The following is a 72,089-nucleotide window of genomic DNA, read 5'->3' as shown; positions in this document are numbered from 1 at the left end:
ATTAATCAGATTTTCTCAAAGATGGGAGTTTTTGCTCAACTGTAAAGATTTTTTTTTTTCTTCTAATGCTGGCAATGTAACTTAAAAGACTAAAGTTCTTTCCCAGCTGCGTAGGGGGTTATGGTGACTTGCTGCTCACTTTTTTCTTGCTTACCCGGACTGTGTATCCTTGAAAATCTTTATGTAAAATATCAACATATCATTTTGATGTATAATCCTTTGTCTCAAAAATGTATATGACTATGCTTCAACTTCTAATAGGCCTAACAGTTCTCAGTACTTTCTAAGACTTTGGTTCCCAATTGGCTTGAATATAATTCCTTTTTCCTACATTTTAACTTGGTAATTGAATTTCATCAATACCACTTTGTTATATAAGTGTTTAATGTTGACTTCATGAACTGAATGAACTGACATGCTAGTCAGCCCAACTCCTTGTCAAATACAGCAAAGGTTATAAGACAATGTTTCAAAGGGATATCATAGGCAGATATGGGGCCAGCAGTATTTTGTCCACCCTGAACACTCTGTCCTGGTCCTTCATCTGCATTTATTCATTTGATATCTTTTGAGAATAGAGCTATAAGTTAAAAATCAAGGATAAAGTCATAGTCCTTGTTCTCACAGGACAGATTTAGGGGTAATTAATCTTCAAGAAAACACATATAAGATATATGATCAGACAGATATGTGTGAAAATCTAGCTGAAGCCAGTAGAGATTAAGGCTACATTTAGTTCTATGTTTACAGAGACAGAAATAAACAATAGGTTATATTATGAACCATGCATCAATTACTGACACATAGGAGAGGGACAGTTTATATTATATTACATTGTTTTGTGTTCATGTGTGTGGTTATAGGTTTCATGGGAGATGGTTTTCAATATCAATTTTAATGAAATAGAGTCAAATTAAAAAATACAGATTGGGACACATTCTTGGAAGGATAGATTGAAAACAAAGGGAAGAAGGGGAAGATTTAAATGGGACAGAAAATAAATTTTGAATTACATTATTTATATTCAGTTAGTTAAAACAAATAAACTTCAAAGAAAATATATTTTGAGGAAACATCTAGGCCAAGAGCAAATGCATAAAACTTTCATTCAAATATTATTATTCTTATAAATGTGATACAAAACTTTCCCAAGTAAATTACATGTATAAAGAGGAAAAGTAAAGATGTTTTCAGTTTAAAAAAATTATGAATAAGAGAATTTGGATTCACATCACATTGTTTCCTTATCTTTGTAATAAAGTCCATGTTACTTAGTAGTTAGGAATAAAGGCAAAAAGTATGTTAATAACACTTATTTTCCATCATTTGCATAAAATATTTCCACTATTCCCTTTTCCTATCATCATTAAATTGTTGGTAAGGTGATATATTTAACCAAAAAAAATCATGTTTATGTCATAATGAATGTATAGCTTTTCATATTGTACACTTAAAAGACAGGTCAATCGCATGATTCAATTTTTTTAAAAACTGCCAGAAAAATGATGTTTATTGCTCCACTGATAAAATATGCAATTGAAGGAATTTATTATTATAGTGATGGTTTTATTGAAACTTTTTGCTTTTTTGGGTTTTTTTTTTTTTTTTTTTTGTCTTTTTGCTATTTCTTGGGCCGCTCCCGTGGCATATGGAGGTTCCCAGGCTGGGGGTCTAATCGGAGCTGTAGCTGCCAGCCTACGCCACAGCCACAGCAACGCAGGATCCGAGCCGCATCTGCAACCTACACCACAGCTCACAGCAACACCGGATCCTTAACCCACTGAGCAAGGGCAGGGATAGAACCCACAACTTCATGGATCCTAGTCGGATTCGTTAACCACTGCGCCACAACAGGAACTCCTATTGAAAGTTTCTTACAATTTTCCTGGCCCATGGTATGATAAAAATGTTTCAAATTTCTGAAATGATTCCTTAAAAAGTGATATATATTGTTCTTGATCTGGGAATAATCACCAAATCTGTAATTTTAGGTCTTTTATAATTATAACATCATATAACATTATGTAACATTAAATAAAGGATCTAGAGGCCCTTTTTAAAGTAACTGAGAATCAAATTAAGTTTAATTTAAAATCTATTAAATTTAGTTTCATCAAAGTCAGGGACTCTGAGATATTCCATCAGCATATTCCACTCAAGGTTGGAATAACACCTTTAGTGTCAGCCCTGACGCTGGAGTGGTCTTGAAAAGCTCTGATAGTTCTGGGTCAGTCACAGTTTTTCTTCCCTTTGGAACTCCTGTCCCTTGTTTACTCATCACTTCTTCCTGAATCTTACCTCACTTCCTTGCCTAAATGGAAACTGAACGCTAACTCTCTCAGGTGTAATTACTTAATATCTTCTTTCCCTTGATTCAGGGTGGGTCTGCTGACCTTGCTACTTACTGCTTTACTCTGGATATCATTCACCCACTCTCTTTTTATAAAAAGTCCAGAGTTCCTGTCATGGACAGCAGAAATAAATCCGACTAGGAACCATGAGGTTGTGGGTTTGATCCCTGGCCTAGTTCAGTGGGTTAAGGATCCAGCATTGCCATGGGCTGTAGTGTAGGTCACAGATGTGGCTTGGATCTGGGTATTGCTGTGGCTGTGGTGTAGGCTGGCAGCTGTAGCTCTGATTAGACCCCTAGCCTGGGAACCTGCATATGTCATGGGTGAGCCCTAAAAAGACAAAAAAATAAAAAATAAAAGATAAAGAAGTAAATAAAAGTCCTTTAAGGCTCATGGTAAGTAAATGCACAACTCACTCTCCCCTCATTGAGACAATTCACAAAGCTGCTGGCCACACCCTCTCATTAACAAATGATACAGGATGATAACTTTCCTCCCAGAATTTTTGCCCTTAGCCATGTGGCCAATTCATCTTTCTTCTCATGACTTGAATTATTTCACTAATTCTTATACTCTTGACTTTTTTGTGATCCAAAACTAAACACTGTCTTAAATTGCTATCTTGAACTACTAAATACTACATATGACTTCCTATCAATCCACATAGCACAAATAGTCCTATTACAACTGCCTTTTTTAAATTCCAGATTTTAGTCAATATTTGCTTCACTTCTATCCAGTGTGATTGTTTACCTTGTTGGCAATCTGAGACTCTAAATTCCATTGCTTCTTTGCCTTCATCTCCAGCTCTCCATAGAGCTAAGCCAAAACCCAAGGTGTACTCTGTCTTTCACCATATGGGACTGAACTAAAACAGCTGAATGAATATAATGCAGAATACGCAGGCAGTTCACAATAAATTGGTGATATCCTACTTCAACTAGGCACTAATTTTTGCTTCCAAATCCACTTCTGTCTTCAGTTATTTATCAATTTTATTTTACAAAATGAGTCTGGAATACCTTTCCACTTTCTTCCAATTTTAACCTACACTCTGTGATAAATAAGACCCATTGATATTGTCTCAAAAACATAAGCTACATTAGTCCTCAGATGAGAATTTATACAAGCCCTAACTCTATTTTTTGAGCTCTCATCAGATTAAAATGATACTCTCACTTCTGCCTATCACATTAAAGAAAATGTTTTCCCTACATTTGCCCCACAGTCCCTTCCTTTTCAACCTCAAACTGGCAGTTTTCACTCTCTATATCATTCCTCAAATTTCAACACACTGGCAGGCCTTTGCCACAAGTATTTGAATTTAATCAGGTGCTGAAATCTTACAACTTACAAAAATACAACAGCCTCTCCAATACAGGCACATTTATCACATTTTTTCACAGTTGTGTTTCTCACAGTAATTGTTTGCATAAACACAACTGCTTCCATTTCCTTATATTCTAGTCACTCCCCCACTGTAATCAGTCTGATATGAAGCCTTCCCAGTACAAAAATGCCATCTTTCGCAAGAACAACAGTACCCTCCATGTTAAGAATTTTGAGAAAAACACCTTAATCCTCATCTTTCATGCTCAGTGACTCTTCCTGCTATGGCCCCCTGCAACTCTTGTTCTCTTTCTGTCTTTTCTCTAAACAGTAGTAAAATTTTCAAATGCAAAATATATTACTTCATTTCCAAATTGATACCATTCAATAGTCAATCATTTTTCTTAGTATAAAATCTAAAACTTCTACAGAGATTTGAATGACCTACATGGACTAGCTCTTGCCTTTCTCTCTGTACTCATATATTCCTTCCATCCCCAGTTTCCCTTGGCTGCTTCTGCCATTCATGCCATGTTCTCTGCACTGACCAGTATTTCTTATTCTCCTCATTCCTGAAGTGTAGGCTAAAACACTGCATAAATATAGAAAGCTCCACTAACCTTCTATGATGATTGAGACCCTACTGTTCTATTTTAATGTGCAGGCTTACACTTTTTATTTCGTAGCGAGCATCACAAAATAAAGAAATAAATTAGTCCTTTCATGAATCATTACATATTTTTCTCCCCATTGAGACATTAAAGCAATATCTTCCCTGGCCATTTCCTGGGTAGCAGAGACTGCAGCAAGGAGACTGGCATATATCGGGGATTAAAATATTTGTGGAATTAATGAATGGAATGGTAGGCAGGATTAGTAGAAGTTTTCTAAATACTGGTTGACAAGTAAAATATGAAAGTGATTTGTCTTTGAATGTACGGCCTTTGACTCCTAGGGATCAAAAGAGCATATGATACTTTGGACTTTTCTTTCTCTCCCATTTATTTCTCTTTTCTTCCCTTTCCATCCCCATTCTTCCCCTTCTCTCTCCCTCTCTTCCTCTCTTCCTCCCTTTCTCCCTCCTTTCCTTCCTTTCTTTTTTTCCCCTCTCCATCCCTTCCTTCTTTCTTTTCTTTCCTAGAATTATAATAAACAATGGCCAATAAAAGAAAAAAAAATCGAAGTTACTATACTAAATCTTTGCCACCTCAAAAATATTCATTTTTTCCTATCACTAATAGATAATTCAAGTCAACATATACTACTTTTATCTTTTTTTTTTCATTCATTCATTCCACAGATGTTTAACAAGCACTAATAACACTAGGAATTGAGTCTACAAGGACAGTCTCCTAACATTACTTAAATAAATTTCTGTATACAGGCTTTATGGACTCCAGAGTAACATTTTTATAGAATCTGAAAATAATGCATGTAATCATTATGGGCTGGGATTATACATTTAGGATCCCATCAGAAGATGAAAGAAAGTTTCCAGGACAAAATTGTCCCCAAAATGTTTGATAGAGGCAATTTAATCTTCTGAGTAGTTGTTGGAAATGGGCAAAAAAAAATAAAAATGTTGTTTTATTATGGCTTGTGGAATTTACTGTAATATCAATGATGTTATTCAGTTTGAAGGCTCTAAAACTGCCACTCATTTATCCCTGAACTTAATCTATGGTGTGTTCTTGTTGGTTTTCATCATTTAATAAAGAGACTGTCCTTCACTCTTACTCCATAGATGCCACAATTCCTTCTTATGACTCTTCTTACAGCCTCCTTGAAGTCTTTGTTCCTCAAGCTGTATATAACAGGATTCAACAAAGGAGTGATCACAGTGTAGAAGACAGAAATAATCTTATTGATTTCAGGTGACAGGTGGGCATTGGGGTGAATGTACATGGAGATCATTGTTCCATAGTAGATCATGACAACAGCCAAATGGGAACCACAAGTGGAAAAAGTCTTCATTCGGCCAGAGGCTGAAGGAATTCTCAATATAGAGGACACAATAAAAACATAAGACACAAGTGTAAGAAAAAAGCAAAAGCACAGCACAGCAACTGAGAGGATAAAAATGATCATCTCGGTGATATAAATACTGGAACATGACAGCTGCATGAGGGGAGGGAGGTCACAGAAGAAATGATTGATCTGGTTGGGCCCACAAAAATCCAACTTGGAAATCATCAGGGAAGGCAGAAATCCTGTGCCGACCCCTGTCAACCAGGAGATTGCCACCAATTTGTTGCAGATATCAGGACTCATCAGGAAAGTGTAGTGCAGTGGGCTGTAGATGGCCAGATATCTGTCATAGGCCATCATGACCAGAAGAAAGCACTCAGTAGCTCCAAAGAACACGAAGAAATAGAGCTGTGCTATGCAAGCAGGGAAGGAGATGGCTTGGCCCTGGGAAAGCAGGTTGGCTAGGAGAAGGGGCACAATGGTAGATGTATACCAGATCTCCAGAAAGGAGAGATGTTTAAGGAATGTGTACATAGGTGAGTGCAATTTCTGGTCCTGGCTCACCACTACAATGATGACAATATTCCCTGTGACTGTGAGGAAGTAGATGAACAAGAAAATGGCAAAGAGCAGTGTCTGCCACTCAAGGAGGTTCTGGAATCCTAGCAGCTGAAATTTAGTGACAGTTGACACATTTGGGGAATCCATTGTCTGTGGAGGAGAAAAACATTTTGGTAAAGCACTGTACATCAGGCATAAAGATATTTTATAACTATTTATGTTTGGAACTTCAGAGACTAGTGTTTTTAATTAGTTTAGATCTTATGTACTTTGAGAAGAGTAAATGCCTTTGATGTTATCTTGCTTTTAAAGACTACACTTTGATGTCAGAAGCTGAATGTGGATATTAGGTCTCAGCAAATTCCATTTATTGGGCTCTCTGAATTCTAGAAGTGGTCTCAGGTCCAAAGACATAGCCCAAAAAGTACTCTGATTGAAATCAAACTTAGAAACCAACAATAAAAATAAAGTTAAAAAAAAAAAGTCAGGCACATATGGAAGCAAATACCTTTCTTTTCTCAAAAAGAACAAGGAAACTTCCTTTTCCGAAAACATCAGCTACAGTATAACTCCTGTGACCTCTTGAGAAAGTTTATTCATAATCCTCTCACTCATTATTTATGGATAAACTGCTGTATGTGTGTGTGTGTGTGTGTGTGTGTGTGTGTGTGAGAGAGAGAGAGAGAGAGAGAGAGAGAGAGAGTCCTGTGCTGAGCTAACTAGTACCTCCATCTTTGTCATTTCTTGCCCACTTCAATAACATGATCAGCCGCTCTAATCGCTCCTTCCTGTGTACATTCAACAATAATATTTCCTTTGTTTTCATTTAATTCATTATCAAGCCCAATTCTGTTTAAGATTAATCTCCATGCACCATACATATGCTTCCATGCAGTAAAGGAGGTGAGAGCAAACACATAATGCAGCCACCAAAGAACTCCGGTGCTTAGAACAACCATTCTATATTTCCTCCATCTATTCACTCTTCCATTTCTCTCAGTGTTTGTTTCATATATATTTTTCTCTTCTCACACTTCCAAAACATCCTTGTTGCATATCTATACCCTCAAGAAAAGACCTATTTTACTCTTAAACAACAAAAAGAATAACATCATCAATAGCAACATAATCAGAAAATGAAACTGAAATCCTCCAATGAGAATATCCAGACTCATAGGTGACTAAATTCTCCAACCACCCACCACCATTAGTTTGTATGCATCTGCTTCCTATATCTTCCTCTGAGTAAAGAGTGGATGCCCAGGTTAATGTGAATCCCTCCACATATCCATCAGGGGTTGCACCCCCCCAACATGATTGAAGACATTGCAGGTATTACACCCTCTTACTCATCTGCATCAACAATGGCCCCTCTCTCTGTTGGGATCATTTTCTCAGCATGTCAACAGGCTCATTTTCTCTCCCTTTGAAAAAGAACAGTGAAAAAAAAAAAGTCTTGATGTTATACTGTTCTCCAAATACTACCAGCATTTGTCTGCTCTGTTTTTACTTCTTTCCATCTTGAAAGTATTATCTCTTCTGTAGGACTTCAAGACCTCTTAAAGGAGATGGAACTCAAAGCCTCTGGCCAAGAAAAGAATTACCAGACCCTTATCATCACCCCACCTGTCTCATTGTAATGCCCCTTCCCCTACCTTGATAAATCTGGCTTACTCCTTCCTGCCCCCTACTAGGAAAAGTATGAGGCCCTCTCCTTATCCTTCACTTATAGGGACATTATATGCCCCTAACCAACCAGCAATTATATCATAAGATCTCTCTTTCCTCAACCAATCAGCAGGTCAGCAGACCTCTACTCTCTCCCTGGGCTATAAAAACAAACATGACCACGCACTATGGGTCAGCTCTCCCCAGTCATTAGGAAGCCGTCCCACTGAGATAGCAGCATCTTTCATTTCAATAAATTCTTCTTTCTCATCACCTCACTACATTGGAAAATTATTTTTCTGAACCATGTGCACAGACCACTGCATGTCCCAGCTGCCTGTATTCTCACTTGAATCTACTGAATTGTCTAGTTTCTTCTTACCGCTGCAGCACCAAAATCACCCTGCTGCACCATTGCCCTCCAATCATCTATCCTCATTCCTAATCTTCACAATTTGTTGTCAGCATTGCACAGTTGATCCCTTCCTTTTCCTGGAGCTATTTTTATTAGTTCACATGCAAGAATATCTGCTTCCTGAATTCAGCTACACCCTGGTCATTTCACTTTAATCCATTTCTTTTTCTAGTATCTTTATATCCTCTAACCCAAAAATGTATGATGTCTAGAATGAATACCTCTCAATCTACCTCACTTCCTCCCTGGTTTCAGAGTCTCCTGACTTTAAATACCTCCAATTATGTAAATCAAGCTTGACTATAAGCCTCCTGTAAACAACTGCCCTATTTGAAATGCACAATGAGGTGTCCAATCAGCATCTGAAACAACATAAACTAACCTGCATTTCTTCTTCGCCTACCTGCCCCCTCTTAGTGAAACCACTCCATCTCATTAGGCTCCTCCATCCTTCCACTTGCTCAAGGCAGAAACCTTGAATTTGATTATTTTTTCTCTCAGACCCAGTATGTGATTTCTTGTCGAAATCACACCTGGCTCTACCTGAAAAAATATCTGGAAGCTGATCTTGATTTCACAACAATATTGCATACTCCCTGGAGAAAAAAGTGCCACATTCTTTCACCTAGATTGCTTAGTAATTGCCTTGTAGCTCCTTTGTATCCACCTCCCCTTCTTTAGGAAATTCTCAATAAAACAGCCAAAGTGAAAATTTTAGAATAGAGCATGTCATCCCTCTGATCAAAGCCCACAGCAACACCCAGCCTGCACAGGGAACATAAATTTACTGTGAATTGTTCCTGATAAGTGAATATATCACTGTGGCCAAACAATCAGTTAATTCACATATCAGGAATCTACTGTTCTGCTAATTCATTGTTTTTATTTTATTATACTAATTTTGCTGTGTTCTGTTTTCCCCTCTCACACTTGGGTAAAATCACTAGGAATACCACCTTCATTTGATAAAAAGAATTCATTCTGAGTAAAAATGATATTTTAATACAATCTTTGTTTTTTTTTTTTTAAATCTGGACTGCATTCATGGATTCATCTTGTATATGTATTGAATGGTATGGTATGTGATTTCTTAAAGCTTTAGAAAAGGGAATAGTGACAAAGCACTATATTTAACCAGGCCCTACTTATTTACTCTACCAAGTACCTCTCCAATCTCTTTGTCTACCTTCTTTTTTGCTCATTCTGCTACCAACTTTCAGGCTTCCTTAGTATTATTCGAACTACATAGGTCATGCTCCTTTTCTATTTAGCACATCGCTGTTTCCGAGATATTGTCCCTGCACATTTCTAAGTGCTTCATAACTCCTGTTCCTCCTTTCTGCTCAGATACCAACTTCTCCCCTATACCTACTCTAACTATTCTACCAGTATTCTGGGAGCCTATGATATCAATTCAAGAAGAATATTTTGTACATATCTTCATTCAGAGACAGAATATTCCAACAGTTCTTCCACTGAATGAACAACTAAAGGATACTAGAATGTTGTTATTTGATGATAAAGGACTGACTGATTCTTTTAGGCTCAATGTAATTAAGGTAATTCTAGCATTTGGAAATAATCAGTACTTAACTATTTGAATAGTTGGTGAGTTCCTCCTTACTTAAAGTATTTGAACAAAGAATGGTGATTATCAAAATTCAGCCTTCTTGTTCACTTGAGTTGCATTGTGGGAGGGGCTTTGATTGTTTTATTGATTGATGGATGGGTTGATAGATTTATTCAAAAACAGAGAGAGATGTTAGAAAATTCCCTGAGACACAACAATGTTCACAAATTCTTTTAAAGTGACAATGCCATTTTGGAAATTGGTCCATTTTTTGCTTTGTATTTCTTTTATTTTTTGTAAATATATTACCTTAGGACTCAATTTAAAATAAATGAAGAGTAGATTTAAAAACTTAAACATGGAGTATAATGAGGGCCTGGTTTGGGAGACCACAGGTAACACAAAGCAGCATTGTATTATAATAGACTAAGATTAAAAGTCATTTGGCTCAATTTCTTAGTCATCTAAAATCCCTCTCATAATGTGCACTCAAATTCACAAGGAAACTGAACTTTATTAATCACCATTCTTTGTTTAAATAATTTCAGTAATGAGGAACTCACTACCTAATGAAATATTGACTGTTAACTGATTATCTCCAAGTGCTAGAATTACCCTAATTGCATTTAGATTAAAAAGCAAAAGATCTGATTTCTAAAAGGCTAAGCTCTTAGAACAAATAGTGCAACCTCAGACCAAATGTTTTAGCTTTATTATGCAAATTAAATACACACACATGCATATATATATATATATATATATATATATATACAAAATTATATGAAAGTAAACATAATCAAGAATGTCACTGTTCTTACATGCAATCTTTCCTATAGTTAACTAAATGACCTTTGGCATCTCAAGTCTTCCTTTTTGGTTATTCCTCAGTTATTAAAGTTTTATATGCCAAATGATTTAGGTGAGATTATTTACTTTGCATGTACATACAACATCAGGAAAGTCTAAAACTGCCTTGGTAATGAGGAATCATTTTTAAAATTCAACATTCATGTCCACAACAGCCAAAACAACAACATGTATGTCATTGACACTAAAACACACACCTTGTGTATTTCTTTCTGAAAAACCTTTGAGCCTGTCCACATGAACCTGCCCTACCTGGCAGTCTCCACGGCATGGACAGCCCTAAATCACCACTGCTCCATGATCTGCCCAATTCTCTGGTAACCCAAATGTGGACAGTACTTTTTCCATGAGAGCAGGGATTTGCCATCTTCTGCTGGAGTTTAAGGCTGGGTACAGAAGACTTCTCCTTTCAATAACTCTGTGTTTCTTGGGGACCTGGCTTCTGAGAATCCTGTTCCCCAGATATCCTTCTATAATTTGACAATCAAGTTAGTAAACAATGCAACCAACCTTCTGAGATTCAACTCTGTCCACTGAGGCTTAGATGTCAGTAACACACTGGGGATTGTTGCAATTCTTGCATTCTTTTGGAATCATATTTTTAAAATTTAACTTAGGTTCAGTCTAATTTAACATTAAGTCTAAATGAACATTTTTTGTTAATGCTTAACAAAAAAATGAATCAAATGGAAAAGTGTGTTTTTTAGATCTAGCAAAGTAGGTAATTATTGAGTGACCCACCCTGAGGACTGAATATATGACAGCTACTTTTTGTTGAATGGCATTTCTACATCAAAATTTAATTACAAGTATGGTTAAATTTAAAAAAAAGCATGACTGCAAATTAAGTCATTTATTCAATTAAAGCACTCTCTACCCAAGCTTATTCTCAGTGTGAATCTGTCAATTTAACAAAGAAAATGCAATATGCGAATTTGATTATTAGGAGAGGAGTTTGGCAAAGGAAAAGTTCTTCATCCACCCATAATAGAGTAGGATTTAAAAAATCCATGTGTATGGAAGTCTATCTAATTAATAAGATCAAATTTATTATATTACTAGTTAAATGTGTGTATTTTGATTTAAAATATTAAAAGATTGAACGAAAAATACATTAAAATTGCACTTATTTTGGATGGTTTTTGATCATTCATGTTTCATTTTGTTTTGTTTTGTTTGTTTTTTGGTTATGCCCATGGCCTGTGAAATTTCCTGGGCCAGGGATCGAACCCTTGCCAAAGCAGTGACACAAATCATTGAAGTGATAATGCCAGATCCTTATCCTGCTGTTCCATAAGAGAATTTCTTGATCTTTCATTCATTCAGCAAATATGTATTTAGTAACTACTATATGCTCAAAGTTCATCCAGGCATTGGGATTCACCAGTGAATCACACAAACATTATGGTTAGATGAGATAGGCTGACATAATTCATTATTTATTGATGTTTGATTTAATTTGGAGAAGGAAAGAAAATGCAGTCAAAAACATATCTTTTTATTTTTTTATTTTTTTTTGTCTTTTTGCCTTTTCTTGGGCCGCTCCCGCAGCATATGGAGGTTCCCAGGCTCGGGGTCGAATCAGAGCTGTAGCCACCAGCCTACGCCAGAGCCACAGCAACGCGGGGTCCAAGCCATGTCTGTGACCTACACCACAGCTCATGGCAACGCCGGATCATTAACCCACTGAGCAAGGGCAGGGACCGAACCCGCAACCTCATGGTTCCTAGTCGGATTCGTTAACCACTGTGCCACGACGGGAACTCCTATATCTTTTTAAATGTCTATAGTACTATCTCCCATAATTAGACCCCTCATATCTAAACTTCCAAACTTCTTTGTGTATGTCCTACACATGGAATAATATAATTGAGTTACTGGGTTTTAGACTATATCTTGGCATATTTGCAGCTAATTTTATATAGCCCGAATCTTGCCTTTTAGTCTCAGATTATTTTATAGCTAATTTACATTGTAGGTCTTCCCTCTTGCTGTTGAATTTTGAAAAATAAAAAAATTGAACACAATTTGTGAACTGCAAAATAGCCCACTCTTTGAGCTAAATCCAGACCTTCCAATTCCTTTATGTTTGCAGAAAGAAAATGAGTCCTGACAGGGCCTTCAGAGCATACCAGAATCATTATCAAACACTAGACCTATAACTAGAGTTAAGACAGGGTCCATTTATATACCTTGCATTTGCTCACATCTCAAATTTCTCAAATTTAATATGTAGATGTGGTTTACCACACCTCCTTCAGAGAGCAATTGCAAATATCACACAAAACATAGCATGTATTCATTTGTTCCAAAAGCTACAGGGTCCTTTACTTTATGCAGTGCAACAGTAAAGAGCTTTTAGAATAAAAATATGAACAAGATATGTTCTTGTTCTTGAACCAGTTAAACAATTTTAAACATTCTAAATGTAAATGTCTCTAAATATCACATGATTGAATCTACTTTTGTTGACATGTACATGTTTTGATTAGCACCAAGGGCCGGCACTTCTCCCACTGGTCAGTGTCTTAGAGACCCTTGATTCTCTCACAATCACAAGGATTCTTCTCTGCCTCAAACTTTCTCTCTGAATTCCCTCCATAGAAGCAAAGAGGTACACTGTGTGTCGACACCACTTACCCAGCTAGGGAAAATGGATGCTGTGTCTACAGAGGATATTAGACAACCTTATCTCAGTGAATTATCAATAGAGCTTCGGGGGAAGAACAATAAAAATGCAACTGCTAAAATGAAAACCAACAGAGATCTTTTTAAAACATGTATAGCACTGGGAATTATATCTACTCACTTGAGATGGAACATGATGGAGGATAATGCAAGAAAAAGAAGTGTGTGTGTGTGTGTGTGTGTGTGACAGAGAGAGAGAGACTGAGTCACTTTGCTATACAGAAGAAAATTGACAGAACACTGTAAACCAACTGTAATGGAAAAAATAAAAATCATTAAAAAAATTAAAAAGTTAAAAAAATAAAAACCACAAGCAGGCAGGAAAGTGCTGCGTCAGTGGCTTTCGAGGTTTGTGCTGGCTGTTTTTTTTTTGTTTGTTTTTAAATTTTGTTTTCATTACAGAGTGAGCTGAGGCTAGGGGTGGTGAAGCAAGGGTGTGGCCCAGAAAGAGCTGAAAGCCTTGTTGAAAAGGATTCGAGCTAGGAAAGAAAATATAGAGACTCTGGAGAGATGGTTTCAGGAGCCCAAAGACATGATGCCAAGGAAGTTAGGAAAGGTGAGCAAGGAGCAACGTTCAGAGGAGAAGCATCCCGTATTGTCAGAGAAGGCAGAACACACATGGAGCTGAGTATTAGAAAAAGATGATGGCAGAGGTTGAGGAGATTAACTAAATGATTGGGAACTATGCAACCTGCAAATGAATCAGAGAATGGAGACAGAGTAAGGATCCAAGAGTGGATACACCAAAATGTAATTGTATCAGTACAAAGATAGGTTTTATTCACTTCAGAAGTATGATTGGAAGGAAATACAAGTTTAATTTTAGAACAACCCTTTTAAACAAGAAAGTGATCCGAGAGAATTTATAAATACAATGACACCTAATTATAAATAATCTAGTCCACTTACTTGCACAGATTGGCTGTAAGAAAAATAGGTTTTTTTAAGAACAATGGCACAGTGCTCATTCCTAGCCTCCAAATGCTACAAGACAAAATAGAGCCTAAATTCATCGACTATCAGGAAAGAAGTATTATCTAATATTAGATCATCTACTTTGTCACATCCTCCTGAAAACCACTTTGATCCCCACACCTAAGGCCAGTGACCTTCTCTTAGCCTTTTAGGCACTAGGGAATCTGAGTTCAAGCTAGCTGAACTACTAATGTCTTCATACATTTGAGTCATACATTGCTTTATTATGTCTCCAAATAAAATAGAAATGTGTTCTAGCATCATTGATAGTCACAGCAATATAAATCAAAACTATATATGTAAAATGTAGAAAATATGGATCTCACATTTTATATAATATTGGATGTTAAAATTTTTCTTCCATTAGCTTATAGGATAAACTGTATTAATTCTGTTCATTCATTTATTCAGTTATTTATTCGATTAGAATTTACTGGGTATTTTATGTGCCAGTCACTTTTCAAGGTACTGGGGATATGGTATTGAACAAAATAGAAAAAAAACAATCTCCTCCTTACATTCTAATTATTTTCTGTTCATATTACTATTTCTTCTATTTTTCTTTAATTACATATACTTACTATGTGCCAGGACCTATATCAAGTTATGATATCTATTAGCTTATTGAATCCTCTGAACAGCCTTGTGTGAGTGGCACTAACAATATCCTGATATTTTAGAGGAAGTTTGGTACAGAAAATATTTGAAAGTTCCTTATCTAGCAAGTGGCACAGCCTTTGGTCTGGGTCCAGGGTCTGCTTTTCTACTGTGGAGTCCTCTGCCCTTTTTCTTTCTTTTCTGAATTCACATCTTTGATGTTATGCTTATAACTGTCTCTGTTCTCAAAGATTTAATCTATTTTAATTATACACCTGACCTTTAGGCAAATGGCTTCCAAACCTATTAGACCCTACCCTCCACCAAGACTCTAAGCCAAGCTGGACACCTGAAATTAATACAATATCATAGGTCAACTATATTCCAATTAAAAAGAAAAAAAGTACCCCAAACCTCACAGGATATGCAAGGACCTGAATCATCTGTCCCTGCCTCTCCCTGGGACCTTATCTATTACCACTCATTCCCATCTTGCATACACACCAGCCTGCCTGGCTGCCTCATGTCATGGGGTTCATCCAGCTCTCTCCAGCAAGTATTCAGTTTCTGTACTCTGTGCTCTTTGTTCTGTTTGCCAGAGCCCCATCTAGCTTTCAGCTTGTACTTATGATTCACTTATTAACTCAGAGACTGTCAAGGGAAGGACCCCCATCCCAAAGGTTAGTTCAACCTTCTGTTTTATTCTTGCAGCATTAGTGAGTGTCCTTTCTCCCAGTTTTTTGTTTATAACTGTATGAGTTCTCCTGACAGATCTTATGTCTTCCTTAAGAGCTGGGCCATATGTCTTTTCTAACCTGTGTGTCTGAGATTCTGGTAGCTGGTTCTGAGGAACAGATCAAATAATATGTTACAAGCATCCCATCATCACTTCAAAATTTAACAAAATGAAAATTACATTTTCCATAAATGACAGATATTTCTCACATTTGTCTACTTTCCAGATGACCTCATGACCTCAACATATCCATCTTGAGTCAAATCACCTTGCTTCTTCTATGTCTTTCTCATTCTCCCCCATCTCAGAGGTGACAGGGTAGGGATGGACCATGCTTGAGATATTACTTCTAATCAATTCCTTAAGCTACAGATTTGCCACCTCCAAGACATGTTTTGCAAAAATCATAGCATGTGCAGTCACTATAAGACTCCCTGAACTGGGCCAGATATTTATTTAAATACTTTGAATTTTTGTTGGTCTATAGATCTATCATTGTTATACACTAGTTTTCAAGTATTTCCCATTTTCTTATCTACCCATTTCTTTATCATGAGCTAATTAACAGGAGGTGGAAAAAAATAAAGTTTAGAAAAAGATTTGAAAAAATCATTGTGCCGCGTAAGGATAAGAAGGTCATGGGGTAGTTTAGAAAATAATGGAAGGAAGGAGCTAAGCAATTCTCCAAATTTACTGACAGTGAAAACATGAGTAGGCTCCAATGAGGTATGCTATGAGGGATTTCGTGAGAAATGATCGTTTTGCTAGGAGGCCAAGGTTAGTAGAAGGTTAATTTTAATCTTGAGGTTGAGGGTGTCTGAGTTGCAACTTTTCACTGGGAGTAGCTCATTTAGCCTCTTGAAACCAAGCCAGCGGATAAAACCCATCTCGTGTCTGTGGGGATCCTCCCTGTTGTGCCAGACCACCAGAAGAGATAGTGCTGGCAGCGAGGAAGGCAGCTGCTATCAGCCGGGCCATGCAAGGCGCGGAGGGCCATGGCCTCAGGGGCGCCTGGAGAGCGGCTGTGCGAGGAGGCCAGGTGCCCTGTGTGCCTGGATTTCCTGCAGAATCCAGTCAGTGTGGACTGCGGCCACAGCTTTTGCCTCAAGTGCATCTCTGAGTTCTGCGAGAAATCGGACAGCGCACAGAGTGGCCTCTATGCCTGTCCACAGTGCAGAGGTCCGTTCAGACAGGAGAACTTCCGTCCCAACCGGCAGCTGGCCAGCCTGGTGGAGAGCGTGAGGCAGCTGGGTCTGGGAGCGGGACCCTCGAGTTCGCGCCTGTGTGTAAAGCACCATGAGGAGCTGACCCGCTTCTGCAAGGAGGACCAGGAGGCGCTGTGCTGGGTCTGTGACACAACCCCAGAGCATAGGAGCCACCACACAGAGCCACTGCAGGAGGCCGCCAGGTGCTACCAGGTGAGAGGTGCTAACCATGGCAGGCAGAGAGCCATGATTTCCTGACTCTGGAAATGCTATTCTAAAACAGAGCTGCCAGCTGAGTCACAGGTTTTCAAAATGCCTTGCTAGAGACAAAGCCAAGTGATATTTACCAGATCTGAATGACCCAGCACCCTCCTCACCCTCTGCCCTTATGGCTCACATTCAGCTTGTGGTCTTCTCGCCTTTGCTCCATGGTAACCGCATCTTTTGAGACCCCTGTTCAGGAAGCAAACATACAATTATTTTAGACTGCCACTGCCCTTCTCTCCCGTGAAACTTTCCCTGGTCATTTATTTTCCTGCTGGTCTTTGTTTTCTGATATTGATGGTCTGGGTTTCACAGCTAGGGCTCTGGTGTGAAGGGCTGTGTTGTCCTGGTTCTTAGTTACAGTGTACATTGGTACTGTAAACACTTCCTAATGACTATCATTTATATAATGTTTTTCTTTTGCATAGAGTTTATCTCTATGTTCATTAATATTGTCACCAAAACAGCCTTTATGTTTGAACATTTGCTAAGAATAGTGTCCAGCTGGGCACTAGGCTCTAATCAACTTTAGAGACTGACAATACTGAGGTAGGAATCCAGTAGCTGAGCCCTTCTCTATTCAACACATATTTGTGGACTTATTATGTGAGCATTTTCAAGGAAAAGGTGACTCATACTGAAGTATCTGGCATCTTTGAAACTCTGTGAATAGGATTCTCCCTCCTGGCGCTGATCAAAATTTTTTTGATATATTCTGAAAACATTTAAATTTCCAGTATCTGGAACAGCTGCTAGCATAAAGGAGATTAAAGCCATCTTTATTCTACTAATATTTATGTAAAGTACTATTACAATGACATGAAGTACAAATATTAACTTTCAAAAATAATATTATCATTATAAATAATACCTTTATTATTATTATTATTATTTTGTTTTAAATCTATCATTGTAATATTTTTCCCTCAACTTCCCTCTGGGCCTACCAAAAATATCACTATTAGTTTTTCTTCTTGATTTTGGTTGTCTTCCACAAAATTCAGGTGCTAGCTACTTTCTAGCTAGAATTTGCCTTTTTTTCCATTATTAATTATCTTTTTAATCTGGAAGGTACCCTACAGTGCATGGATACTGTCATATTTCTAAGGAATTTCTCTCTATTGCAGTAGCCCTTCAACTAAATATCAAATAAACGTCTTCTAAACTCCTTAGTCCATCAATCAAGACTTTTGAGGACCCTAAATTCTCTTACTGTAGCTCTTGTTTTAACCAATTATTCCACCCAGCAAAACAAGCCTAATCACTGCTGTCTCCAAACATGTCACGACTTTTTATTTCCTTGCTTTTGCTTACAATTTTTTTGTTTGTTTCTAAGTGTCAAGGTGTTCTATTCCTTCCAAACACTAAAATAAACTGCTACTTTCTTCATCTTGTTAAAAGCCTCCATGGATTCTACTGCTATTTTATGTGTTCTACATTAGACTATTATCTCTAAAAAAACAATTGATGTATAGGACTTATTGAATGACTCTGAGAAGAGTTAGAAGAGTTTTAAGACATATGCATTCTATCTTTTTATATGCCCTCCATAAATAAAAGATATGTGTTTATCTCTTGCAGAGGTTCTAGGATTGAAAAGAAATTTAGTTTTTATTAAATTAAAAATAATAAAAACTAAATTATTTTTCTACCCCTTTTAAAATTTACGACATTCTTTATTTCTTTCTCATTTAATATGTACTAACTTAAAAGGTTTATTATGGCCAAATAATAACAAATACACTTCTGATTACAAAGTAATAAATAACTTTAAGAAATTGAAATAGAATATTAATAGGATCACTTTTCAACCAGGCACTAGAAGAAGAAATTTTATTTATTGAATATATTTTCACTGGCCTCTGCCTAGTTTTTGTATATTCATTATAAACACTTTTACTTTTCAAAATCGGTGTCAGTTTATATAGAACATACTTATTTTAATTTTCTTTTACATTATGAATTTCTTATCATTACATAGTCTGCCACATCTTATTCAAATTCCATCCTGTGAAAATAATATTTTTCTTACTCCACTATTTTTAACATTTTGGTTAGTTACAGTTTTACTATTTAAAGTATAGTAAGCACAAGTTTGATGGTCTAGTGGTTGTCACTGCTAGGATTTGGTGTTTTCACTTCTGTGGCTTGAGTTTGATCCCCGGTCTGGGAACTTCCATGTGCCACAGGTGCTGCCAAAAAAAAATTTTTAAGTAATAATAAAAAAAATAAAAATGGCAAAACAAAATTATCATACTTCTAAAAAGTATATAGTTAACACTTTTAGATAAATATTTGATTATATCTGTCATCAACATTTAAAAACATATGTATATTTAGGAGTTCCTGTTGGGGTTCAGGGGTAACAAACCCAACTAGTATCCATGGGAAAGGGGGTTTGATTCCTGGTCTTTCTCAGTGGATTGAAGATTCAGCATTGCTGTGAGCTCTGATAGAGGCCAGCAGCTACAGCTCTGATTTGACCCCTAGCCCTGGAACTTCAACATGCCACAGGTGCAGCCCTAAAAAGACTAAAAAAAAAAAAAAAAAAAAAGTATGTATGTTTAGCAGTTATTAATAAGGTCAAACATTTCTATATGCTTTTGTGGGCCTGTTCTAGCTGATCTCTGTATTCCCCCCAACACCTGGTCAATGTTAAGTACTGTATGAGGGTATCTGTAATAGCCACAGACTATCTTCCTAAACAGGTAAAGCTTCAGATGGCCCAGGAGCTTGTGAGGAACGAGATGGAGGAAGCTTCGACTCAAGAGGCTAATATAGGGAAGAAAACTGTCATTTGGAAGGTAAGAGAATATTGGGGATTCAAAAAGGTAGCCTATCTGAAGGATAGAAATTAGATCGTTAAATAATTTTTCTACCCTGTTCACTATTCCAGCATTTTTGTTCTGGTTCACAAGGAAAACATCTTGGGGAGTTCCCAGGTGGCACAGTGGGTTAAGGATCCAGTGTTGTCACTGCTGTGTCACTGCAGTGGTGCGGGTTGATCCTTGGCCCAGGAACTTTGCCTGCCACGAGAACAGTCAAAAAAGAAACAAAAAACAAAAAACAAAAACAAAACTATCTTAGTATCACCCTGGATCACCCTGCACCCTTGAATTATATTATACAGCTGTGTTATTTTTATCTCCATTAACACTACCTGAATCCAAATTAGCTTTACTGACCTTGAACTTACTGTAATTCTGCATCACACAGAACAGATGTCACTACTAGTGTAGGAAATATATATTTGTTGGATGAATGAAATACTGAGTATTCCACAGCATTTATATATATGAAATATAATCTAATAGTCATCATCTTACAAAGAGGAAAATGATCTGAATTTTCAGTCTCTTTTCAGCAATCCATATATTTTCTCTTTTCTTCACCACATCAACTTTTTTTCTGACCTATTTATCCACACAGGGATACACACAAAAACACACAGAGTGGTTCTGGGGCAGTGTTGCCTTCCAAAGAGATATTTTGCAATATCTGTAGATATTTTTGATTGTTGCAACTGGAAAAGGGTAAGTGTGTTACTGACATCTCATGCAGAGAGCCCAGGAATATTGCTGAACACCCTACAATGCACAGGGTAGTCTCCCTTTTCCCCCAAAAAATTACAACAAAAGATCATCTGGTCAAAAAAAATGGGGTCCTACTGGGAAATATATTCAATATCCTGAGATAAAGCACAATGGAAAATAATATTAAAAAGACTGCGTGAGTATGTATGGCTGAATCACTTTGTTATACAGCAGAAATTAACACAACATTGTAAATCAACTCTACTTCAACAACCATAAAAAGAATCACCTGGTAAATCTCAACAGTGTCAAGCCTGAGAAACTCTATATAGAAATCACATAGGTGTTTAACTTATCTAATATGTATTGTAACATAAATAGAATTTATTTATAAAATATTTCTTTTCTCTGTCCTCCTCCAAGGAGTCCTTTTTCTCTAATTGTTTTCTTTATCTTTGTATTCCTTTCCTCTTTTTTTTTTTTCAAAAATTTTGACTTGTACTGGCTATATTGTTCTCCAGTGATATATTTTCCCATAGCTGTACATATTATAAGTAAATTTATTTGTTATTGACATTTATTGGTCAGTTTGTTCCTTTTAGCCTAGTAATCCAAGTTAATTGTCTTTAATCCTGACTTGACGAAAATTTACAAAATTAGAAACTCCAGGAGCTCCCATTACGGCTCAGGTTCAATCCCTGGCTTTGCTCAGTGTGTTAAGGATTGGGGTTAACAAGAGCTTCAGCACAGGCCACAGATGTGGTTCAGATCCTACGTCGTTGTGGCTTTAGCATTGGCTGACAGCTGCAGCTCTGATTCGACCCCAAGCCTGGTAGCTTTCTATGCCGCAGGTGCTGACTAAAAAGAAAAGAAATAAAATAAATCTCCACATCTGAACTCTGGGTTCCTTAATTTTTGAACCCTCCACTGATTATTCTAAAGTAAAGATGATTCTAAGATCCTTGTTCTAAGTCGAGAAAACTTTCATGATTCTTACCTTTGGGAATATATCCAAATAACCCAAAGGCAATAAGCACAGGCTTAAAAAAATCAACTCTAAATTTCGTGAAAATGCTTAGCCTTTCATATTTGTAGATATAATTGTAGTACTCAAAAGGGTAATTGAGAAAACAATGAATTGCAACTAAAACCCTTCTCACCATGTCATTCCTCATGACACAAATATAGTTCCACTTTTTTTCAGTGACTGAGTCATTAGCACCACTTGTCAATAGCACAGCCTGCAACATGAGGAACGGGAGAAAATTCAATGAGTTGTACCTTTCAGATCAGAATATGGAATTCACAGTTGGTTGATTTTAAAGATGTCAGGATTATATGGTTGAGTTGTTTAGGAAGTGGGAAAAGGAGGTAGAAAAAGGAAACTGAAGGAAGAAGTAGAGTCATGATATTTGATGAAAACCATTATTAGAATTTTTTTAAAGCTGATAGCTTATGTTCTTTAATTGAACAAACTATTAAAATGTTTAGTAATGGACCAGAGAATGCAAAATGTGAAGAGACTATGGGAGGATAATTTGCCTCTTACACTTAGTTTAAAGGTAGTTTTTCAAATTCTGTATCAAAGTATGATCCTTAGGTCAATTAAAAAAATTATAGATGTGGGATTTGGGTAGAAATCAGGATCACTTCCCTGAATCTCTGCAATAAGTCGACCAAAAATCATTTATTTTTTTGGCCCTACTGAGAATGTATACATGATTACCACATTACTAAGAAATATTTTCTAATATCTAAACTTTTTTGCACTAACATTTAGAAACCCAGGTCTCATTAATCTCTCTTCATAATTCTGGTGTTTCCAAACAGTTAACATTCCAGAAACAACTCTGATAGTAAATTTTAATCTCTGTTTTCCAACTATTCTGTGCTAGTCACTCTGCTCAACAGGTTAATCAATATTTAATTCTAGACCTCACCTGAGGTTCTGGCAACTGGGCACTTACCTCTGCACCCACCTTCCCAGGAACGTGTACAGCCTGCCACTGCCGCAGGTCCAACAACTGGGCACCGACCTCTGAGCCTGCCTTCTGGGGAGCGCACACAACCCACTGTCACCTCTGAGGGTCCTGTGACCAAGCTCAGACCTCTGCCTCCATTTCCCCGGAAGCACAGGCAGCCTGCAGCCAGTGCCACCAAGGGGCCCAAGGTGGTGCATCAACCTCTGTGCCCTCCTTCCCGCAAGTTTATCTGGCCAGCCACCACTGCTGAGGGTATCCCAACCAGGAACCGACCTCTGCCCTCATCTCCCTGGGAGCACATACAGCCCACTGCCACCTTTGCTGAAGGTCCTGGGACCAGGCACCAATCACTACCTCTGTCTCCCCAGAAGCACGTGCGTCCCACCACAGCTTCAGGTCTCACAACTGGATACCCATCTCTGCACCTTCCTTCCCAGGATCTCCGGAGACCAGCCACCATTGCTGAGGGTTCCATGGCTAAAAGCAGACTACTGCCTCCATCTCCCAGAAAGCACAAGTGGCCTGCTCCTTGTGCCACCAAGAAGCCTATGGTGGTGCATCAACCTCTGTGCTTGCCTTCCAGGGAGCTTGCAGGGCCAGCCACCACTGGTGAGGGGCCCGTGACCAGACGCCCACCTCTGCCTCCAACTCCCCCGGTGTTTGCACAGCTGACTGCTGTTGCTGAGGGTCCCACAACTGGACGCCAACCCTTGCCCCCACATCCCTGGGAGTGTGAGCTGCTGCCACCACTGAGGGTCCCCCAGCCAGGCACCAACATCTGCCCTAGCCACCACAGGAGTGCACGTGGACCACCACCAATACCACAGAGGGTCCTGCGAGTGAGTGACATCCACTGGCCACTGTCAGGGTCCAGGAGGGGTCCTACAAGCCATTTCCACCTCCCTCGGGTATTCCATCCCTAACTGACACCACTGCACTCTAGGAGGGGTCATGCAAGCCATTGCCACCTGGCTCCTAGACTCCACCTCTAGTCACCACCTGGCTCCAGCAGGGGTTATGAGACACAGCTGCTCTCATCATATGCTCTGAGTGAGCACACATAAGCCACTACTACCAAGAAAGCCAGGACTGGGCACCAGCTGCTACATCTGCACACCTTCTATCAAGGGGATAATGGCACACACTGAGGAAAGAGGTGACAAGTACCCATGCTAAAAAGCCCTGTGACTAGGGAGAAAGATCTGTAATCTCTCCTTCCAATTGCATGAACCATGGATGCGACAACTCCACTTTCAGCCCTATAAATTCAGTGCTGGTGAAACATCTGAAAAGACAACAAGTGCTCCCATAGCTGAGACAGGTCTGGCTTTAGAAGCTGTGGACTTTTGGGAATGTACATGTGAGGGCTGGACCAGGCCAGAATCTGAGCTGACTCCATAGCTCCCACAGCAGGCCCAGGTGCACAAATACTGCAGTCCTGAGTCTTGACCTCAGTGCATCTGTGCCAGTGACTTAGTGGAAACGGCGCCAAAGAGATATCAGGGCCAATTACTGACATGCCCACAGTTAAAGTAGAACCAAGACAGTGACAAGAGCAGTGTACTTTGTGAGCCCAAACACTGGGTAAAATGTGACACAACAGAGAACACTCACAGGTGAGCAGCTCCAGCAGAAGAATACTCAGTGGCTCCTTTCCCAGTGTGAGTGCTGCAAACCCACCTATTTCACACTGATGATCCGAAACATAGCTCAGAAGCAGATCTTGGGGACTCTACTCCAAGAACTAGGGAGCAGGCCCTGCCATTACAGGCCTGTGATAACCACAGACAAAACAGGAGTTCCTGGTCAATGCCCACTGCAGGATCTTGTCACTGCAACATCAATCACATATCCTATCAAGGGGCTAAAATTCAGAATACAGTGAGAAGAAAGGTGGCAAGGAGCCAAACTGAAAACAGCCCTTTCACCAAAAATATATTAAATCCAGACGGGCTGCATAAAGTCATCCAGAGCTTGCAGTTACCTCTAAACATGCCTCTTGACAAGGTTCAGCCCACCTGAGGTACAAAACCCAGCTCCACGCACCATTGCAAGGAAGCAGTTCCTCATACCAGGAAGCCTGAACAAGACCCTGGACCAAACTTACCCACAAGGGGAAGACCCCTGAAGCATGAGGAAATAAAATCCTCCAGCCTGCAGAAAGGTGACCATACACATAGAAAGTTAGACAAAGTGAGATGACAAATTATTTCAGATGGAAGAACCTGATAAAAACCCACACTATCACTGTTTGCAGATAACATGATGCTAAAGATAGAAAGTCTTAGAGATTCTATCAGAAAACTACGAGAGCTCATCAGTGAATTCAGTAAAGCTGCAGGGAAAATCATAAACAGAAATTAAAGAAAGTCTCATTTGCAATCACATTAAAGAGAATAAACTATGTAAGAATAAACCTACCTAAAGAGACAAAACACCTGTACTCTGAAAACTATATGACACTGATGAAGGAAACTGAGGATGATACAAATCAATGGATGGATATATCATGCTCTTGGATCAGAAGAATCAATATTGTCAATGACTGTACTACCCAAGGCAATCTATAGATTCAGTGCAATCACTCTCAAGATGCCAATGTCATTTTCCACAGAACTAGAACACGTTTTTTTAAATTTGTATGGAAACACCAAAGACCCCAAATACCCTAAACAATCTTGAGAAAGAAAAACTTCATATTAAACTACAGTTCTACAGTCATCAAACCAGTGTGGTACTGACCTGAAAACAGAAATATAGAGCAGTGGAATAGGATTTAAAGCCCAGAAATAAACCCACACACCACCTATAATTAATTAATCTATTACAAAGTAGGCAAGAATACACAATAGATAAAAGAAAATCTCTTCAATAAGCAAAGCTGGGAAGACTAAACAGATACATGTAAAATAATAAAATTTAAACACTAACTCCATACACAAAAATAAACTCAAAATTGATTAAAGACATGAATATAAGACCAGATACTATAAAACTCACAGAGGAAAAGATATGCAGAACACTCTTTGACATAAACCACAATATCTTTTTGGATCAACTTCCTTGAGTAATAAAAATAAAAATAAACAACTGGGAACAAATTAAACTTAAAAGCTTTTGCATGGAGAGGAAGCCATAAACAAAATGAAAAGACAAGGAACTTGAGAAAATCTTTTCAAATAAAAGTACCCAAAAGGTATTAATCTCCAAATTATACAAACATCTCATTCAGCTTTATACCAAAAAACCCCCACAAACCCTGTCAATGAAAAATGTTCAGAATATCTAAATAAATGTTTCTATAAAAAAGACAGATGGCCAAATGCAGATGAAAAGATACTCAACATCACTAATTACAAGATAAATGCAAATCAAAACTGCAATGTGGTATTACCTCACACCTGTCAGAATGGACATTGTCAAAAAGTCTACAAACAATAAATGCTGGAGAGGGTGTGGGTAAAAGGGAACCCTGCTATACAGTTGGTGGGAATGTAAATAGGGGCAACTACTGTGGAGAACAGTATGGACATTCCTTAAACAACTAAATGTAGAACTACCACATGATCCTCAATCCCACTCGAGCACATATCTGGAGAAAACAGTAATTTGATAAAGTACATGCATCCCAATGTTCACTGCAGCACTATTTACAATACTCAAGACATGAATACAAACTAAATTATGTTCATCAACAGAGGATCGAATAAAGAAGTTTATATATGTATATGTATATTTTATATATATATATTATATATATATGGATTATTACTCAGCCATAAAAAAAGAATGAAATAATGCCTTTTGCAGCAACATGGATGGACCTAGAGATTATCATACTAGGTGAAGTAAGTCGGCCAAAGAAGGATAAGTATATGAGATCGCTAATATGTGGAATCTAATAAAAATGATATATAAGTACTTATTCACAAAGCAGAAACAGAATCAAAGATTTTGAAACTAAACTTATGGTTGCAAAAGGGTAAAGTTTGGGGGAAGGGCTAAATTGTGAATTTGGGATTAGCATACTCACACTATTATATGTAAAATTGATAAGTTATAATGACCTATTGTACAGCACTGGGAAATCTCAGTACTCTGTGGTGGCCTATATGGGAATGGAATCTGAAAAAAAAATGCATATATGTATATGTGTAACTAATTCACTTTTTTTTGTACAACTGATGCTGATGCTGACAAAATATTGTATGTCAATTATATTCCAATAAAATTTTTTTTAAGATTTAATTCTATTTCCCATATTTTTCTTTTCCCTCATTTTATATATAATACTGAAACTTGAATATGGAAGTACCTTGCCAATCAGTCCATGGAAATGGGAATACAAATACAAATCTTTCTCAAACTCTGAGTTTGAAAACTCTACCAGGTCACTTCTCTTGAGTAGTCTTATGTTAAAATGAATTTGTTTATAGAATTACGGAGGAGATCTCTCCAGATATTGCCTTCTCCAGTTTCATCATCCCCTATATGAAAGTGGAGGCCAGAAACTCTGCCCTAGTCACTGATGGTTTGATGTGTCCCTCCAGGAGAAAGTGGAAATACAGAGGCAACGCTTCAGGTTGGAGTTTGAAAAGTATCGTGGCTTCCTGGCCCTGGAGGAGCAACTGCAGCTTAGAAGACTGGAGGAGGAGGAGCGAGCCACCCTGCAGAGACTGAGAGAGAGCAAGAACCAGCTGGTTCAGCACAGCAGGGCCCTGAAGGAGCTGGCAGAAGAGCTGGAGGAGAGATGCCAGCGCCCACCCCTGGGTCTGCTAGAGGTAAGGGGCTTGGGGGGTGAGGAGGGACAGATGTGAGGCCAAGGGGACAGACAACAGCTTTCAGAGACAAAATCCTTAAGCATTTATACTCTTTAGGAAAAGGGTACCATAGAATTTACTTGGAAAGCATCTTAATTCTCAATCCTAGCATCAGAATCTGCAGGGACCCTAGCAAACAATACAAAATAGTTCACACCACGGACAGACACTGAAGTATTTTTAAAGCTAAAATTAATGCCATGATTTACTCAGATTAAGCAGAAAAAAGCAATCTATGCTATGCTGCCTGAAAAGCATTTCTTAAAATCTCACAATCTGTCAATGATGGTATTGCTGTATTTCAGTGAAGGCCAATTGAAAAAGTCTGTTAACTGGTTTTAGTGTCAGTAGCCAAAAGTATGAGTACTGTTTTAAATTGTCCTTTGAAATTTGCATGTTAATTTTTAAGGAAAATTTTAATTTTTTAGCCCATTCCAGTCATAGCGGGGAGGGCTTACTTGGACTCTATGCAGCTTGCCCACAATATATTTGAGATTATAGAGCAGACAAATAAGAAACGGAAATGGAAATATTTCTTTCTAATATTCTTTGAAGGCATTAAATCCCAAGTGAATTGAGAGAGTCATCATTGTTGCAGGATGCATGTTATCATCATAATATTATCATATCATCACTACAGTACAGATTTTCTGGGCACACTTCATTGTATTTCATCCCCAAAGATACATTTAGGAATTTCTAAACTAAGTAATTCATATCCTCATACTAGTACTGTGACCAAATATCATTGGCCACAGAGTGGGGGTCATTAAATGAATGAATTTACAGAGCACTTATATTTAATTTATCCCATTTTGTCTTCTATATATCTATACATCAATAAATATTATTATTATTATTATTATTATTATTATTGCTATGCCCACTTCTTAGTGGGAAAACTGAGTTTCAGAAAGGATTATATTTTTAAAATTTCAGACAGTAAACAAAACAAGAACTTTGACATTTTCAATAATATTCATTTGTGTCATCTTACTATATCTCAAAAAACAATTTATGTAAAAATGAACATTTATTAACACTGAATAAGGTGAAGAATGTTTTGTAATACAAATCTATATTCTCAATTTTTTTTTTATTTTTATAATCACTTTTCCCTTTTTCCCTCACTACCAACAAGCTGCACTTTAGGGATTTTCTTGCAGCATAACAGGTTACGTGTCCAGCATTGTCACTGCAGTGACTTGGGTTGCTGCTGTGGTGCAGTTTCTATCCCTGGCCTGGGAACTTCCACATGCCACAGATCCAGTCAAAATAAAAACTAAAAACAAACAAAAAAGCTAGTTTTTACCCTCAGTGGCCAAAATACAAGGTCTGACATTCTCACAAAAAGTAAAGCTAAATATTTATTTCCCTGTTTTCATGTCAGAATTAATCTGACAGATGGCTATTTTTACAGGGAGAGAGGAAATGCAATGCAAGTGATTTAGTTAATAATCTACTTTGAAGTAAAACTTTGCTATCTGCTTAGGTAGCTTACTACCATATGAATTAATAGATATGGTGTGTTGGTTTAGATAATGAGGGATTTAAGGTTTTCTTACAGGGACATGGAGAGTAACTTTTTATGTCTATACCTTTCACTGTTTCTCAAATAAATTCTGCAGATATTTAGAATCGATGTTTACCTAAATTCCACTTACAAAATGTAACTCTTTATTAAGGTATCTAAACATCAGAATTATCAATTCAGAAAATAGTTAAACCAACAGATATTACAGTAATTTACCTAAACTTTCTGTGGTCTGATTTTATTTTAAGAGAGGCAAACTGATTATATTTATTTAAATTAATGAGAACAGTCAACAACAGGCTGTTTTTAGCTTTTATTAAGAATGAATTGTGCCTCCTATAGTTTTATCTTAATAGTTAATGGTTTCCAATAATTCCTAAAGAGCTGTTCATGGCTCATCTTCAAACTGTCAAAAGCAGTTCAGAGGTCAACTGACATTTGCTTGTGTTTCTCTTTCACTTTCAGGGTGTGGGAGGAGCCTTGAACCGGTATGTTTACTTTCTGAAGCAGAGAATGGGTTGGGAGAGGCTGGGGAGGTTGGTAGATAATTCTACTGAAAACTATGGGTTCTGTGCTCTTCTCAGAAGTAAGAGTGTCACACGACTGGAGCCAGAGATCATTCCCATGGAGTTGAAGACAATGTGTCGCATCCCTGGGATGAGGGAAATGTTGAGAAAGTTCCAAGGTAGGCTGCACTTTAGAGCATAAAGAACTATGACATTTGGAATTTGTCTGTTGTTGCAGTTTGTTACTGTACCAGTCAGGCTACAGTAACAAACAGAATCCAAATGTCAGTGGCTAAAATCAGCAAGGTTTTGTTTTGAGATCATGTTATTGGTTTATGAGGATTGTGGAGTCTTTAATTTCAAATAATGGGAACCCATGCTGAGAGAACCCCACTTCCTTCCTGTTGTTGGAAGCCATGGCAAAGGTGAAGGTCATAGTGAATCATGCACTGCTCCTAAATGCATTCTTGCTAAAGTGGCACACATGGCTTCCTTGAAGATTCTATTGGTGGAAGCATGTCACATGGTCATGCCAGACTATAAGAGGGGAAGGGAGATAGTACTGTGACTAGAAGAGTATTGGGATACTTGTGAATAGTCCTAAAGAGTATCAGATTCAATGATACTTATATAGGCTACATTTGATTACAACAGTGGGCTTGAAAATGACATTAGCCGTGACATAAATAACATTAGTTCTAATCAATCTCTGTTTACTTTTTCATACAATCCTAAAAAAATATGTAGTTTCAAGGACTAAATGAAACAGTTGAAAACAGAAAAACAATCATCAATAAATGAAAGAATTGCAGTGTGTCAAATAATACAAGGTTTGGATTATTTTATTATCTGTCAAATTGATGAATTGCTTAATTTAGAAAGTCAATAAAGCCAAAATATTTCAGTCAGTTATTTTTATGTAGGAATAACTGTGTTATTATAAGTAGTTTGTTTAGTCAGTTTATGTTGTTTTTTAAACAGTATAGAATTAATTTTTATTTCTTTTTATATGCAGTTTATACCAAGTAATTACAACTGATTATGGCTAAATATTGATTTTATTACTTACCGGGAAACTGCTTTGTTCCATGATGAGAAAACCCATTTTATCAATCCTGTTCAATGATTTAATACATGTTCAGATGGGCAGATTAATATATACTAACTGCATGAAATGTTGCAAGTTATTACACTTCATAATCAGTGTGTTCATTGTCCCATATATTTTTACTGAACTTGATAGTTAATTAACCAACTCCTCAAACATTGTGTATTTTATGTCAACCATCCTTCAAAGCTTTCAATATAAAATTGAAGAGTAACATCAAAAATCTTAGAAATCTAGAGCTTCAGGTTGCCAATATTTACTTAAATTATGTAAAATACACAGAAAGTTAGAAGATGATGCAAAATATTGAAAAAAAATAGTGTTGCCAGAAGTTTTGGGGTTAAGGCATCAAATTTTGAAATTGATGATCAAGGAAGACTTCATTCAGTAGAAGGTACTTAGCAAATATCTGATCTGGACAAAAGAATTTTAGTCAGAAGAAATTAGTGCACAAGGCCTGAAACAGAATATGGAAGACTTATTCCAGAAGCTATGAGGAGATCTGTATGGCTGTGGTGGAGTGAGAGGATGAGTTGGAGAGGCCAAGAAAAATTCAAGTAGTGCAGACCTCAATAGGCAGGCCACTGTGAGTGGGATGCTTTGCCTCTGAATGAAATAGGACATCAATTAAAAGTTATAATAGAGGAAGAGAATGATTGGATCAATATCTTGTGGGCATCACTTGGTATACTTTATTGAGAATAGCTTACAGAGGGTCAGGGCTTTGTGTGGGAAAGCCCATTAGGAACCTTTGCAAAAAAATCAATCACATAGGACTGTCTACTGGACTAGGGTAGAAGGACTGGAGGGGCTGAGAAATGAACAGAATCTTGGTATAAATTAAAGGCAGAGCTGTCAAGATCTGTTGTTGGATTAAATATAAGGCATCAGAAAGGGAGAAAATTCGTGAGTGATTCCAAGGTTTAAATCACCAGAACTGGCCAATGAAATTGCTGTTTTTATTAGCAGGTAAAGATGCAGGTGAGGCAGAAAAAGGGAATTGGATTTTGGACACAACCCAATGTTGTGATGAATGTTAAATATCCAAATGTTGATGTCAGGTAGGCAGATGAAGTTTTAAGCATATGAATTTTTAAGCATAAGATGAATTTTTAAGCATATGAATGGAATTTAATTAAAGCAATGAGCCTGCCAGCCCAAGAACACATCAAGAGTGAATTGAGAAAGAGGGAGAAGGTCCCTGTTGAGATCATTGGCTTCTCCAGTAGCAATGAGGGAAAAGAGGAGGAGAAAACAGTAAGGAGACCAAGAAGATATGGCCAGTGGAGAGGGAGAGAAAGCATGATGACTGGTGTCTTTGGGAAAGAGAAGTGAATGTTTTCAGGACAAAGGTTTCTCAACAGTGTTAAGTGTTACAGAAGAGTCATTTAAGGTAAATTCTAATGACTGATCATTTATCAGTGCCTGGGCCACAGGGAAGAGGGAGCAGTTTTGTTAGTGTTTTGTTCTATCTTGGTGAGCAACTGAGTTAAATGTAGAAGAGATCAGGAGAAGAATTGGAAATAAATGTATTAATAATTGTTTCACAGGTTTATTTTCTTGTAAAAGGAGCAAATAAGTATGCTAGGGTGGGAATGATGTATCAAGGCATGACATATATTAAATAGACCTGACAAAATTCTCTGCAGACACACTTTTCAGTTCCAAAGTTTAGAAAAATCACACAATCTCTTGGACTTTAAGTATCCTCATTTATAACATGAGGATGATAATAGCACCTTGAGGGTGGTTACATGGCATGGCCAGATAATGAACTCCATATGTGACCCACTCAGGTTTGAGCATCAATAATAGATAGCTAGAAATGGTTTAGAGACAAATAAAAGAAACAGTCATCATATTAGAGGTTATTATTATATACATAATAAAATATGATTGATGAAATTTACTATATTTTAATGTTTACCCAAAAAAGACATTGAATATTTTATAGTCTCCCTTCTTCACTGAGGTAACTTCATAAGTAGATGCATTTATTAAGCATATATATAAAAAAATTCATATCAATCTCACTGGGTCTTCACAGCATCTATTGTTTCTATTGTTACATAGCAAATCACCACAAACTTAGCCACTTAAAGCCACATCCATTTATTAATTCACAGTTCTTCAGATCCAGTGCCCACATGGGATCAGCTGACTTCTCTGCTTAGGGTTTCATAAATCAACATCAAAGTGTTGACCAACCTGGGCTTCTCTAAAGGGTCTGGGGAAGAGTCCTTTTTCAACCTTACCCAGTCTGTTAACACATAAAGCAGTTCCTTGAAGTTTTAGGACTGAGATCCCCATCTCCTTTCTGATTATCTGTTGGAGATCACTTCCTTTTCTCCTCCACTGTGGCCCACTCCATCTTCAAAGGCAGCAAGGAAAATGAAATCCAAATTTTTCTGATTTTCCCTTTTGCCATCAACTTAATAACCAAAGAACCTCGCTAACTGTAAAGGGTAATAATTTCCTTCTTGTCACATTGTATAACACAATCATGAGAGTCCCACCAGGGTCTGAAGGTCATGAGGCTCATCTTAGAATTCTTCCTGGTAGGAAGATTTGAAGTGGTGTATTTTATATTAATGAAATCTGCCTATAGGGTTTGAGAAGAAAAAAAAATATCCCAAGGAGTTGTAAGTTTTATTTGAAATGTGGATCTTCCAAGGAACATCACAGTGCTTTGGATAGAGATAAAAAGGACTCTAAATGGTTATGCACTAGGTTTGTCTTATCATCAATGCTTATGTTTTCATCGAGGCAGTAATTAGTCCTGGGTTATACAGATGTAGCAGTGAAATATATCCAAAGCAACGAAGCATATACTCATCGACCTGCAAGGTGACACACTTGTTTTGTTATCTTCAGTTTTTAGAGAATGAGAAACAATGTGACAGTTCTCATTATCACCAACAGTTTCCTAAGTTTTCACCAATCATTTCTGTTCTTTTTACATGTTCCACAAAATTCTCTCCACAGTTGACATAAAACTGGATCCTGCCACGGCACATCCTAGCCTCCTCTTGACTGCTGACCTACGCAGTGTGCAGGATGGAGAACTGTGGAAGGATGTCCCCAACAACCCTGAGCGATTTGACACATGGCCCTGTGTCCTTGGTTTGCAGAACTTCTCATCAGGGAGGCATTACTGGGAAGTTGTGGTAGGAGAAAGAGCAGAGTGGGGATTAGGTGTCTGTCAAGACACAGTGTCAAGAAAGGGAGAAACCACACCATCTCCTGAGAATGGGGTTTGGGCCTTGTGGCTACTGAAAGGGGGTGAGTACATGGTCCTTGCCTCCCCATCAGTGCCTCTTCTCCACCTGGAACGGCCACACTGCATTGGGATTTTCTTGGACTATGAAGCAGGTGAAATTTCCTTTTACAACGTCACAAATGGGTCTTATATCTACACATTCAACCAACTGTTCTCTGGTTTTCTCCGACCTTATTTTTTCATTTGTGACACAACTCCTCTTATCTTGCCACCTTTGACCAAAGTGGAGTTAGAAAATTGGGCATATAGGGGTCATTTGGATGATCCTTCCTAAAATTCTGTTCCTGGGATACTCCCTAAGCCTAGCAAAGTTTCCTAGAGTAGAATGGAGCATATGAATGTGTGAAGGCTCAACAGATGTCCCCATAGGTCAGCAGTTTACTCCTTGTCACTATGGAAATTTTCCCATAGGGGAAAAAGAGAAAAATATAAAGCATTTGCATTTGGATGAGGATTGTATGGTATAATAATTTTAGAAATGGACCAGTCTCATCACTTTTCCACAAATGACTCCATTATGTTTCTTATTTTTTACATTATTTAAAGTATTATTGATTTACAACATTGTTCCAATTTCTGCTGTACAGCAAAGTGACCTAGTAATATATATATATTACTATATAAAATGTAGTGCGTGTGTGCGTGTGTGTATTATTTTTCTCATATTATCTTCCATTATGTTCTCCCAAGAGATTGGATGTAATTCCCTGAGCTATTCAGTAGGACCATGTTGTTTATCCATTCTAAATGTAATAGTTTGCATATAGTAACCTCAAACTCCCCATTCATTCCACTTTCTCCCCCTCCCCCTTGGCAACCACAATTCTGTTCTCTACTTTCTTGATAAAGTTTTCTTTAAATGAATGGAAGTCGTATTCAACAAGATATTTATCAATTTAATGTCTCATTCCTCTTAACATCCCTTCAGTGTCTTCCATATATTAAAAATTATAAATGACAGTTCATAAATTATTCAAAATAGTCCAATATTGTCCTAGCATCAGATCCATCATTCTCTTTCTCCTTCACCTTATTTTCCTTCTTTTCTTCTTATTCTCTCTTCTTTCTCTCTCTCAGTCTTTCTGCCTCTACATCTTTCTCTCTCTCACTTTTTTTTCTTTTTATTGCTTCATTTATTATTTTGCTTTATACCTCTTATGGTTCAACCTTCCATTTCCTTCTAGGTTAATATATCACAGAACCATCCCTTTATATTCATGATTCCTATGACTAATCAATCACTCTTTAAATCGTCTTTACTCAGGGGTGAGTTTTTGAGAATGATGAAATCCATTCCTCTGATTGTAACATTGCTGAATCTTGTGCTATACCCCTTGCAACTTCTTCATTATCTTTGGATACAGTTTTTATTAATTTAAACTTGACTTACAATATTGTGTTAGTTTCAGATGTACAGCATGGATATATTTTTTAGAATAGAAATTCCTCAGAATTCTGACTCAATTAGTTATTTGCCCTAGCTATATACTAGTTTTAAGTCTTCAAATAACCCCTCTGCCTCTCAGTCTCAGCTATTTAGTGTGATTCCTGTACCTGGAACAATGGAACAATGATATTGACCTCACAATGTTTTGGGAATTAATTAAGGTTGTGGTTTATGTGATGGGTTTAAATTCAACTTTATTATTTAAATATAATATAAAAATGACCATAAAAATGAAATAATGATAATATTTGACTAATTTTTAAGGTTTATCCTATACATGTTCAACAAGATTATTAAAAATTATTGAAAGATAATTTCACTACTATCTTTCTCTATATCTATGTCTGATAAGCAATTTCTAACCACATACTAAAATGCTTAAGTAGGAGTTCTCATTGTGGTTCAGAGGGTTAAGAACCCAATGTTGTCTCTGTGAGGATGTGGGTTTGGTCCCTGGCTTTGCTACATGGGTTAAGAATTTGTCATTGCCATGAGCTGCGGTGCAGGCCATAGATGTGGCTCGGATCCAGTGTTGCTATGGCTGTGGCGTATGTTCAGCTGCAGCTCTGATTTGACCCCTAGCCTGGGAACTTCCACATGCCACATGTGTGGCCCTAAATAAATTAATTAATTAATTAAGAAAATAATATGCTTAAGTGCTAAGTGTTTAAATGCTAAATAATCATGAAGGAATATAAAGTTGATATAACATCATTCTGATAATTATCTGCCAAGTCTTTAATCCTCCACTTTAACTCTACCTTGAATTTTCAGGAGTTTTCTCTTCCAGAGATTTCTTTGAATAAAATCTTTTACATTCTTTGCAATAATATTACTTAGTTTTCTTTCTATATTTCTGACATATTTCTTTTCAGACTTATTGAATTTGGAGGAGCATTATGGAGTATAATAATTTTAGAAATGGAGAAACTTCATCAATGTCTCCACCTATTTTTCGATGATGCCTTGTATTAAACAAAGCTTTTTGTACCTTCATGTTTGATACATTTATGTTTAATCATGAGCAAACCATTCTCCTCTCTGTCTCTTTTAGAAACAGAGAAAATAATAATGTCCCCTTACTTCCTTTTTGTTAATACTTTATACACCATGCATGCACTAAGCCTTTTCCATTCATGATCTAAATAGGAAACAGGCTCAAACCCTGGGTCTCCATACATGCTTCCCCATCAGCAAAGCTTAAATGGGGCCTGGAAACTTAGTGTAACACCTGAGTATTCATGTTGCTATAGCATTTCATGACAGGAGTCATGATGGAGAACATATACTCAGAGCAGTAGGGCTCCTTTCCCATAAGGATCAAGAAGGACAGGGTCACTGGTCTAAGATCATGTCACACCTGGAGGTTCCACCTATTCAACAGGACAAGGAAGCCTCATGGGCTCAGGCCTTTCACTCTCTTCAAAGGATAAAAAGGAAATCCCAAGAATATCACCTCCCCACCAAGAAAGCTAACATCCTAGTCTCCACTGTCTTCCTTTAACACTGTTATCTCATTGTACAACAGACTCCCAGACTCAGGAATATCTGATCACTTGTTCCTTCTCTGACTCTGACATCCTTTCCCTTACTTCACTTTTTATTCTTCTCCATTTATCCTGGCTTCCTGACTGGGTTTACATTAGGCACTTCTTGCCCTCGGGCCTTTCTGCCAGCTGTGCCCACTACCTGCAATTTCCTTTGCCCAGATTTCTTTTTAATTCATTCCCTTTCTTTTTTAAGCATGCTCAAATCCATCTTCTCAGTGAGAACCACACAATCTGACCCATGCCAAAGCCCTCTCACCCTCCCATTCCCCTTCACTGGGTCTAATGGAGGCACTTTCCTTCAATATAGTGCTTATCAATTTCTAATGTATTATATTGTTATTCTATTTATGGGGTTTACTTTTTCCAATTTTGGTTTTTGTTTGTTTTTTGCTTTTGCCTTTTCTGGATAGAATGTAAGCACCCTGAGGGGAGGGACCTTTGTGTATTGATAATGATATGTTTGCCATATTTCAAACACCCCAAGTACTGCTTTGTGTGTGGCTATCATTCAGTGCCTATTTGTTGTATAAATAAATGGTTAACTTTTGGCAGGGGGAGTTAAGTGATGGACCTGAAAATATTTTGTGAAATATGACATAATAGTATTATTACTATTATTATTAATATAAAATAATATAGTGGTATTATTACTATTATTGCTCAAGCATTGGCTCCATTGAACCTCCTGTAGCTTTGATTCCTTATGAAAAAACAGCAGTGTCTTTGATTTATGCATTGCTTTGTTTGCAGTCTCTATGCCAATTCTCTTACTCACTAGGAGTTCAGAGAATGTTACATAAAATTATATGTACTAAAAATATCTTCTTAGGTCAGTCCTCATAAACATAAACAAAAATAAAGCAATGGGACCTAATCAAATTTAAAAGCTTTTGCATAACAAAGGAATCCATTCAAAAAATGACAATCTCTGAATGGGAGAAAATAATCTCAAATGCTGCAACTGGCAAAGGCTTAATATCTAAAATATGAAACAACTTATACAACTTAATAGCAAAAAAAAAAAAATCAAAAAATGGGCAGAAGACTTGAATAGATACTTCTCCAAAGAAGATATACAGATTGACAACAAGCATATGAAAAAATACTCAACAAAACTAATTAAGGCAATGCAAATCAAAACTACATTGAGGTACCACTTCACACTGGTCAGGATGGCCATCATTACAAGTCAATAAGTCACAAATGCCAGAGAGGGTTGTAGAGAAAATGGAACCCTCCTAGACTCTTGTTGGGTATGTAAATTGGTACAACCGCTATGGAAAACAATATGGAGGCTGCTCAGAAAATGAAGTATATAATTACTGTATGACCCAGTGATGCCACTCTTTGGCATATATCTGGACAATACTTTCATCAAAAAAATGCATGCACCCCTACATTCATTGCAGCACTGTTCACAATAGCTAAGACCTGGAAACAACCTAAATGTCCATTGACAGATGAATGGATTAAGAAGATGTGGTTTATATACCCAATGGAATACCACTCAGCCATAAAAAAGAACAAAATAAGGCCATTTTCAGCAACACAGATGGTACCAGAGATTCTCATACTAAGTGAAACAAGTCAGAGAGACAAATACCATATGATATAACTTATATCTGTAATATAGTATACAGTACAAATGAACCTTACTACAGTAAAGAAACAAACTCATGGAGTTCCTGTCATGGCACAGAGGAAACCAATCTGACTAGGAACCATGAGGTTGTGGATTTGATCCCTGGCCTCACTCAGCATGTTAAGGATCCAGCATTGCTGTGACCTGTGGTGTAGGTTGCATACGCAGCTTGAATCTGGCATTGCTGTGGCTCTGATGTAGGCTGGTGGCTACCGATCCGATTAGACCCCTAGCCTGGGAACCTCCATGTGCCACATGTGTGGCCCTGAAAAAAAGACAAAAGACAAAAAAAAAAAAGGAATAAAACTTTGAGAACAGACTGTGGTTGCCAAGGGGGAGGAGGAGGGAAGAGAGGTGGACTGGACATTTGGGGTTAATAGATGCAAACTATTCCATTGAAGTGGATAAGCAATGAAATCCTACTGTATAACACGGAGTTAAAGAATATATATATGCATGAGTTAAAGAATATATATATATATATATGACTGGGTCACTTTGATGTACACAAAATTTGACAGAAAAATGTAAATAAAGTATAATAGAAAACATAAACAAAAAATTATATATACTAAAACTTGCAGCAATTGACTTTCATTCTTTATGAACCTTTTTATCTTAACTGCACAGTAGGGCAACCTCCTTTCCCTACAGGATGTCTTGGGTCTGCTTTCCCCATCATCACTTCCCTACCACCTTGCATCCCGCTATTATTTTATGTTGGACATTTTTCTAGCCCAAAAGTCAAAGATGACTAAAATCACAGAGAATGATTAAAAAGTCAATCTCAAACATTAGATTCTATTTTTTCTTAAGCTGTATCTCTCCAGAGCTCTATTTATAGTTTATCAGAGGACTGGACAATTGATTCAAATAACAAATTATATCACCTTCCCCACAACCCAATCATGTTACTGACTGATTTTTTTTTGGGCTTATCAGACACAACCTAGATTCTAGATTTATAAGGAGATCCTGCTGAATAGCATTGAGAACTATGTCTAGATACTCATGTCGCAACAGAAGAAAGGGTGGGGGAAAAAACTGTAACTGCAATGTATACATCTAAGAATGACCTGACCCCCTTGCTGTACAGTGGGAAAATAATAAAAAAATAAATAAATAAATAAAGTGAATTAAATACTTATGCTAATTATTCTAGACTCTGAATGAATGGAATGAGGAGGAGGATAATATGTTGGTCTTGTTGGAAATAGGAAGTAATATAGCTTCATCAGTAGGGAGAAGGAACTGAGTTAATTTACAGTGGTGATTTTGGTGCTTATTGTCCCAAAGGACAGGGAAATTGGGAACATTGGGATTTATTAAATCTGTCTACTCTCCAAGAACCAACCCTTACATGCACATTTTCTGTGTGCTTCTGGGAACCTCTGTGAATTTACTTTTCTATTCTTAGAGTGAAGGATGGAAGTGGTCTGCTTCTGTATAAAATACATATTGTACAAATCTACCAGTTCTCCTCATTTACTCATGTGAAATATTCTCTTTGCTCCCTGATTCTGTAACTATGTCTACTCAAAAGAACCCAAATAATTGTTTTGATAAGTTTTCTGCCCAGTCGACAAAAAAAAAAAAAAAAAAAAAAAAAAAAAGCCTGTTTTACTCAGATATTACATGGCCATGGCAGGGACTCGATTTCTATTCACTTATTTATGCTATTGTTATTGTCATTATTATTATTATCATTATTTTTAACTTCATCCTTGGGATATCATATTGCCTTTATAGCAGCATTAAAACAAAATAATATATACCCAGTATAATAAATCAGGAGTTCAAAATACTTGCTCAATTCTCCCCAAATTAGGTTTTTAGACTAAAGTATAAATTTATCTGAGTTCCATTCATGGCTTAGTAGTTAACAAATCCAACTAGGATCCACGAGGATGCAGGTTCAATCCCTGGCATTACTTAGTGGGTTAAGGATCTGGTGTTGCTATGAGCTGTGATGTAGGTCACAGACATGGCTCAGATCACATGTTGCTGTAGCTGTGGTGTAGGCCAGCAGCTGTAGCTCCGATTTCACCCCTAGCCTGGGAACTTCCATATGCCGCAGGTGTGGCCCTAAAAAGGAAAAATGCATGTATATATGCTGACATCTCCTTTCAAATAAATAAATAAGTAAATAATTTTCCCTGTCAGGTCCCTAAATGAATGATAATTCTCTATTAAGTAACATAGCTGTAAAGTGTTTCAATTATCTAGGACAATGGGTTCTTTTTTTCCTTACATAAAATTCTTATTAAAAAAAAATAGAGGGAGTTCCCGTCGTGGCACAGTGGTTAACGAATCTGACTAGGAACCATGAGGTTGCGGGTTCGGTCCCTGCCCTTGCTCAGTGGGTTAACGATCCGGCATTGCCGTGAGCTGTGGTGTAGGTTGCAGACGTGGCTCGGATCCTGTGTTGCTGTGGCTCTGGTGTAGGCCGGTGGCTACAGTTCCGATTCGACCCCTAGCCTGGGAACCTCCATATGCCGCGGGAGCGGCCCAAAGAAATAGCAAAAAGACCAAAAAAAAAAAAAAAAGAGAAAAAGAGAAAAAGAAAACAAAAAGGCTGGGGGTGGGAGGTGGGGAGACCCTTTTTAGAATGCTAAACTTGTGTCATGACTCTGAAAATTAATAAATTAAGAATGTTTGTTTACTGTAAAAAAAAAAATAGAAAAATACTTCTGTTTTCAGTAGGTTTAAGGAAAAAAAAATGACTCTTTCCAGGTAGGCTAGAAATGATTATACTTCAGTTGTTTTTTTAAATATACAATAGTTCTTGGAAATAGTGGGAGGAAGCAAATGACTTATCAGTATTTATGTTTAGAGAATAAAAAATGAATTCTCTAGAATGTGTACATGTAGGTGTAACTGTGTCACCCTGCTGTACAATAGAAAAAAAATGTATTGGGGAAATAACTATTAAAAAAATAAATAATTAAAAATAAAATAAAATAAAAAACGAACTCTCAATTTTGCTTACGTGAAGTAATAAATCCTGTTCATACCAAGGGACAAATTCTCATGGTCCCCATTTTCTGTCTGGACCTTATGGGAAATTATAGATTCGATGTGATGCATAGCTATGGCACACTTCAGTGTATGTAGTAATGACCCTTGTGGATTCAGAAGTTTCCCCAGAGCTGGGCTTATCTGTTGATGAACCCAGGCCACCATCATATACCATTCCTATTTTTCCTCAAGAAAACTGCATCTTATTGTCATAGCCATAAACTCCTCTGCACAAATAGCATGATCCATTCCATTTATAGAGGAATAGACCAAACCCAGGAAAAGGGCCTTCATTTCCTCCTGACTTAAGTGCCCATATGCACTCAGGAGAGGAGAAGACATGGCACAATCCTAGGAAGATCCTCCCATTAGATTTGCACCTTCTAACATCTGATTTTTAATGATATCTGATGGCATACAAGTTAAAATAGTGAGTATATTTCTGTATTTAGGAACGGATATTGCGATTTATAAGAAATGTATGTGTGGTCATTTTGATGATCAAAATTTGATTCTCACATATGTTGGTGTTCATCTACAGTCCCTGACTCACACCTCACTAAACCCTTGGAATTTACAAAGTATTGAAAGTGATAATGATGTCTTTTGTTATGTTAATGAAGTGACTTTGGAAAGCACTGAAGGATGGGGATGGTTGCCAGTGGACAACTATGTGATTAGAAGGTTGGACTTTTCTGTCCCACCTCTTGACCTCTGGGGAGGGGAGAGAGGCTAGAGCTTGAATCAATCAATCAATCTCCAATGGCCAATGATTTCATCAATCATACCTATGAGGGAGTTCCTATTGTAGCTTAGTGGACATGAACCCAACTACTATCCATGAAGATGCTTGTTCTATCACTGGCCTTGCTGAGTGGGTTAAGGATCCAGTTTTGCTGTGAGCTGTGGTATAGGTCACAGATGTGGCTTGGATCCCTCATTGTGTGGCTGTGATATAGACTGGAAGCTGAAGCTCCAATTCGACCACTAGCCTGGGAACTTCCATATGTTCATATGGCCATAAAAAGCAAAAAACAAAACAAAAGCAAAACAAACAAAAAACATACCTATGAATAAAGCCTCCATATTAATCTAAAAGAATGAGGTTAGGAGAGCTTCTAGGTCAGTGAACATGTGGTGCTGAGAGGGGAATGCCTCTCTCTGAGGGAGCATGGGAGTCCCATGCCCTTTTAACATACCTTGCCCCATGCATCTCTTCCATCTGTCTGAAATCTTATAAAATATAAATATATCTGAGTTATATCTTTTTTAGGTATACTGGTAATCTAGTAAGTAAAACTTTCTCCAAGTTCTATAAGACATTCTAACAAAGTAATCTAATCCAAGGGAAGGAGTCATGGGAATTTCTGATTTATAGTCAGTTGGTCAGGAGCATAAGTAACAACCTGGACTTGTGACTGGTGTCTGAAGTCCAAGGAGGAGACTGATGGACCCTCCAATCTTTAGCCAGTTGGTCAGAAGGACAGGTAATAGGCTTGAAATTGGCTTCTGAAGTTTTTAGGGGGTGGAAGAAGTCTTGTAGTGCTGAGCATTTAATCTATGAAATATGATGCTTTTTCTGAGTAGATAGTATCAGAACTGAGTTGAATTCTTGGATAATCTGATGCTGTCCAGGAACTGTTTGTTGGTGTGAAGATTCACACACCCCTCTGTTGGAAAATTGGGTCACAGGACCTTTAACAAAGGAGCTCCATCAAAAGTCTACACTTCTTTGTTGGTTTGCTAAATTTTAAAAAGCCATATGAAATGTCTCAAAGGAAGAGAAAAATAGAATATCAGAAACATCCTCCCTGCTCTTAAAAAAATTCTGATGTATGACTAACACACTAAAAACTATAGACATACGCATACATAAAACTCATATTTTTGATAAGAAAGCAATAAATTTACCAACACAAGATGAGTTTTAAAAGATTACATATAAAAGTACTGAAGGGACAAAATATGAAGAAACATAACAGAATTTTTTCTTTTCTTTTTTCTTCTTTGATTTTTAGGACCTCACCCACAGCATATGAAAGTTTCCAGGCTATGGGTTGAATCAGAGCTGCAGCTGCTGGCCTACACCACAGCCACAGCAAAGCAGGATCTGAGCCATGTCTGCAACCTACACTACGCCTCGGCAACACTGGATCCCCAACCCACTGAGTGAGGCCAGGGATCAAACCTACATCCTCATGGACACTAGTCAGATTTGTTTCCACTGTGCCACAATGGGAATTCTGAAAATTTTCTTTTTTCTTTTTTTTTTCTTTTTTCTTTTTTTTTTTTTTTTTTGGTTGGGCCTAGTGTTTGTTAAGAAATACAGAGATTCGTCAAGCAAACATGAGAAAATGAGATCCAAGATGTGTATTTCATTTAAAAAATGTCATAGAAGGAGATGGAAAAATTTCAGCTCTTGACTGAGAATATCTAGGCATATGCCTCCTTCTTTGAAATCATCACTCCTATTTTCTTTCATTTGCATCATAGCCACATTTTTTCTGAGCTTAATATTATTTAATTTTCAATATTGAAAATGATTTGGAAGTAAACTAAAATATTTAATCATATGATATGGTCTCCAGAAATTGAAGAAAAATTATATTACTTTGACTTGTTTAAGTATGGGCATTTTTGAGGTGAAATGCAGAATTTGGGGGGCAACAGTGTTCATACTCTTTAACTAGCATCTACAGGGAAAATAAAACTTGCCTTTTAGAACATTGTCAGCGCACATGGTCCTAAATACACAAGTTAAACATTTGCTTTACAAAGCAATAGTATCCTTCAGGCAGGTCATCACCTCTGCTATCTCTAATTTCACAGAAAATCATACCTAATAAATGTGAGTTGGCAGTCATTGGATTCATTTCTTGGTCTTTCCATGAGTCATCACCCATGTATGTGGAGAGGGCTCATGTTTCTCCATTTCACTGCCTGTTACTGTCTTGCAGGTTTTCTAATTTTGACCAATGAAGAGGGTTTTCCAAACATAGACAAGACTTCAACAGCCACATTAAGCATTTAACTGTTCATTCTTTTAGCTCCCATGCTGTGACCCTGTATACAAAATTTTAAAATATTAAAATTTTTGTGCTAGCAGCAGGGATTGTGAACACTTTGGTTCAGATCCCTAGTGGTTAAGACAATTGCTCCTGTCTTATTCCAAGAGGAGAAAAAAGGGAGAATTGTTGCCAAGTAGAATTGCAGAGATAGAGTTTTTTGGGTGAAGGAGAAAAAAACAGCTTTTATTTCTTCACCAAGCAAAGGAGGCTACAGCAGGCTAATGCCTTAAAGATTGTGCCTCCCTGCCACCACTTCGGGGAAGAATTGCAGGGAATTTTATAGTCTAAAAGGAGAAAAATAGGGTTTCAGATAAAAATCAGGGTTGGGGCAAATACACATATTTCTTTCTTTGGTGGAATCTTAGTCATCAAAGCTGGCGTCAGGATATCTCAACATGATTGTAGTGATGATCTTCTGGGTTATCATCTATAATAAAAGCACTTGCAAAAAGGGCGTATTGATCAGAGATTAGAACAAACTAGGAAAGTTTCTGAAAAACAATGTGTTAATAATCTTAAACTCGCAGGCAGTTGTCCTCAGGGTGCCTAATCCTTAGTTTACAGTTGATGGTCTTTAGGGTGCAGTCAAATGAGGGAGAAGCACAAGGAAGGGATCAAAGTTGTTCAGTATTAAAGTATTCATTTCTAAAAGAAGCATAAGGAAGATAACTTTTTGCCTTCTGTGGATAAATGCTTACATTATTATGTGTATCCTTGGGTGGTGTGGGCCAGGATCCTGCCCAGAAGCTGTGCTATTATTGCTTCACTGTTCCTCCCTTGTCTTTGTATCCCCTCCCTTCCCTGATTAGCAACTGTCTGAACCTGCTCCTTGAAACTCAGGGGAGGTAATGGAAGCTGAATGAGGCCTATTTCCTAAAAACAAAAAATGGGGGACACAGAAAGGCTTTTCTGCTCAGGAGCCCGTCAGGGCCCTGCTTGCTTTCAGTATCTTGGTTAAAAGCTGGCAAGATAGGAAACATAAGCAAGAAAATTACCTTTAAAAAGTTCCCCTGTGATGCAGAAGTTAAGTATCCAGCATTGCCACAGCTATGGTGCAGATCACAACAGTAATGCAGGTTCAGTCCCTGGCCCAGGAACTTCCACTTGCCACAATGAAAAAAAAAAAAAAAAAAAAAAAAAATTTCAATTATCTCAAACCATGCCCTAAAGATACCATTCTTACCTCCACACCGGAGCTATGTAAATGATTTAAAAGACTGGGTCTCAAGTCCTCTTAAAAATGAAACTCAAGGGCCTTTACTACTTTTGGTTCATTTTCAGCTTCTCATTCTCAATTTTCTCTTACTTCAGAGGATTTACAGAGGATTTAAGACTATGGAATTAAGCAAGTTTGTTTTAAAATACTGGCATTATTGCGGAGATGGGAAATCCCTTTGTTTTTTTTTTTTTCTTCCTACTTCTTGACTTTTTCCTACCTTTCTTCCCTTTTCAATTTGATAATCACACAAATAAAGATTTTTTAAGGGGAATGGGGCAATAATATCTATAAAGAATGAATAGCAAATTAAAAGGCTATATTAACAAATTTAAAAAGAGAATGTCATTCATAAACTCCCTAAATGTTATATTACACTATATGCGTACATGTATAATTTTTTAATTTTATAATTACTCATGATTACTATTCTATGAATATTAACGTCTCCCTTACACTCCAATTTACACTCTAAAAGTGAGTCATTTTGACAATTCAGTGTATACCTCTAGATATTGTTTCTATTTCAATATAAATATGCATATAGAGGGATTTTTGAGACCAAAAACAAGAGATCATGCTACATAAAATCTCACTATACATTATATTTTGCTATTTGTTTGAAATTAATAAGATTTTGGAAAAAAATTCCAAGTGAAGCCACATACATATATTATTCTCAGTTAGTAGTTCTTTGTTTTCAGCTCATATAGTTGCTATTTATTAAATCATTTCAGTAAGTTTAAACTTATACATTGTTTCTGAGTATTATCCATTTCAGCAATGCTGTAATGAAAATTATCAAGAATTTATGTTACATGTTGTGGGTTAATAAATGCAGGACAGATTTCAACATCTAGAATTAATAGGTAAAAGAAAAAATGTATTAAAATTTAAAATTTTATGGAAGATAAATGTTTTCTTTGTAAAAATAACATGAAGAATGTCTAAATATATATGTATTTTCAATTAATGATTTTTTCTAAGATCCTGTCAAAGATACAATTAAAATTAAATTCCCATAAAGAATTAGTGAGTTCACCTCTCCACACTTTCCCCAGCTCTGTGTATGTCAAAGTTTTAAATATGTACTTAAAAAGCAAGCAACATTTTTATCTATATTTTATTTTATTTTTTTTGTCTTTTTGCTATTTCTTTGGGCCGCTCCCGCGGCATATGGAGGTTCCCAGGCTAGGGGTCGAATCAGAGCTGTAACCACTGGCCTACACCACAGCCACAGCAACACGGGATCCGAGCCGCGTCTGCAAACTACACCACAGCTCAAGGCAACACCAGATCCTTAACCCACTGAGCAAGGGCAGGGACCGAACCCGCAACCTCATGGTTCCTAGTCGGATTCGTTAACCGCTGCACCACGACGGGAACTCCTTTATCTATATTTTAAATTTACATAATAATCAGTGAGTAAAATTCTGTTTTTAAGTCACATTATTGTAAATTATCATTTTTCTATGAATTGTTCTTCAAATCATTACCTATTTTTATTTTTTTACATATTTCCTTGCCTTTTTCTGGAAAAAAAAACTGTCAAACAAAGTAGACTTTTGATTTTCATGTTGAATTTCTCTAGTACTATCATAATTCTTTGGACTTTGCTTATTGGCTTTTATAGTTTATATTTTTAAAAAAATATGGAATCAAATTTATTCATGTTTTATATCATATCTTTCAAAAATTGCACCTTTCCTGGTGAGATTTACCTAAATCCAAGACAACCAAAAAAAAAAAAAAAAGAGAGAGAATAATGATTGTACTTTCTTTTAGTAGTTGTACATTTTATTGTTAAATATGTGATTTGTAATTAATTTTAGTGAAAGAAGTGAATCAGGGAGCCACACTCTTCAACCCTAAATGCCATGTCAATGATCATGTTTTAATTATTATATTTTCAAAGTATATTTGAATATATGTTAAGAATACTTTCTCCTCATTAGACTTTTTCTTTTACCATGAGAATTTCCCTGCCTAGTCTCATGGATTTATTTTCCCATTCCCTGTTTGTATGTAACATAAATTTTATGTAACATACATATAAACTTTCATATTTACTTTTGTTAATAAAATATCAAAATATTTCAATAAACAAATAAGGTAACTTGATTATTACCATTTTAGATGAGAAAATTATGGAAAGGTAAAGAACCTTTCTAAGATCTTGAATTGTATCTTATTGACTAAAGGTTTGTAATAAGAGTGACTGTGGCTGTAGCCGCAAGAGTGATCTATGGTTTCAATCACCATCTGTAAGATATGTGGTTTATGTCCTCATACTTTGCTTTGAATGTGATGCATTCTTGGAACTGTAGTTTGATAGAGATTGCTGCATATATGTGTTAATCATTGCATTATGTTACAAAACGTTATTTTTTTTTCTTCAAACAGTATACAGTATTTTGGAAGAAAAAATATATCTTCAATACCAGACCTGATTGAGAAAGAGAGACTAATTTTATGCTTTAGTAATAACTTATCTCATACATCACTTGTCTACTCAGGTGTTTTACCTCAAGAATAATGATCACACAAGTAAAATGTATCCTTAGAATAAAAAGTAGATAAGTATTCTGCATATAATGAATATGTCCTAAGTACTATGAAATGGTTATTTGGAGACTCCATTTTGGGCATTTGAGATTTAAGGAGGAGCTTAGGAATGTGTGTCTCAAGAAGAATCAATAGTTTGGGGGAATTTATCTTCCCTGTCATTGGAATTAGAGTCTGTACCAACAGAGATGGATAAAACTCTAAGCCCTATTTCCTGGATGCAAAATTATCTCTGTGACTTTACTGACTATGACAATTCACATAATATTCGTCTGCCTCAGTTTCCTTTTTGTAAGTCAGGGAAAATAAGAATGCCAACTTTATATCATTCTTCTTGGGGTTAAACTGGTAAATAAGGGCAAAAATCATAATGGCTAACTTATTGAACATGCTCCCTTATATAGCCTGTTACCATTATTAGTATCAATATTCCTCTTCAGGTACAGTAAAGATGGATGGAACCAATGAAAGCACCCAGGAAAACTTTGTTCTTTTGGGATTTTCTGACCGCCCCCACCTGGAGAGAATCCTCTTTGTGGTTATCTTGATTGCATATCTTCTGACCCTTGTGGGCAATACCACCATCATCCTCGTGTCTCGGCTGGACCCCCACCTCCACACTCCCATGTACTTCTTCCTTGCTCACCTCTCTTTTCTGGACCTTAGTTTCACCACCAGCTCCATCCCTCAGCTGCTGTACAACCTGAATGGACATGACAAGACCATTAGCTACACAGGTTGTGCCATCCAGCTCTTCTTATTCCTGGGTCTTGGTGGTGTGGAATGTCTACTGTTGGCTGTCATGGCATATGACCGGTTTGTTGCAGTTTGCAAGCCCCTGCACTACACGGTGATCATGAATCCACGGCTTTGTCTGGGCTTGGTGTTGGTGGCCTGGGGCTGCGGGGTGGCCAACTCATTGGCCATGTCCCCAGTCACCCTGCTCTTACCCCGCTGTGGGCGCCGCAGTGTGGACCACTTCCTGTGTGAGATGCCTGCCCTGATACGGATGGCCTGTGTGAATACAGCTGCCATTGAGGGCACCGTCTTTGTCCTGGCAGTGGGCATTGTGCTATCACCCCTCGTGTTTATCCTGGGCTCCTATGGCTACATCGTGAGGGCTGTGCTACTAATTGAGTCAGCATCAGGAAGGCAAAAAGTCTTCAACACATGTGGTTCTCACCTCACGGTGGTCTCACTTTTCTATGGGAATATTATTTACATGTACATGCAACCAGGAAACAGCTCTTCCCAGGACCAAGGAAAGTTTCTCACTCTCTTCTACAACATTGTCACCCCACTCTTGAATCCCCTGATCTATACCCTCAGAAACAAAGAGGTGAAAGGGGCTCTGAGGAGGCTGCTGCTGTGTAACAGATAAGTAGGAAAGGAGTAAGAGAAATGGACATCTCTAGTCTGGTTATGAACTTCATTAGGTACCTTTGATGGCATATGGAATTGCTGGATCAGATATGGTCTTTACCTGTGTTTCCCAATTTGTACACCTTTTTCTGGACCTTTATACAGCTGTTTTAGTTGCAACATTATAGGTTTTTGTGCATATGCTGCCAAACACACATCTTCCAAAACACATCTAGATGTTCTACAGAGCAGATCTGAAGAACAAAGCAAGAAAAATAGTTATAAAGATGAGTTTCTACAACTTATACCAGAGTGCCAAATAGGAAACAATTTTTCTTAGTAATAACTTTGCTTTTTCAGTTTTTTGTTTGTTTTTAGGGGAGCATCAGCAGCATATGGAATTTCCTGGGGAAGGGGTCAAATCAGAGCTGCAGCTGAGGACCATGCTATAGTTATAGCAACACCAGATCTGAGTCCCATCTGTGATCTACACCTCAGCTTACGGTAATGCCCAATCCTTAACCCGCTAAGCAAGGCCAGGTATCGAACCTATATCCTCATGGATACTAGTCAGGTTCTTAACACACTGAGAGACAGAGGGCACTCATGTTGCTGTTTGTTTTAATCCATTAACACAATTACTAGTATTTTAGTCAGAATTATCACAAATTGATCACATCTTTTAATTAGCAGACATCAAATATGAGAATTCAACATATTGGGTGTCTTTATTTGCCAAATTCCCATTCAAAGCTTTCATCAAAACATATGATTTTGTCTACCCTCTGTCTCCAAACTTTGGCATTTTCCTCCAAATCTAGTGTAATATTCTGGATAAACCAGTAAGTTCACCTATAACAATGACATGTGTGTCATTTAAATCTTAAATCATCATTATTTCTCAGGAAGGGTTTTATTTTGTTAGTAAGAAGGACCCGATGATGTTCTTGCTATGAAACAGATGCCCTTAATTTATCTAAACTTCTCTGCATCTATGAGGATCACATGACTTTTATTGTCCCTTTTTCACCCATGTGGGACTTGAGGATTTGAGGTTGAATCATTTGCTCAAGTAGAATTGAATCAGAAATTTACTCCAAGATAAGTCTGAATCTCAGTTCCTGCCCTTTCTATTGCTACATGAATTTGTAAAGAGCAAGACTTCATAAGCATTTAATAATTAGTATCAAAAACCATGATTTGCTACCCCTCCTTGTATAACGCAGTCCAGGTTGCAGGGGAGGAAAAAAAAATTTTGCTGGACCCTTTTTGAGTTCCTGTCTGGGTCTGAAAATTTAAAAACTGACAAAGATAAGTTAATAGGAGAAAATAAAATTCATTTACTATAGGTTGTACTTGACACAGGACATTTCATGAGGAAATGAAGACCCCCCAAAATAGTTTTTTGTTGTTGTTTTTGTTAATGCTGGAATTGATGAAGAGTGGACTGTGGTGAAGAAATTTGTTAGGCAAAAGCATATGAGCTATTGGTAATAAATTAGGGGAAATTTAGCAAGACCCGTGTATTCAGATACCTCTCAATGTCCCTCTACCTTTGAAATAACAATATTTCTTTCCTCAAAGAATAGGAAATAGGAAGGTAATGCTCTTATGAGGACCTTACAATCTGATTCAGAGGAAGGACAGAGTCCTTCCTTCACCTGCCTTTTTGCAAACTTCTTCAGCTCAAAATATTCACTATACCAAAATGCCATATTTCGAGGTAACATTTCCTGAGCCCTATTAAAGCTTTCTTTTATTTAATATGCAAATGAATTACCTAGGATATTGTTAACATGCAGACTGTGATTCTGAGGTCTTAGCAGGGCTCTGAGATTATGCAGTTCTGCAAATCTCCTAAGGGATGTCCTTGTTCCCTCACTGCTGGCCCTCTAATTACACTTTGAAGACATAAGAAATTGATCGCCTACCATTGTCTTTACAGGCATTTGCAGAACAGATACATCCTGGACAAAACTGAGATATAATTAATAGATTATGGGGAAATATAATATGGAAAATATGGAGGGAATGGCTGAAGGATGCCATCTTTCCTCCTCTCAGTCCCCTTGGCTTCACAGCCTATCCTCTTCTACAATGGACCTGTATTCCCACCCTCCCTTTCTAACATCCTCACTCTCTCACTTCATCCTAAAGGGCACAAACTCTAGTGGAGTCAATTAAGTCAGAAACAACAGGAATAGCTTGGAGCTTCCTGTGCTTCAAGGGGACCCCAGTTTGAATATTCAAAACAGCTTTTTTTTAACGAAGTGGGGATATGGTAGTTCCCACTGTGGCACAATGGGAGGAGCACTAGGACACAGGTTCAATCCCCAGCCTGACACATTGGGTTAAAGATTTGGCATTGCCACAGCTATGGCTTATGTTGCAACCGAGTCTTGGATCTGATCTCTGGCCTGGGAACTCCATACCCTGTGAGGCAGACAAAAAAAAAAAAAAAGAAAAGAAAAGAAAAGAAAGAAAAAATGAATGAATGAATGAAAAGAAAACATTGCCAAGAAAAATATCCTAATAAAATGCCAACCTTTAAAAAAAAAAAAAAAAAAGCTAGTGATATTGATGGACTAAAAGGAAATAAGAGAATGGAGAATGAATGAAAGATATCTGCATGGCAGTTAGAGTGTCTCCCTAGAGTTATAAAACTCCACAATGCAACCTTGGTACAGTGCTGACTAAGGGGGGAAATTTAATAGATAACTGGAGCAATGTTATCAGAGTTTCCCCAAATTTATTCTCTTCTCAGAAAAACCTGTGGACTTCCTGAGTGGACTTGAGGAACAGCCTCTTGAGAAGGGTGGACTTGAAGAAAAACATCTGTACTGTTACCAGTATTCCTGCCTCTGAAAAAAATGCCTCAAAGATAAAAAATTTTTAAAAAAAAGAAGAATTTTGCATAACTCAAAGGAAAGAAAATAATCCATGTATATTCTGGTGAGTGATTTCCATTGTTGTTTTCTCAGTTAAGGAATAAAATTCAACTGAGTGAATTTTAAAGATCTTTTTGGATTTATTCAGTGATTCATGAATTTGGCAGCATATCTTTAGCAGAGAAAAAGTGGCTAAAAAGCTGTATAAAAATAGAAAACTTGTTAGGCAGAAGGAAGCAGGAATAGGAAAGGCATACTAGGCAAAAGCAGGTTTATTATTGCAAGGTTACTTTCCTTATAGAAGAGACGGGGACTACTTAATTAAGGCAGATTGCTTAACTAATGCTGATCAGGGAATCCCTACTGGCTGGCTTCAGATTCCATTCCTGGGAGAGCTGAAACTGTAATTAAGTCTAAGTTTAAGATGCAAGGCTTACAATAAGCAACTATATTCAAATCTGCTTTTTGTTTTGTTTTGTTTTGTTTTTCATTTTTTCCTTTTTAGGGCCACACCAGCAGCATATGGAAGTTCACAGACTAGGGGTCAAATTGGAGCTGTAGCTTCTGGCCTACACCACTGCCACAGCAATGTGGGACCTGAACCATATCTGCAAACAACACCGTAGCTCATAGCCATGCCAGATTCTCAACCCACTGAGCGAGGCAGGGATCGAACACACAACTTCATGGATACTAGTAGGATTTATTTCCACTGTGCCGCAATGGAAATCCACAAATCTGCTGTTTTTAACACCTCTGATTATCATGTGATGTGGGTTACCAAGAAAAGATAGCTGCTGTGGAATTGTGTAGGATACTGAACCTACTGCATCTTACCGGGTCTAACTAGAGCAAAATTGATTTTATCTGAGCTGTCCTTTCAGAAAACAACTACAGGTAAAAAACCAAAAACTAAAACTAAAAACCTGCTATTTTCCCCCATAAAGGATTAATTATGAAGAATGATTCTTCCCCATATGACTCAGATAATCTCCTCTTGCTTCTTCCTAAGACCCATGACTCCCTTTAGCTGCTAAGTAAGTTCTATTAACAAGGAGATATTCCTCATATTGGAATACATTTCTAGGTCTAAGATGGAACTGCTTCTTGCTAGGGTAACACATCAGCAAACCGAACATTTATGTCCCTATAAATGTTCTGCTTGACCAGAAATGTAATACTTCCATTCAGCCAATACCCAAACACCAAGGCAACTCTGGGCTCCATACTTATTTTCTTATTCCTTGATCTTTTTAAATAAATATAAGAAATTTGCTTTAAAAAAAAAAGAAATAGCAGACCCCCAAATGGAGTCCCTTGTGCTTATCCATATAGCAGCAAACCAATACTAACCTAATTGCAGTCATAACTTAATACCTAATTACAGTCATAATTCCTTCTCTAGCTATGTGGCTTTTTTTTTTTTTTTGGTCTTTTTTGTCTTTTTAGGGCCACACCCGTGGCAAAGGAGGTTCCCAGGCTAGGGATCTATTCAGAGCTATAGCTGCCAGCCTACACCAGAGCCACAGCAATGCCAGACCCAAGCCTCATCTGTGACCTACACCATAGCTCATGGCAACACTGGATCCTTAACCCACTGAGCAAGGCCAGGGATCAAACCACAATCTCATGGTTCCTAGTTGGATTCGTTTCCTCTGCACCACAACAGGAACTCTTCCAGCTATGCAGTCTTAATCAGTTAGACCGAAATACTCTGGTCAGCACCAAAGAGGTAATCTGCCATGTACTCCCATTCTGCACCCCCTAGGTAAGTTATATAAACCTAAAAACAACCATGTTTTCTCCATCCTGCTTATAAAATCCTTCTATTTGGTACTCCTCCTTAGAGCTTCTCTCTACATTCTAGATGGGATGCTGCCTAATGAATCATAAAGCCAATTATATCTTTAAAACTTAGTTGAATTCTTGTTATTTAACACTGGAATTCAATGAAAAATTCTGGCAATATTTGGGAACAATGAGAAACACGTGGTACCCACAAAGTACTTTTTTTTTTTTTTACTTCATTATTTTTCTGGCTGTCTCTGAAAGCTGTGAGAAAGTCCTCTCTGATCTAAGCTCTACTCCCTTGAGTTGTGCTCCCAATCTAATTGGCTTCCCTCCATTCCCCATTTGATTGGAATTCCTCCTCAAATTTCTCCCCATTCTCTGTAGATTCCATGTTAGGATGTTACCAGTGTCCTATGTTGGACTGAGTATGACTTAAAAGCTGGTGGGTCCAATTAAAGACCTTGGATGAATAAAATCTTGTGTTAAGTAAAGACTAATTGCAAACAGGAATATCAAAAGCCAAAAAGTTGCAAACACTTGTGGGCATGGGTTAAGCATTTAAAGGCTGTTAGAATGCTTGTCACTTCAAGAAGCCCCCTGTGATGATAAGTTTGTCATGGAACAACTTAGATTGACTCTAGGTCACTTACATAGCTCAAGAGAATTTCTGTGCAATGAGATAAACTATTAAAAACACCACACAATTCCCAGCATCAAAGTATGTCCCTCTTAGATATCAGTTTAACTTCAAGAAATCCAAAGTTCCTTTGGATCTTTAAACTCTGAAGAGTCAAGATGCCACCTTCTGGTAAACTTGCTTATTTTATTACTAAGAACTATAATTTCAGAAGATGTAGGTATCTATAGATAGCAAAGTCTTACTGTATCCTGAGAGGTTGGTCTGCCAACCATCAGGTTGAGTGCTCAAAATATGGCTGGACAAAAATTTGGATTGAACTCCATTTGCAGCTACTAAACCATTGCTGGCCCTCAGGGGAATTACAATGTCCATTAGAAAGAACATTCCAATTAGATAAGATTATTCAAAACATAAACTTAAAAGCAAGGGCTTCCAAAGAAAACAAAATGAGAAACATATTTCAGTGATATGCAGCAGATTCCAGCTCAATTTTATTCCTAGGCATTTTATTGATTGATTGATTGGTGTGATTTTTTTTTTTTAAGCTACTTTTTTTTGTTTGTTTTTTAGGGCCACACCTGCAGTATATGGAAGTTCCCAGGTTAGGGGTCAAATTGTATCTACAGCTGCTGACCTACGCCACAGCCACAGCAATGCCGGATCCTTAACCTACTGAGTGAGGCCAGGGATCAAACCCGCAACCTCACGGTTAGTAGTTGGATTCATTTCCACTGAGCCACTAGGGGAACTCCAAAAGGTACTGTTTTTATATTTCTTTTCTAATTTTTCATTGTTGAAATACAGAAATGCAACCAACTTCTCAATGTTAATCTTGAAAACTGGTGAGCACATTCCTGAATTCATTGATCAGATAAGTAGTTTTTGTGAGGTGTCTTTAGAGTTTTCTATATATAGTGTCATGTTATCTGCATAGAGGACAATTTTACCTCTTCTCTTCCAATTTGGATACCTTTTCTTTCTTTTTTTTTTTATCTGATTGCTGTGGCTAGGACTTCCAGTACTGTGTTGAATAAAAGTGGTGAAACTATGCATCCTTGTCATGCTCCAAATTTTAGTATAAAAAGCTTTCAGCTTTTCTCTGTTGAGTAATATATTGGCTCTGGGTTTGTCATAAATGGGTTTTATTCTGTTGAGATATATTCTATTTTTTTTTATCATGAATGGATGTTGAAGTTTGTCAAGTGTTTTTCTGCATCTATTGAAATGATCATGTAGTTTGGCTTTTATTTTGTTAATATAGTATATTACATTGATTGATTTGTGTATTTTGAACTATCCTTGTTAACTTGGAATGAATCCCACTTGGTCATGGTGTATGATCTTTTTTATGCATTGCTGGAATAAATTTGCTATAATTTTATTGTGAATTTGCATCTATATTCATCAAAGATATTGGCCTGTAAGTTTCTGTTTTGGTAGTATCTTTAGTTTTGGTTAAGTGATGGGCTTCATTGAATATCTTTGGAGTGTTCCTTCTTCAATCTTTTGGAAGTGTATAATAAGAATTGGAGTACATTTTTCTTTATATGTTTAGTAGAATATGCCTGTGAAGCCATCTGGTCCTGGGCTTGTGTTTGTATGTTTTTATTATTAGTATTATTATACATTCATTTTAATTTCTAGTGACCTAGTCAAATGATTTTTTTCTTCTTGGTGCAGTTTTGGTGGGCTGTATATTTCCAGAAAGTTTATTTTGTCTCTTTTCTTCTTGAGAGCTTGGCCAGAGGCTTGTCAATTTTATTTGCCCTTTCAAAGACCCAGCTCTTTGTTTTATTTTTTTTTTCTACTTTTTTAAAGTTTCTATTTTATTGATTTCCTCTCCGATCTTTTTATTTTCTTCCTTCTGCTGACTTTAGGTTTTGTCTGTTCTTCTATTGAGATTTAATATCAAAAGTGAGCAGAATTTGGTTTTCTCTCTCTTTAAAACAAAAGGTTTTTTGAGATATTTGCCATATTATAAAAAGTTTTTCTTTACCTTTTAAGTAAATTGACTAGAAAAAGTAAGGTTTTTCTCTCTTGTCAAAATAATCACCTATATTCAATATTGTCCTTATCTTGTCTTTGATTGCATACACTTGGTATTTGCAATACTAAAAGAGCTAAGTTTTAAACACAACTATGTAACCATCTATGTTTGACTATGAAGTCCTTGTCACTTTAATTAAATATATAATTAAGTATTATTTCACAGTGACCTATGATTGTATTTGACCAAGTTTTAAATCTTTTGATGTTTTTGAAAAATTTACCAAAAATAAAATTCTAAATTCTTTTGACCTTGAAATAACTTTGGATTTTCTGGAGTGCCCCTGGCACATCTCAAAGGATTTGTTCTGTCTCCTTAGAGAAAGGGACAACTTAATTTAATTATGCTTATTTGATATGTAAATTGCATGGGAAACATTGTCAAGACATAACACTAGACATTTGTTTTAAGCATATAAGTGCTCCAGAAATTGTGTGAAATCCCTGGAAGTATGAAATGCCCTAAACACTAATTCTGCCAAAAACTACATGATCTTGGAAGTAGAATCCTCCTCATTTGAAAACACAATCCAGATAACAACTTATTTACAATTTTATAAATCCCATTGTAAAGGACCCAGATATACTATATCCAGGCTAATGCCTACTGAAACTAAGATATAATGCTTATGTGTTTATTTTTAATTCAATAAACATATAGTAATTAATTGCATAACAATGGAGAATTAATGCAGCTGCCTTGCCAGAATCAATTGCTTTTGGACCAAGGACATATTTAACTTGAAGTGATCTTACAAGATGGAGGCTGGAGTAATAAATACTCTTAGCTTAAACTCCTCTCTTATTTCTATATATTGTGACTTCCCATTGACCAAACCCAGTTGGAATGTAGGAAGAGAAGGAAAGTTTTTGCTTTATCCATGGCAGATGAAGCATGCAGGAAGAAGAAATCCAGAATAGTTCAGAGCCATTTTGACCCTCAGCCTGGGTAAAAATTACAAGTTTCCAACATAAGGATGGTAGGATACAAAGTTTTATTGGATATTTCTGTGGATAGAATGAACTGTTGGGTCATATTCATGTTCCTAGGGGAATGGTGCCATTTGGGAACCCTACAATGACCTCCAGTGTTACTGTATGAAACATGCATTCATTGTAGCATGAAGGATATAGAAGGATCTTGTAGATGAAGTACGAGTGGAAGACCATATAATTTAAATACATGGCTGATTCCTTCACTAATATCACGGTCACTTTTTACCTGGTCCCGTGGAACAAACAGTGCAGTGACTATGGGAAAATATTGTCTGACATTCATGATGATATAGATTTTTCACTAGTATTATCCCTCATTTACAGAAAAGGAAATTGACACATAAATTTGTTGCAATTAACTTGACATGTCTAGAAATGAGCAGAGCTGATATTTAAACCCATATAATTTCCCAGACCAGGGGTCAAATCAGAGCTTCAGCTGGAGCCTATTCCACAGCCACTGCAACACCATCTGAACCAGATCTATGGATTTATGCCACAGCCTATGGCAATGCTAGATCATTAACCCACTCAGCGAGGCCAGGACTTGAACTGACATCCTCACAGAGACAACATTGTGTCTTTAACCTGCTAAGCCACAATGAGAACTCTAGGAAAAACAAAATTTTTCTTTGACCTGAGTCATTTCACAGATAGAAATAATTAGAAGTGAGGCAAGTTATACTTGCTGAATAATTCTCCCTTAATCCCTCAAGTTTTTACAGGTATTCTTGTCCCTGACTTTATCTAAAGGACTTCTAATTATTTACATAGGTAAATATGCACGGGGAAAAGGTAAGTGAATACTTTGGCAGGATAGTTAATGCTAACGGATAAGTCATTTGTTATTGGTTACTTATGGGCATTAAGTGGCCATAGCCATACTAAATGTTTGTCCCAACCCAGAGGAAATAATTGAAACACATAGACTCAGAAGCTGATGAAATGTTCACATGACTTGGCTCATAAATGGCTATTATTGTTAAAAAGTTAAGCAATACTGCCACCTGGAGGAAATAGAAAAGATTAGAGCTTTACCCCACAGTTTTGGGATGGGAAAGAATGGGGAAGATACTCATAATATCATATTTCTTTATCTCCAACACATATTAGGTCTTAGAAGTTACAGTGTACTATCACAGAAAAAGTTCATTTCAGTTTTTATATAAAGTTGTGGCTGTTGGTAGCCCCATAGAAGGACATTACGATAATGTGAGAGACTGTCAAATTGTTTCAACTTTCCTCCAAACTATGGAGAGAATATGTCCATGTAAAATTATAAGTAAGTGAAATGGAAAAAATAGCAATACCGAAAACTCACAACTCAGACTGAGACTTGCACCCAGCTAAAACCCAGATTGGGACTTGAACCTATGGGCTGGAACTCTAGCTCAGTCAAGACATAGATTGGGACTTGACGCCACTTTTTTTTAATTAAAATCATTAGTGATGGGATCCTGCTGTGTAGCAATGGGTACTCTGTCTTCAACAGTTATGTCATTTTCTAAAAGGTTGTGCCCTGCCACTTTCCCTCCTGTTTCAATACCACTTAAAAGTGACCTTCAATTAAAATTTAGTACTGTATGGAATCATACTTTACATATCATTAAATGTTAAAGTAAACATTTGATAAGGAAGATGTCAGCACAATGCATTTCCTAGCGGAGATCTTACAACAGAACTATTTGATTTCCCTCTAAACAATGTAAAGTACCTCATGAAATGCACTAATAAAGTATTGAACAATGCAACCAGTTTAGTGAGGAATGCTCTGCCATGTCATGGGCAGCCCATGGTTTCTTATCTGTTTGATCTAGTTACAATCGGTTTTTTCTGTCTTTGCTGTACACCTGAAACTAACATAATATTGAAAGTCAACTATACTTCAATGGGAAAAAAAAAAGGTTTTCTTTATAAGACTAATCTAAAATGGGATAAATCTATATATATCTATCTATAAATGTATAAAAATTCAAATTCTACCAGAGAGATTTAACATTAAATTAAGAAAACATTAATTAAAATGGCAAAATCTCTTCACTTTTGGAATAACCTAATCATAGGGATGACCATCATGACGACACTAAAGAAAGGAAATTATACTAGGAGCTGTGTTATTAGGGACTTTCTTTGAATACTAAGTACCACACTTAATCAGAAACTCTGTATCCCACAGCACTGTTCTGTTTTTTGGATGGGTTGTTACTGACTTCCAGTTCCACTGTGATCCCCAAAGTTGATTTTGTTACTTTAAGAAGTATATCTATATGAGGACATAAAATTTAGTTGGGTTTCATTGCTTTTGTTTTGGTTATTTCAATTTTGAAGAAGGTATGAATAGATTCAGATTTAGATGACTGACAACCTAAGTTGGCTTGTGATAAATCAAAGCTTCTTTCTAGAAGTTTTGACCCAGAGGATATCAATCACAACAACAGAAATATGGACAAACTGACAATAGAAGTGCATGTAATTATCCACATCCTGAATTTTAGACCAATTCATTCCCCCTTATCTGATTACATTGACAGTCATCCTAATATTCCCTAAAGAAGAGATTGGAACTTTCTCTTCACAGCAGCTGACCAGTTCACAAGAAAAGTGACATGGAGTTCCCACTGGGGCTAGTGGGTTAAGAAACTGCCATAGCCTCCATGAAGATTTGGATTTGATCCCTGGCCTCACTCAGAGGGTTAAGGATCAAGCATTGCTACAAGCTGCAACATAAATACAGATGTGCCTCAGATCTAGTGTTGCTGTGGCTGTGTGTAGGCCTCAACTGTAGCTCCCATTTGACCCCTAGCTGGGGAACTTCCATATGCCATAAGTACAGCCTTAAAAAAAAAAAAAAAAAAAGTAGGAGTTCCCATTGGGGCGCAGTGGTTGGCGAATCTGACTAGGAACCATTAGGTTGCGGGTTCGATCCCTGCCTTTGCTCAGTGGGTTAAGGATCTGGCATTGCTGTGAGCTGTGGTTTAGGTTGCAGACACAGCTCGGATCCTGTGTTGCTGTGGCTCTGGTGTAGGCCAGTGGCTACGGCTCCAATTTGACCCCCAGCCTGGGAATCTCCATATGCTGTGGGAGCGGCCCTAGGGAAAAAAAAAAAAAAAGAAGTGGAATGACAGATCATTCTAGTTTAGATTTCTCACAGTAAAGTGGAATCTTTACTAGAAACAATTTTTATAAAGCTTTGCCTCACTTCATAATTTCCATTGAGCTCCATACTCATATGTATGAACAGAGTCATTAGATGTAAGAAGATTCCTTTTCATGAAAAATATAGACAAAAGAAACAAAACAATGAAACTCAATAAAATATAAACAGGACAGGAAGAAATAACCTTTGATAAATTAAATTTTAAAAATACAGGTGGTATAAATTGAAATGAAAATAAAAATAAATACAGAAACATTCATTTAATAAAACCAAAACATATTCTTGCTAGTTAAAAATATTAGCAGTAAAAAAAAAAAATCAGTAGAAGGGTTAGATGACCAAAATGAACAAATAGTCAAGAAGGAAGTATAAGAAAACTAAAGAATAAAATCAAATTAAAGAGAAAAAAATGGATAATTAGTGTAACAGATCAAATACTGAGTAATAGCATTTCTAAAACTGGAGAACAGAAGAAATAAAAGAAAGGCTATTATCAATGGAATAAATCAAGAACATTTTCCAATGGTGAAAGTCATGTAAAGTCATATTAAAGGATTTCCTGAGACCCCTTTAGGTTAGTGACTAGCAATATTGTACTCCTTCATATACCCAAGAGGAATAATATATTCACAAGATTTTTCAGAGATTAAAAAAGTGCCAACAAACAGAATGACTTTCAATTCATAACAAACTGAACAATTCATTCTATTCCAAGAAGAATATTATAGCTAGATAAAATATTATTTGTATAAAAAGCTAAAAAGATATTAGCATCTCAAATATTTGCATTCTCCAGTAAAGTGTTTAAGAATAAATGTGCTTCTCTAAAAAGCAGAGTCAACAATGAAGCAAGAAGATATGGGTCACAGAAAACTAGAGAGAACCTACATAACATATAATGATCAGAATTTAATGTGACAGTTGTCAGTTTTGCATCAGACTTAGAGAGTGATATTTCAGACTGAAGCAGATCAGCCATCCTTAACCAGACACAGATGTCTCAAGGTCATTTACAAGATGCCTGCTGCCTTATATCATCTTTTTTAGGTATATACAAATTGTGGGGAGAAGCATCAAGATGGCAGAGGTATAAGATGTCAAGCTCACCTTCCCTCACAAACATAATAAAAAAAACACATCTACATGTAAAATGACTCACACAGAACATTTACTGAATGCTGATAGAAGAACTTAAACCTCCAAAAAGGGCAAGAAACTCTTGACATAAGTGGGTAGAACAAAATAATAAGAGAGAGAGAGAGAGAAAAGGAATCAGGTCGTGTCCAGCATTCCTGAGAGGGAGCTGTGAAAGAGAAAAGGAACCCACATCCTGGGAAGCCACCTAACCAAAGGGGAGATTAGCTGAGATGGTGGAACCTCAAAGTCACCAAGAAATGTGCAGCAGCTGGACTGAGGAGGGTAAAGTAGAGTGAGAGCAGCACAGATCATCTGCACCACTGTCCAGGACATAACAGCCTGAGATACTCAGGCAGGGGCTGGACACTGAGACTCAGGCTATGGAGATCATTTTTAGGTGCTTCTTTTGTGGGCTACAGGGGGTTGGGCACTTCTTGTATGGGCTAAGGGCAGCTAATTGCAACATGGTGCTTCTTGCATGATCAACAGACAACAGGGATGGACCACAGAAGTTGTCTCAGAGGCCAGAGGGAGGTGTGGCCTGCCACTACTTGGGGCCTGGAGAGGACCAGGGTTGGCTGTGTAGGGACAGCCTGAGAGGCTAAGGAGTGGTGTGCCACTGGCAGGGGAGCAGTGTGCTACTGGATGGGGAGTGGAACACCATGGCAGCGGGAACCTTCTCTTGGCCCACAGGAGAAGCAAGGCACCATTGCAAGGGAGGGCAAGAGGAGGAGGGGCAGGCAAGAGGAGGAGGGGTGGACAGCCATAGGAATCTCCCTGCACACATGCACGTGGGCTCTCCGAGGGACGGTTACCTCTGGTGCAGGCTACAAGTGGTGAGAGACCTCTTGAACTGACTAAGGGAAACTGGGTGCTTCTTTTGTGGTCAGGCACGTCTTGTATGGGCTAAGGGCAGCTAATTGCAACATGGTGTCTCTTGTAGGATCAACAGACAACAGGGATAGACCACAGCAGTTGTCTCAGAGGCCAGAGGGAGGTGTGGCCTGCCACTACTTGGGGCCTGTGAATGGGCTCCACCTATGGCCCCAGTCATCTCAAGCATCGGCAAAAAAAAAAAAAAAAAAAAGAGGTCAATGCAACTGAGCACCACACGCTATTGCTTTCACTGTCCTGGGAACGCACCATCTTGCTGCTGCCACTGCAAAATGCTCTGGCAGCACCCAGATGCTTAATCACTGTCCCTTCCAAAGACCCTGCAACTAGGAGCAGCTTGTGAAGCATCTCATACATGGGCTAAGTGGGATGGGATGCTTCTTAAATAGTCTCAGGTGGTGGGGGCAAACCACCGCAGTTATCTCTGACTCCAGAGGTGGGCGTGACCTGCCACCAAGGACTCCAGAGGTGAGCATGGCCTGCCACCAAGGCACCAATCATCTCCAACCACCTTGCACGCCCAGTCACCTCAGAGGATGAAATTGCTATCAAACACTACTTATTGTTGTTCTCACTCCCCTGGGAACCCACACACCATGCTGCTGCCACTACCAAAAGCTCTGGACACCTCATAAATCTGCCTAAGGCTCATTAACACTTCCCAGGGCCTTGCAACTAGGAGTAGCTTGTGCCACCTTCCGGCAGGTCCTTGCTGCTGTTAAGAGCACAGCAACCAGGCATTGATTACTACCCTACCCATTGCCTCTTCCTCTCTGGAAAAATGCTCAGCACTCTGGGGGTAATAGAGACAGCAAATATCCAAACTCCCATGCCAAAAATAAATAGTAGCCCCCCCAAAATACAAAGGGGTGCTCTTGCATAAAAATAGCCTGCCAAGTCTACAGTTTGGCTTCCCTAAACTCACAGAAAAAGAAAAACATAAAATGAAGAAGCTCAGAAATCATTCCCAGTTAAAGGAACAGGAGAATTTACATGAAGCAGCAAACAATGAAACAGAGCTCTGCCCAATGACAGACATTGAGTTCAAAAGGGAGATAGTGAAAATACTGAAGGAATTAAGGCTGAGTATCAAGGAATTAAGAGCAGATATGAATAGAAATGTAGATTCCTTTAGAAAGGAACTAGAAAATATGAGGAGGAACATAGAAAATTATAAAATTCATTTGCAAAGACACAAATAGGGCTAAAGGCACAAAAGAGCAGAATGAATAATGCAGAGGAATGAATTAGTGATGTGGAAGATAGAATAATGGAAATCACACAATCAGGACAGAAAACCAGATGAAAAAACACAAAAGCAATATAAGAGATATATGGGATAATATAAAGCAGGCCAATCTACACATAATAGAAATTCCAGAAGGAGAAGAAAAAGAAAAGGGGATTGAAAATATATTTGAAGAAATTATGTCAGAAAACTTTCCAAATCTAAAGGAAACTGATATCAAGATACAGGAAGCACAGAGGGCCTCAAACAAGTTAAACCCTAACAGGCCCACACCAAGACATGTTATAATAAAAATGGCAAAAGTTAACAGTATAGAGCAGATTCTAAAGGCAGCAAGAGAAAAACAAAGCATTAATCATAGGGAACCACCATCAGGCTATCAGCTGATTTTGCTACAGAAATGTTACAGGTCAGAAGAGAGTGGCAAGATAAAGACAAAGTTCTGACAGAAAAAAATTTGCAGCCTAGAATATTTTATCCAGCAAGAATACCATTTAAAATAGAAGAGGAAATAAAGAATTTCTCCAACAAACAAAAGCTAAAAGAGTACAGCAATGCTAAAATCATTCTAAAAGAAATACTGAAGGGCTTCTCTAAATAAAAAAGAAAGTAAGAAGGATGTAGGAAACCACAACTGGAAAACAATCATTTCAATAAGCCAGCATACAGCTCTAACAATAGGAAAAAAAAAATACTGTAAAAGTGATGATATACATAAGGAACAGCAAAAGGACGAACATTAAGATTTTATTTTATTTTTTTGTCTTTTTAGGGCCACATCCACAGCCTATGGGGGTTCCCAGGTGAGGGGTCTAATCAGAGCTGTTGCCATCAGCCTAAGCCATAGCCACAGCAATGCCAGATCCGAGCCATGTCTTTGACCTACACAACAGCTCACAACAACACCTGATCCTTAACCCACTAAGCGAGGCCAGGGACCAAACACACAACATCATGGCTCATAGTCAGATCTGTTTCCACTGCACCAAGACAGGAACTCCTCAAACATGAAGATTTTTAAAAATGACTTCAAAGTAATAGAATATGGGGATGGAAAGCAAGAAAATCTAGACTCTTATTTCTTTTTTTTTATTAGTGTGTTGAGCCTATCCGACTGTCATGTTAAAGCAAATAGATAAAGGAAGGGGTTAACATACTTGAAAAACTGGGTAATCACAAATCAAAACCAAACGTAACATTCACAAAAACTGAAAAAAAAACAACTAAAAAAAAACTAAAAAAAAAAGTATACAAGCATAAAATAAATGGGAAACATCAACAACAAAAATAAATAAATAAATAAAAGAAGAAAGGAGAAACATAGAATCAACTGGAAGACAAGGTTTAAAATGGCTATAAATACATATCTATCAATAATTGCCTTAAATGTTAATGGACCGAATGCTCCAATCAAAAGACACAGAGTGGCAGATTGGATAAAAAAGCAAAAGCCTACAATCTGCTGTCTACAAGAGACTCAACTTAGGGAACAGGACACATATAGATTAAAAGTGAGGGGATAGGAAAAGATATATCATGCCAATGAACAAGACAGGAAATCAGTAGTTGCAATGCTCATATCAGACAAAATAGACTTTAAAATAAAGGCCGTAAGGAAAGACAAAGAAGGACACTATTTAAGCGTAAAAGGATCCACTCAAGAAGAGGATATTACAATCATCAATATATATGCCCCTAATACAGGAACACATACAACATATATTAACACACATAAAAGGAGAACTTGACAGGAATACAATCATAGTAGGAGACTTTAACACACCATTAACATCAATGGACATACCCTATAGAACGAAAATCAATAAGGCAACAGAGATCCTAAATGACACAATAGAAAATTTAGACCTAATCTACATTTTCAGGACATTATATCCAAAAAAAAAAAAAAAATCAGAACATACCTTCTTCCTAATTGCACATGGAACATTCTCAAGAATTGATCACATACTGGGGCACAAAGCTAACCTCAGCAAATTGAAGAGTATAGAAATTATTTCAAGTATCTTCTCTAACCACAATGGCATGAAACTAGAAAACAACCACAGGAAAAGAAATGAGACAGAAACTAACTATATGGAGACTAAACAACATGCTACTAAAATACCAATGAGTCAATGAGGAAATCAAAAAGGAAATTAAAAAATACCTCATGAAGACAAAATCACTCAAAATATATGGGATGCCTCAAAAGCAGTGCTCAGAGGGAAGTTCATAGCAATGCAGGCCTTCCTCAATAAAGAAGAAAAATCTCAAATCGAAAACTTAACCCAACACCTAAATGAATTTGAAAAAGAAGAACAAGAAAAACCTAAAGTCAGCAGAAGAAAGGAAATCATCAAGACAGAGAGGAAATCAATAGAATAGAGATTCAAAAAACAATAGGAAGTCAATAAAACCAAGAGCTGGTTCTTTGAAAAGGTAAAAAAAATTGACAAAGCTTTTGCCAGACTCACAAAAAGGAGAGAAAAATCCAAATAAATAAAATAAGAAATGAAAAAAGGAGAAACTGCAACAGATACTGCAGAAATAAAAAATTAAGATAATACTATGAACAATTTTATGCCAACAAATTTGAAAACCTAGAAGAAATGAACAACTTTCTAGAGACTTACAGTCTGCCAAACCTGAAAAAAAAAAGAAATAGATCAATAGAACAGACAAATCAATAGAAATTAAATTGAATATGTAATAAAAACAATCCCTACAAATAAAAGTCCAGGACCAGATGGCTTCACAGGTGAATTCTATGAAGCAAACAAAGAGGAATCTATACTAATTTATACCCATTCTTCTTAAACTTTTTCAAATGGTTGAAGAAGAAGAAACAATCCCAAGGACATTCCATGAAGCCACCATCATCCAAATAACAAAATGGACAAAGATACCACCATAAAAGAAAACTATAGGCCAATAAGTTTGATGAATATAGATGCAAAAATTCTCAAATCAAACCCAACAACATATAAAAAAGATCATACACCATGACCAAGTGGGATTCATCCCAGGTTCACAAGGATAGTTCAACAAATGCAAATCCATCAATGCCATACACCATGTTAACAAAACAAAAGTAATAGATGCAGAAAAAGCATTTGACAAATCTAACATCCATTCATGATCAAAACTCTTAACAAAGTGGGTAAAGAGGGAACGTACCTTAACATAATAAAAGCCGTTTATGAGAAACCCACAGCAAATGTAATACTCAATGGAGAAAAGCTGAAAGCCTTTCCACTAAAATCTGGAACAAGACAAGGATGCCCACGCTCACCCTTGTTTTCAGCATAGTATTGGAAGTCCTAGCCACAGCCAATCAGACAAATAAAAGAGAAGAGGTAAAATTGGAAGAGAAGTAAAATTGTCACTCTATGCAGATGACATGATACTCTATATAGAAAACCCTAAGAACTCAAACCAAAAACTACTCAAACTAATCAACAGATTCAGCAAAGTAACAGGATGCAAGATTAACATTCAGAAACCAATCACTTTTCTGTATACTAACAATGAAATATTAGAAAAATAATACAAAAAATACAATGCCTTTTAAAATTGGATCCCCAAAAATCAAATTCCTAGGAATAAACCTGACGAAGGAGGTGAAAGACATATGCTGAGAAGTATAAAACATTAATCAAGGAAATTAAAGAGGATTCAAAGAAATGGAAAGATATTCCATGCTCCTGGGTTGGAAAAATTAATATTGCAAAAATGGCCATACTACTCAAATCAGTCTACAGATTCAATGCAATCCCTATCAAATTATCCATGATATTTTTCATAGAACAAGAAAAAACAGTCCAAAAATTTATATGGAACCACAAAAGACCCAGAATTGCCAAAGAAATGCTAAGGAACAAAAACCAAGCAGGAGGCATAACTATCCCAGACTTCAGGCAATATTACAAAGCCACAGTACCCAAGACAGCATGGTACTGGTACCAAAACAGACATACAGACCAATGGAATAGAATAGAGAACCCAGGAATAAACCCAGACACCTACAGTCATTTAATCTTTGACAAATGAGGCAAGAATATAAAATTGGAAAAAGACAGTCTTTTCAGGAAGTGTTGTTGGGAAAACAGAACAGCTGCATGTAAATCAATGAAATTGGAACACATCCTCACACCTTGCACAAAAATAAACTCAAAATGGCTTAAGGACTTAAATGTAAAACAAGACACCATAAAACTCCCAGAAGAGAACATGGGCAAAATATTCTCTGATATCAACCTTACAATTGTTTTCTCAGGTCAGTCTCCCAGGGAAGCAGAAATAAAGGCAAAAATAAACCAATGGAACCTAATCAAACTTACAAGCTTTTGAATGGGAAAAGTGACCATAAAAAAAAGAGACACCTTACAAAAATGGAGAAAATAGTGTCAAATGATGCAACTGAAAAGGCTTAATGTCTAAAATATGCAAGCAACTTATACAACTCAACAGCAAAAAAGCCAACAACCCAATGGAAACATGGGCAAAAGACCTGAATAGATTTTTTCCAAAGAAGATATACAGATGGCCAACAAGAACCTTAAAAAATGCTCAACATCACTGATTATTAGAGTAATGCAAATAAAATCTATTATGATGTACCACGTCACAACAGTCAGAATGGCTGTCATTGATAAGTCCACAAATAACAAATGCTGGAGAGGGTGTGGAGAAAAGGGTACCCTCATGTTAGTGGGAATGTAAATTGGTACAACCACTGTGGAAAAGAGTATGTAGATACCTTAGAAAACTATACATAGAACTACCATATGACCCAGCAATTCTGCTCTTGGGCATATATCCACACAAAACTTTCCTTAAAAAAACACATATACTTGCACATTCATTGCAGCTCTATTCACAATAGCCAAGACATGGAAACAACCTAAATGTCCATCAACAAATGAATGGATTTAGAAGATGTGATACATATACACGATGGAATACTACTCTGCCATAAAAAGAACAAAATAATGCCATTTGCAGCAACACGGATGGAACTAGAGACTCTAATACTAAGTGAAGTAAGTCAGAAAGAGAAAGACAAATACCATATGATATCACTTATGTCTGGAATCTAATATATGACAGAAATGAACCTTTCCACAGAAAAGAAACTCATGGACTTGGAGAATACACTTGTGTTTGCCAAGGGAGAGGGGGAGGGATTGGGGTGGACTGGGAATTTGGGGTTAATAGATTCAAACTATTGCTTTTAGAATGCATGAGCAATGAGATCCTGCTGTATAGTACTAGGAACTATAACTAGTCACTTATGATGGAGCATGATTATGTGAGAAAAAGGAATGTACACATGTATGTGTGACTGGGTCACCTTACTGTACAGTAGAAAATTGACAGAACACTGTAAATCAGATGTAATGGAAAAAAGTAAAAATCATTACAAAAAAAAAATACAACATATTGTGCCATATGTATTTTACATATTTCTTACATGCAAGGTGTAACTTTCAGGAAAAATATAAATTTTAATATACTAATATGAGAATTTCTTATTTCTCTCTGTTATAAAAAATAACAAAATAATACATTCCTTACCCACTTTATACAGATTGGTTTATTTTGCTCTTATTTTATATATATTAATCCTCTTGTGAAATTCCCCAGTTTTGTGTGTTCTGATATTTCCTATTCATACTAGGTTTTATTGTTTTTCTAACATAATATTAAAATCTGCCATCAATATTGCTACCATTCCTCTACCAAAGTAAAGAAAATGGGATGGCAGTTTCTAGATGAAAAATGTTGAATATTTTCATTATTAGTTTCAATTAATGATTCAACAATTATATTATTTCTCAATTAAGTTATCGCACATTGTAGGAAGTCCAGCCTGCAGAAATAGGAATATAATGTGATGTGTGAGCCTGAATGGGATACTGATTTAAGATTCTACCTTCAGAGGGAAAATGTGCTGTGTAAGTTTAGAATTATTAACATTCAGACTCTCCCTGGCAGAAGAATTGCTAGCACTGGGACTCATTAAAGTGTCTACACCTGCTTCCTTCTGTCTCACAAAATTAGTGCATTTCTTGCATGATTCATCACTCCTAATAAGCCCTGTATTTTGAACTAAGAGAAGAAAAGAAGCAATGGTATCTTTCATTTGATTGAAAGCAAAAGAATAACAAATTGAAAATTTTGAGTGATTTCCCTGGTTAATTTAATAAGTTATATGTTTGATGATTTCATTTTCAAAAATTGCTAGGTTGATTGATACATCACCTTAAAAAAACACTTTAATCTCATTTTCACAAACTCTGAGAGAATTAGAAATATTTTTGCATATTGAGATAATTCATAAGAGAATAGATTGTTAGTTCAAATTTACCCAGTGAATTTTGGAGCTAACATATTAATGTATATGAGCTGATATTCCCCTTTGAAAGACAGAGAGATTAAAAATCCACTATTTATATTCTTTACCACAGTCTATGAAAATAGACTGCTACATCATTCCACATAAATGGTTCTATGGAAGAGTTTCAGCTTCCCCTTGAACCCTAATTCAACTAGTCCTATGGTAAGAAAGTAGAGAAATGAGAGAATTCTGTACTATAACTTCTTATAGTTACTTTTTGCTTGTCTGTGACAGTAAAACACTGCTTGGGAAAGAGGAAAACTAAATGGTTCATTATTGCTTATAGACATTGTGGGTTAGTTTTACATTTTTTGTCTAAAAGGAGGCAATAAGGCCATTTCCTAGAGAGATAAAAGAAAACAAAAAACAGTTTCCCTTGTTTTCTATTAGAAATTGAGGAAAAATAGTGGTTATATCAAAGCACAGAAGTATAACAAACTTCCCCTTGTGACTGCTGCCTCTGAACTTCCAATTTACACACTAATTATTCACCAGGATTTGAAATCCCCCAGGGGCCTCAAACTTCCTTTTCTTCCAAATCCTCCCTGCATTGTCACCCCAGCCCTCTCTCCAGAGAGTCTATTCTTGCCAAGTCATCTCCATAAAAAGCTCCTCTTCAAGGCCATTGAGATCCCTTGGAGTTAACTAGGAAGCCATTAAGCTCAGGAGAAACTTCTCTCATTTCCCTCTACCATGGACTGCTCTTCTATTTCTGTGGTCAGACAACTTTCTACTGCACTTGGCAAAATGCCACCCAAAATAGTAAGGGTCTGCATGTTTTATTTTTTCAAATGTTTTTTAACTTCTTAGTTTGTCTATTAAGTCATTAATTAGAAATCTTTTTTATTCTTTTTTTTTTTCCTGACTCCTCCAGAGAAAGCAGATAGAGGAAAAAATAAGCATTGGCTCTTAAGAAATTTAATGTAATGGTGCTAGGGCACAATGGAGATAAACACATGCTAAATATTGATAAATTCAAAGTTGAATAGAAACAAAACTACATAAGACTGAATGATTAAAATGCATTTCTATTGAAGTTATCTAAGATACCTGCAGAAAATAAATT

The 72,089-nt window shown here is 37.1% G+C and overlaps 3 protein-coding genes across 8 annotated transcripts; 2 read left to right on the top strand and 1 right to left on the bottom strand.

The window, feature by feature from the left end:
• Positions 1 to 5,384: 5,384 nt before the first annotated feature.
• OR11L1 (olfactory receptor family 11 subfamily L member 1) lies at positions 5,385 to 6,356 on the bottom strand. Its single transcript, XM_003480739.1, has one exon. It carries the CDS (start codon positions 6,354 to 6,356, stop codon positions 5,385 to 5,387), a length of 972 nt encoding a protein of 323 aa, XP_003480787.1.
• Positions 6,357 to 16,652: 10,296 nt separating this feature from the next.
• On the top strand, positions 16,653 to 57,449 carry TRIM58 (tripartite motif containing 58). Of its 6 annotated transcripts, XR_014836613.1 has the most exons (7): positions 16,653 to 17,143; positions 19,903 to 19,998; positions 27,260 to 27,490; positions 29,529 to 29,551; positions 29,648 to 29,748; positions 52,590 to 54,192; positions 55,746 to 57,449. XR_014836613.1 is itself a non-coding variant. In XM_085010104.1 (6 exons), exons 1-6 carry the CDS (start codon positions 16,721 to 16,723, stop codon positions 52,688 to 52,690), a joined length of 975 nt encoding a protein of 324 aa, XP_084866230.1. In that variant the 5' UTR covers positions 16,653 to 16,720; the 3' UTR covers positions 52,691 to 57,449. The 6 variants fall into 6 exon arrangements, 4 of the variants coding, with proteins under 4 accessions (XP_084866230.1, XP_020939054.1, XP_084866231.1 ...); XM_085010104.1 differs by having other exon boundaries at positions 52,590 to 57,449; XM_021083395.2 differs by lacking the exons at positions 52,590 to 54,192; positions 55,746 to 57,449 and adding an exon at positions 33,663 to 37,511.
• On the top strand, positions 47,083 to 52,416 carry LOC100624683 (olfactory receptor 2W3). Its single transcript, XM_085010106.1, has one exon. The coding sequence runs from the start codon at positions 48,915 to 48,917 to the stop codon at positions 49,842 to 49,844; it is 930 nt and encodes a 309-aa protein (XP_084866232.1). The 5' UTR covers positions 47,083 to 48,914; the 3' UTR covers positions 49,845 to 52,416.
• Positions 57,450 to 72,089: the final 14,640 nt, after the last annotated feature.

This window comes from Sus scrofa, chromosome 2 (assembly GCF_054392235.1).
Source record: "Sus scrofa isolate SSC_HxYL_T2T_F1_AM1 chromosome 2, Sscrofa_HxYL_maternal_Yorkshire_Landrace_v2.0, whole genome shotgun sequence".
In the NCBI taxonomy this organism is placed as follows: domain Eukaryota; kingdom Metazoa; phylum Chordata; class Mammalia; order Artiodactyla; family Suidae; genus Sus; species Sus scrofa.
Note: the sequence above shows the minus strand (reverse complement) of the source record. Positions and strands in the feature narration are given on the sequence as shown.

Bases quoted from the DNA above. Each gene is read 5' to 3' on its own strand.
- OR11L1 (XM_003480739.1), bottom strand. From the start codon at position 6,356: ATGGATTCCCCAAATGTGTCAACTGTCACTAAATTTCAGCTGCTAGGA.
- TRIM58 (XM_021083395.2), top strand. From the start codon at position 16,721: ATGGCCTCAGGGGCGCCTGGAGAGCGGCTGTGCGAGGAGGCCAGGTGC. The intron at 27,491-29,528 runs GTAAGGGGCTTG...TTTCACTTTCAG, and splicing joins CACCCCTGGGTCTGCTAGAG to GGTGTGGGAGGAGCCTTGAA. The intron at 29,749-33,662 runs GTAGGCTGCACT...TTCTCTCCACAG, and splicing joins AATGTTGAGAAAGTTCCAAG to TTGACATAAAACTGGATCCT.
- LOC100624683 (XM_085010106.1), top strand. From the start codon at position 48,915: ATGGATGGAACCAATGAAAGCACCCAGGAAAACTTTGTTCTTTTGGGA.